Raw genomic sequence first — 60,948 nt, forward strand, 5'->3', positions numbered from 1 at the left:
GGTGGCTGCTGGCTCCTGTGACTGAAGTGACACTGCTTGTAAAGCTGCCATCCACAGCTCCTAAATTCACAACTAAAAACACATTTCCAAGCTCTCTGTAAGACACACAGCACAACCAGTTCTTGTACAATTTCAAATCCCAGCATGTACAATTGCAGAGTGGGTTGAAGGTGTTATAATGTTATAAAGCGCGCTTTGAGTTGGGTAAACATGCTCAAGGGGTTTATGGTTCCTGGGAATTGTCACCTCTGCTGCCTGGAGAATCTGTTGTGTGGTGAAAAACAGTATTCAATGAGATTTCTAACATGCCTTCAAGAGACTGGGCTCAGGGGAAGTATAAATATGAGTTATACCCTCCATTTTTGCATCATTATAAAAGCTGTTTTCACTCAGTACCCAGACTAATGGATCTGGGCAGCAAGGGGCAGAAGTAGACCCCTGTGAATAGGAACTGTGGTAAAAGGCATGGATTAAATTTTATAGCACATGGGGAAGCCTAGCCCTCAGGAGCCAGGGAATCATCCCTTGCAGTCCCTGTGGAAGGAGGCCTGAGCAAAGCTCTCCTGGATGACACACTGGGCATTTCCCAGCTCTTCCAGGCATAAACCTGCAGCATGAACCCGCTACAAAAAGCTCTGTATCCTCCTGGTTCTCCTCTTCTTAAAAAAATCCTACAAATTCCCGTAAATGCCCAATTGCATCTTTTCCACCCGCTGGCACTGCAGCACCACCAGCTGCTCTCAGCCGCCTTGCTGGTGACAAGGGACGCTGCTGTGGCACGGGAGGGCAATGCTGGGCACAGATCGCCCAGCTGGGACAGCCCAGAGCAGCGTGTGGCTGATGTGCGCTCCCCGGGCCATGTGCGGTGCCACCGCAGCGGGACAGCATCCCTGTCCCCGGGCTGGATGCGCCTGAGGACAGCCCGGCTCGGCTCTTCCCGTTCCCAGCCCAGGGGACACTGCCGGCGCTGAAAATCAAAGGCCTCCTGCGAACCGCGTCAGCCAAAAAGAGCATAAATAAAACCTACAGAGGAGTCACAGCAGTTCCCACAACAAGAAGTCACCAGCGGTTAACAAAGGATAAAAGCAAATAACCGAGCCCCCAGTTCCTTCCATCGGCACCACCCTGGAGCAGGAGGGTGTCCATCACTGCTGGAATCAAAGCCTTCCTCTCCATTGTTTCCCAGCAGCGAGGACAGCCCGTGGCCCTCTGCCACAGCAGAGAGGGATGAAAGGAGCCCGGAGCCCCCTTCACAGCGGGGCCCAGCGCTCCTCCTGCCGCTGCCCCGCGGAGCTGAGCAAAGCCCCTCTCGCAGAGCAGGAGCAGGGCCAGGCTCGCTGTGTCCTGTGCCAGCCCTTCACCGCTGGGGCACAGCTTGGGGCTGTCACAGCTGCCTCGCTGCAGCCTCAGCAACATCCCCAGCCCAGCGCTCCAGCACGATGCTCAGTCCAGAGTGGTGTTGCTACTCCAAACTCATCATCCTTGCTGAGCTCTGTAATTTGGGTACTTTAACCTGGCCTTTCAACACGTGTGAGGGCAGGGTTCTGTGGTGGATCCCATGCAAGGACTCCAGGAGCACTGCGTTCCCGTGTCCCTGGCTGTGTAGCACTGACCAGCTGGGATGATTCACCGTCCTCTCCCTGTTTTACACGCACATCACACTGCTCCTATTCCTACACTCCCCCCTCATCATCTCCTGCAGGTCACTTCCAGGACCAGGCTGGAGGAACCTCTGATCCAACAAACCTTTATGTTTATTAAGGGAAATTAATGACTGAGTCTGGATGAAAACGATTTTGACTTAACCGCTTTTATGGTGTCTTGTCTATATGGAAAGTTTGGCCAGATTGCAGCAGGAGTTCCACTGGTCTCCCCATCTACCTTTGCAAGGATACAAATCTCTGCTTCGTCCACTGGGAACTTGCTCCAACAGGGTCTTGATCATCTTATAACAACCAAGCAGAAAGCAGTTATTTAATAGGGAACTAAAAATTCTGTTCACCATTACCAGCAAAAAACCAAGGTTTGCTGTCATGGACTATCTTTCAGGGTGATTCGTATCCTAAATGGGGCTTTTCATGAGAAATCCACTTAGTATTCCTCTAAAATTCCAGGAGGGTGAAATCCCCCACTCCTTCTCTCATTAAGGATGAAAGAATGCCAGGTATGTGGCAGGAATCTGGGGTGAGAGGAGGAGTGGGGTATATTTTAACCAAGCTGTAGAGTGGGAAAAAGAAACTAGTCTAAGGACGAGGATATGAAATGCATTTCCCAGAGCTGAGAAGCAATGCCAGCCAGGAGCACTGTGCTAATGCACAAGGAACTGAGGAACAAAACTGAGCTTAAGGGTGACATATCATTGTGGATGTGTCCAAGAAAGTAGTTTGGGACCCTCTCAAGACATTTTGCCTCTGGAGCAACTGAGAGTTTATCAGTTGATGGCTTCTAGATCAAGTGGATTTATCTAAGTGTAGCAGACAAAACGCTGAAAGGCAGCTGGTGCTCAAGGTAAGGGGGTGACAGAGAAGTCTGTGTACCACAGGGGACTTCTGGTTGTTCTAGCAGGGACTGAGTTATTTCTAAAATTGCGTGGGGAAGCCCAGTGAAGGGGCTCTCTCAAAGGAGATCAGGAAGATCAGACCAACAGGACAGTTCCTCATCTGGACACAGTGGGGCTGCTGTTCAAGTGCAGAAACAAGTGTCAGTGAGGCAGGATAGTTTTACCCATTACTATTCTCCTTTGAAGAGAGTGAAAACACCCTGAAGAAAAAAACCTCCACATCAAAATGTTTAGTGGAAAGATAAGACTATTCAAAAACTGCACGGACTGGAACTTGCTTCCAAGCAAGCTCAGACAAGGCAGTGAGCTTCCAGCCTCCCAAACTTGTACAGGACAGTTTTCCCACTTGGCATAAGGAGCCATTTAGGAGCATGGAGTGTGCTCCAGAGAGAGCTGCAGAAACAGGGTGATAGTTTAGAGGAGGAAAAATCAGCCTCTGCTGCAGCCAACAGCCTCCCAACCCTCCTGGGCATCAGGGCACTCAGGAAAGTGTCACCACAGCAGCTTTGAGGCTTTGGGGGCTGCAGGTCACAACCATCCCTCAAAACTTCTCCTACTCAGAGGTCCACCACGCACCTTTGCCCTTCACCTAAACAAGGAAGGCACCCAGTGCACCGTGGTCTCCCTGCAATCCAATACTCTATCGCCCACTATAGTCCCAAGAAGCTCAAACAGAAGGAGCTTTCCAAAAGTCTCTCTCCTCTGGAATTCATTTGACATGGGTTTGAACAAAGCCACACTCCTTCCTTGCATGTTGTGATGCTCATTTGTCCAGCCAGACCTGCCACAAGCTTCCCTGGGGAGGAGCTTCCTCTTGCTGTAACAGCCTGACTGCTGGAAGTGCAGGAACTTGGATGCCTTCACAGAACATCACTGACAACATAAAAATGCTTTCCCCATCAGCACTGCATATTTACCTCCTGTCAGATGAAGGGACAAGCTGCTTCATACTTCCACTCAATTCTGAAATAATTTAAAAGCTAAAAAAATACTGTCCTGACTAAACCCAGGAATTTTAAGAGCACAAAAGTTTCTCAGTCAGACCATAAATCCAGCTTGCTTTGTACTCTGATAGCAGGGAACAGCAATTGCTTAAAAATAAAAGCATACCTGCACAGAGAGATTCTCACCATTCTTGAGACTTCTTCTGGCTTCAGGACATGAGTGGTTTGAAGGTTTTTCCACTTGGCACACTGTGCATAAGCACAGATGGACCAAGCCTCCACGATTTTACTTGCCCTCCCTCCTTCCCCAGAGGAGTTGTGCACTCTGTGAAAGCCTCAGCCAGCACCGCTCTCAGGTTGGCTTTGCTGAGACACAGAAGTGAGGGCAGAGCAACAGCCGTGAATTGTCACAAGCAAACATTGAATGAGCTGGATCCATGAAAACGGTTCTCTCATCACAGCCTCTGCTGCATTAGAAAATGGGAACCAAGTCCACTGCTCAAAAAGAGGAAGAAAAGACCCCCAAGGATGTAAAGAAAGCCATATAGTTTAAAAATAAACAGCAACAAAAAAATCCCTTGAAACTATGACACCTTGCTGACATGAGGGCTGAGCTCGTGTGAACACGGAGGGGGAAAAGGTGTTTGTCAACTACATACAGGAAGCTGAGTGCCTGAAAAGAGCCTGGAAAACTCTTGGCAAACCATGCCTGGGGTTTGAGCCATTTCAAATCGAGTTCTGTTGAAGCTGCTGCTCAGGGAGCAGCTCACTCCCTGCACAGAGCAGTGGGAGTGAGCAAAGGGAATCAGCACAGCTGCTCTGTGCCTGGAGTTCTGAACCACCGGGTGGAAATACCACCATATGACTTTGGGGATAATGTTAAATCCATTACAGCATTCTCCCCTCCTCTGCTCATCCCACACAAGCTTCAAAACTTGTGGTTTATGACTGACTGCCAGAGGATCATTGTGGGCTGTCTCCGGAGGGATAATCCTACATTTTTAGTGACAGTTCACGGGCATCTTCTCTTTCTTCCGAGATGCTGTCTTACACAGCACATTAAGTATTCCAGAGATTAATAACTGGAGCAGAGAGTTCTAATCTTAGTGTCCTAGCAGAGATTTAGCAAAGAACATGTTTGAAGTTGCTGTGGCATAGGAAGCATAAGAAGCCTTGAAGCCCCAACGCGAGGCTCGCCGGCAGCTCCAAAGGAAATCTGGGACATGGGACACGTGATGGATGTTCAGTCTCCAGGGCTGCTCACTGACGTGGTGTTTCCACCCAGAGCAGGTCTTGGGGACCCTGTGAAAGGTGGGACCCAGTTTGAGCTCTCTTTTAAATAGACCAAACTCAGCATTGCTGTGAAACTGTACTTTTGTATTCTTTGACCTGAATTAGGGCATAGCTGAATTGTATAACCAGGTTACAGGTTGCTTTGAACTTCATTTACCAAGGACCACATGGGGACCACTTGACCATCTCAGACCTGGCAATGGCACTGGGTCAGCTGGGGGGACACGTGCCAGGATAAACACAGCACTGATTCTGAGGCTGCTGGCACAGCAGCTCGCTCAACAGCAGCCCTGCCATCACTTGGCAAAGGCCTTCACAGCAGCACTTTGAGCTTCCTGTCCACAGAAGGATTATTTTTCCTCCTACTGCTCCTCACACAACCAAAAGTCCCATTAAAAGGGGGCCCAGCTGGTGTCTTCTGGCCTGCTCCCCTCTCAGGGAGCATAAACCAATGACAGGAGATAGCCCCTTCTGGGTTTGGAGAGCCCTGTGCCACTTACATGGAAAACAACCAAATTCTTCTGCACCTGGGGATGAGAAAACCTTGCCACCAGCGTCACAATGGTGAAGCTCCACAAGGACTCCAACACTGCTGTCCAAAATTACACCGTTGTGTCCTCCTGTCCTCAGCACCACACCGTCCTTCCATTTCTCTCCTGCCAGCACCAATGCTCAGGTAGCACCACAGGAAATCATCACTGGGAAACTGAACTGAAATGGGTAAAATTCATCCCATTCTGCAATGTTCATGCTTTTCATGGCGCTGCTCCAAGCACCTGAATGGCCATCAGCACACTGAGAGCAGCCTGTGACAGTGATCCCCTTGTCCAAGCTCATCAGTTACTCCAGCTACTGTGGGCACAAAGTAACAAATTAACAGCTAATACTCAGGAGATTATAAAATTATGCTTCCTTAAAGCTGTTTAAGCAGCTGCTCTGGCACCTCTGTGCAGAATTAGACAGCTTTGCTTTGAATTAATGCAAGAGAAGTGGCTGGCACCATTTGGACAAAGATTTAGAAGTCGTATAATCACACATTATACATGCCCTTCCAGGCCCTCATTCTGGAACAGTTTTATGTACAGCACACTTATCTACTTAGCAGCCAACACCAAGTATCAGAACAATTTCCATACCTTGAGTAGTCCCTCTGCCTAAAGCAGCTAAAGATGGGCCAGAAAGGAGTCAAATAGCAAGGGGACGTCATTTACTCTGCTCCAGGTCACTGAGATCAGGCAAGACATGTTGGGGTGTAACTGTGCTGGTTTCACCACAACATGTTTTTCCACATTCTTTACCACCCATAGAATTCCAGTCCTAAAATCTGCCTCCAGGCAGCCAGGGATAGGATCAATAATCCAAATTTGAGGTCACCTGGAGGCAGCCAGCTCCCTTCTCCTGCCCTGCCCAACAGCCTGTGAGGAGCAGGCAAAGGCTACCAAGACCTGTGTTCCAGCTGGGACTGGCCAGTGCTGGGTGCCACAGGAACTGCGTGAGAGCAGATCTGCAACAACCCTCCCCTCACAGGCTCTCTGAAGAACACTCAGGACACAGGTGAGACCTCAATATTTGCCCACAAAATCCTCTTTTTAAAAAAACTGTAAATCTCAATAATACTTTTGAATCCAAAGACCTCATCCTGTGGCAACAAACTTCAGCCCAAACAAGTTCCTCATGTTCTTTGCTCTGAATCTGCCAGATGACAACTTACCTTGATGGTCTGCAGCCCTTGGGGCCAGCAAATCAGCACCTCTACACCTTCTTTGCATCAGTTATTGTCTGGTTATTTTCCCCATTACCTTGCCTTTTCCAGTTTTTGCCAAAGTGATGGAGTCCCCTTAGGTTTAGGTTCAGCATTCAGTATGGATTATTCTTTTGAGAAAGCAACAAGTTGATCAGTATAACAGCTGAATCCCCAGTCAAATTTAAGCTGGAACATATTGTACAGCAGGACAGCAGCCTGGCTGCAAACCTGTGTTTTTAAGCAAGGTACAACCAATCAAATCCATCCTTATTGCTCTAAAGAGGTGAAATCACTGAAACAGGTAAGTTAGTGGGAAAGCAAAAAGCTCTGCTTTATTGCTAAAACAAATTTTGATCCAAAAGTCCCATCAAAGAGCTGCCCTGCTCAGCGTGCAGAACCACTCAAGGGCTGCACAAAGCTCGCAGTGCCTCTGGACTGTGCTTTACGGAGGGTTGTGTCTTCATGTGCCCAGCTCTCCAGTTTCAACCTCAGCATCGATATCTCTGACACCAACGGAGACAAGAAGTACCCACTGCGTATTTGATGGTGGTTTAGCAGAACGCGCGTAGCAGGAGGGAAGTGGAACAGAGGCCTCGGGAAGGGAGGCTGAGCTCAGCCCCTCTGGTGCCCGGCAGCACGAGCTGCCCGACATGTCCCGACAGACGACTTGAGACGAGCAAGGGGGACCCCTGCTGGGCTGCCGGCCTTGCTACAGCCCAGCCGCAGAAACAGCCACGTAAAACCAGGACATTTCATTACATTTTCAAAAGCTGTAAAACATACACTCTCCAAAACCCCTGAGCCTTACTACGCCAGTCTCTAAGAGGGTGCTTTCCTCTCCCCGAGCTGCTGTGTGTGAGCAGCACTGAGCGCTCCGGCCGTGCCAGCGTGTCCCATCCTTCTTGGCCAAGGGCCTGGATGGGATCTCAGTGCTCCTGAGCAGCCAGCGAGGCTCTGCCCTGCTGCACAGCAGGAACTCTTCCCTGCAGCTTTGTGGGTGCCAAGGGCAGGGCTATGCCTGCTCACCGGGGTTCCCTGTGCCCGAGGCTCTGCTGGGAGCCGACGCCTCGGCCGCCCGTGGGGCCTGCTTGGGAAGGCGAATGGGAACATAGACGTTGGAAGCACAGTGCTCCTTGAGGTATTCCCCCCCTTTCTCCTCATAGTCCTTCCTGGTTATCCAGCCTTCCTCACGGTTCGTGTATTCCACTGCCCAGTCCCTAGCCCCGTACCAGGCATCCAAGACAGGGCTGGAAGCAAGGTGAACCTGGATGGAAGGAAAACAGAAGAACAATGTCCATTCAGCACAGGAGATAAAAGCCCTTTTTACTCTGATTACAGTGGTATGTGACACAAACAACTGAATTTCAGAAATTTGAGCTGATTAGTCAGTGTCTCTCAGAAAGAGTAATGTTAGGAATGGGTTCAAGTGTGTTTTCACCTTGTTATCAATTCCTAAGCAATCAATCTGCAAATTTCCAGCCAAACACACTTGGGTGTGCACGATCCTTTAGCAGAAGCAGACTTTCCTTTTTTAAGGCATCGTCCCTACTCTCTATGCTGGAAGAGCAACCATATCTTTGTTTAACCTGCACCTTCTCAGGCCAAAGAGCTGTTTGCAGAGTGTTGTCTTAAAACCCTCTCCATGCCCATGCTCTAAGTAGCTCTGCTCTGCACCTCACCCAATTACACCTGAACACAGAAGTGCAGGCTGTTCACACAAACATCATGGCAATACACACACCTGAAAGGATGACTGGAACGGCCTCATTTCCAGGAGTTCCTTCTGGATTCTGGCTTTCAGTCCAGGGTACATCGTATTTCCACCAGTGAGGAAAACATTCTGGACAAGAAGAGCCTGTTGCTCCTTTGAATACCTGTGAAGAACAAGAACAACTTGAGCCTTTCTCAAGGACATCTGCCCTACGAACTGGAACAGCTGTGGGGAATACTGATACCTTGTCCCACGATTCACTTGGAGAAGCTCTCTTCATCTTCCTAGCACCAAAAACTTTTGTTTGTTTTCTGGAAATTCAAGGGGTGGCAGAAAAAATCCTGAAAGCACTCAGTACCCCGTAAATCAACAACTGGATTTCTCCCTTCTTTCCAGGGCTGGAATTCTTACCTTTCAGAAAATGTGATCTCCTATGTTCATACAGTTCAGGGGTGACATTTCATTAATGCTAATTTGTCTGGAAATGGCCAGCAAATGTGCCTATATCATAACTTTAAAATGTTACCCCTGATTTTGGTCTCTCAAAACCAGAGACTGCCAGCCCTGGTGCAAGGGTTTGTTGTTTCCCTCAATAACAAGTTGGACCAGGGATCTCTAAAGTGGAGTGTGTGCAGAATAATCTAGTGGGGTGCAGGAAGATAAATTGATAAATACATTTAAATAGTGTTTACTTCACCTTTGTCTCATCATTTTTTAAATTCTATTTTTCTATATGTTTTAAAATGTTTGTAATACATTTGTTTAGTAGTAGCTGTAATTTATAAGTATACATATATTGGAGGGGTGTGCTCAAAAAGTTTTCATTGATGGGGCAATTGATCAAAAAACTATGTAGATCCATTGACTTAAAACAAGCAGAGTTACACGTGGCTTTCAGAACAGGAAGGCAAGTCTAACCTGCAATGCTTGACCCCAGCAAAAAGAATTATTCCAACATAATTTCTCAAATTATTGTTAAACCCCCAGCATTTCAAAAGCTGGTATCAAATGAAGAATAGCTTGTCTGGCATAAATAGTTTCGTAAACTCACCTCTCAAGGACATACTGCATGGTTTCTGCTATACCAGCCTGGTCCTCTCCTATCAGGGAGGGCTGGAAAACAATCTCTGGAGCCCTGATTCTTTCAGTGCCAAGGAAAAGCTGATGGTACTCTGCCAGGTTAAACACGGGCTTTAAAAACATTGAGAAGTAGTGGGCGATTATGTTAAAGAACAGTAATATTCTAGAATAAGCAAAGTTTCCAAACAATTCTGTACGAAACCCAGATGGTAATGCTCTCATGGAGAAACAGCATGATGCTAAAGGTTCAAAAAAGGTCAGGGAAGCTGGACTTTTCCTAGGATTTATTCTGCTTGGAGCCCCCCCAGTTCTAAGGCTCAACCTCACAAGTTGAAAGCTGTGTCCACTGGGATGAGATACCAGGTATGGATCACAGACAAAAAAACTTGAGCAGGACTTTTTTTCCTTAATAACACAGCACTGCTACACCAGGCACTGCCTGCAGAGTGAGCCAAGTGGGAATATTGTCCTTTTAAACCACCAGCTAAGATTGCCAGGACTTCTCCTCTCTTAATGTCCTGTTCAGGTAGTTTAAGCATCTCTTCCAAGAGCAGGCAAACAAAGTTTGCATGAGGAGAAATGTCAGCAGACTGGCTGGACAACTGGGATGCAAAGCCCTGGCATGAGGTGTAAATACAGAAACCAAACCTGCACTGCAGCAACAGGCTTCTCAACTTCAGGCTGCTCCTCAGCAAATAAAGGTTCAAACTCATTAATGCTTTCCACATCCTCCAGGGACTGTTCACTGCCCAGTGGATCCAAGTCAGGAGTCTGGAAACAGAGCAGGAATGTTATGGTAGGTTAGCTCAGGTGTGACTTCAATTCTGGTGACATGGCTGGAAAACTCAAATCCCAACTTTTTAACATGCCTGAAAGCAAATATCCCCAGAAAATAGAAAGACAGACGTTCACTCAAAGCACAAAAATCAAACACTTCCAATAAATTTATCCCAATGCCAGGTCAGAAATCCAGGCCTCAGTCACCAGGCTGACTGCCAGGATCCCAGGCAGCCATGCCCTAAGCATAACAGCATATTAAAACTTAGTAAAATAGCTTTTTATATTGGTTAAAACTTGGTGCCCTCCCAGCACATCTAACTGCTCTATAATTACCATAAAATTCCCTATTTTGCTTGTGTGGGACTGGAAAACAAATATTTGCTAGTTACAAAGCCAGCACACTATGTTTGAGAGTTTCAACTGTCTAGTATTTGCTCACAGGATGCACCAAACCCCCTATTATTTTACACAGACATGAAGCTCTTTCCTAATGAAAAGCATCACTCAAAACCCTATAAGACTCCTGTTGCGAGGTAGGAGCAGCATTGTAATTATTTTTTGTGTTACACTGTTACCTCTGGGATTTTGTCGCTAAATATTTGTTGTGGTTATTTTAAACTTGAAACATTTGTTGCAATGCCAGGATGAGCTAAAATTATGTTCTTCAAACATTCTTAAGTATCTATTTTATATCTACTTAACTGCAATTACTCAAACTGAAGTTTAGCAGTGTTCGTCGTTTACAGCAAAAAATGCAGTAAGGTGAAGTTCTGTTAAATCCATTTCTATCTTAAAAAAAAAGACAAAATCAGAAACACACAGAACTCAGCTCAACACTTGTTCTGACAAATGGATTCTGTGACAATTGTAGATGTTCTCTCAAGGCATCGACCACACAATAAGGCTTGTGGATTCATTCTGAGGCCTGAGATTGCACCTAGCAAAGAGCAGGAGTGTGGGAGATGTTGGAATTTAGGCACAGTCACTGAGAAAAATCACAGGTAGCTGCTAATCTTTCAATTCTCTTTTTTTTAGAGTATCCTCTTTTGACAGAAGGCAGAAAGATTCTTTACCACAATAAGCCCATCATCTCCTTCAATTTTGCTGAAGCACAATCATTCTGATTCTTGCACTGATAATCACAGGATCATGGAATGGTTTGGGTTGGAAGGGGCCTCAAAAGCTCATCCAGTTCCACCCACTGCCATGGGCAGCGACACCTTCCACTAAACCAGGTTGCTCCAAGCTGGCCTTGAACAGGGAAGGGGCAGCCACAGCTTCTCTGGGCAACCTAAATAAGTTTCTCCCCTCTGTGCTTCAGTTTTCTGGTTTTCTCTCTACCTTTTTCCTGAACACAGGCTGATAAAACTAAAAAAGCTCTGTCTTTTGTGACTTGAAAGGCAATTTAAAAGCACGTGCACAACCAGCCTTAGAGCACCACTTAGCAGCAGCTGCTGTGTGCTGGGCCTGTGTTAGCCTGGCAAAGCAGACAAGGAGCTTCTCATCTTCAAGACAACTCCAACAACCAAGTGTAGCAATTAATCTTTCATTAAGGAACCAAAACAGAACATGCTGCTTAATTGCACCAAAAATAGCCAGAATGAAGGCAGGGTTGGTTGTTTACCATAAAGTTCTCTGCACCTGAAGGGGAAGAACAGAAGGGAAAACAAACACCGTTTTTAACAAAAAGATTGATGGGTTCCTCTGTATCTTTAATAGAAGGCTACTGAAGATTCAGGATGGTTGTCTCAGGACATTCTCTCTGAAAAGAGAGAAGTAGTTGCCAACTTAATAATGACTTGCAGTGTGTTAAAGAAAAAGCTTAGTTCATCAATGGAAGTCTGAAGCGACACATTTCCAAGCACAGAAGCTTAATTCCTTCAGAGATAAAATGAGCATTACGTTGGTGAAAACATCCTACCTCTGGCTTGCTGTCCACAACATCTACTTCAATATTGACTTCTGACTGTAGGATCTTCTGCTTCGTTTGTTCAACAGACAGACTCAGTTTGTTGATGTAAGACTGAAGCTCTTCTGCAGAGTCCATGTTCAGCTCCACCAGAGCTTTGTGGAATTGATCCATCTGACCATCTTCTAAAAGTTCCTGCGGACAGATCAGAGTTGGCTGTGGTGAACAAAACAGGGCAATCACAGCTGTCAGCACTGCATGTACAGACACTCTGCTTGCATTACTAGACACTATGATGTGTACACTTTGACAGCATTCGAAGTATTTCCCAAAAGAAGTGCTGTTCAGGAGCTGAAAACATCCCCTGCATCAATAATCTCTGTTATCTTGCAAGTAACCTTGGAAAGCTCCTATCAGAGAACACTCAGGACAGTCACAGCTTCTTTACCACGATGTGTGACCTTCTGATAAAGCTCTGAGGGCAGCCTGCCCTCCTCCCAAGATACCACACTGAAACTTTGCCCTGATTACCTGCACATACAGCAACCTGTCCAGCCTCTCCTGGTCCAGCTGCAGTTTCTCCTCTCGGCGCCGCGCGTTGAGCTCCTGAAGCCGCCGCAGTTGCTGCTGCCTCTTCTCCTGCTTCTCCTCAGATGCCACAGTGCTGCCCAGCAGCTTGTTGGAGAAAGGCAGCTGCATCTTGTGCACATTGTTCTCATAGTACTCTGGGCACCGCCACTTCTGCAGCTCTGGAGGTTTGGAAAGCAAAGTAACTTTTAATTCTGTCGGCCCAAAACAATGATTTGCGCGTTGTGCTCACCCCACGTGAAGGATGAAAGGTGAGGAAAGAAGGCAAAAATAGTCCAGCACAGAATTGTGCCGCCTCTTGGCAGCCGTCCCCAAGCTTGGTTGCCCCCTCTGAGCACTGCCTTCAGGTCACACACCCAGTGCAGGTGGCTCTGAGTGCTCCGACCTCCGGGAAACACCAAGTACTACAAAGTGCAAGTGCACACTGAAGTCCCTCTGTCCAAGAGGAGGGAGAGCTCTCACACATTTCTAAGGAAGGCCCATTCACAAGTGACAAATTTAAAAAACCACTTTTCCTCAGCTGCTACTTCAGATAACATTTGCCATGGAAATTATAAACCTTATTTAATTCACACAAAGTCATGAGAAATGTCCTGTGCAACTTTGGAAACCTTAGATATGAAACACAGAAATCCTAACCAACTTAGAGGTTTTGTTGATGTATAAAGGAAATAATAAGCTGATTTCAAATTCTTTTCTGCTGAAACCATCCCAATTTTTATGTACAGCATAATACAGTTTTTTTGTAATAGTAGTAGTTAAATTTTATTTCTGTCTTAATTTTAAATGTTAAAGCATTGCTAAGCACGAGGCAGGTTTCCACAAAGAAAGCAAAACAGCAGCAGAAAATTTCTGGAAGAATTCGAGCCAACTTCAAAACAAGAGGTCGAGAGGACAAACTCAGAGTGGGTGAGCATTATCTGGGGGTGAATTAGAGCTGGCTTTACCTTCTGTGTAGTCCTCTGCGATGTAGCTGTGCTCATGCAGGATCTCCTCCATGCGGCTGAGGGTGATGGCTGCGAAATGCCCGGGGTACTTCAGCTGCAGCAGCCGCTGCAGGTACACGGCAGCCTGGCACCCGCCCAGGTTAATGCGCTTGCAGTTCTTGGCATCCAGCCTCAAAACGCAAACAGACACAGCTCACACTGGGGGAATCCACAGGAAAGCAAACACAGCTCCTGCTTTCCCTCGAATTATTTGGTTTCCGTAGATGAATATTCACAGATAAATATTTCAAGGTTCAGTTGCCAGAGAATCTAACCCACCTGCTTTTCTCAGGCAACAGCACAATCACTGCTTTGTTTACTATGGTTTATTCTGAAAGGCTCTGTTCTGCCTTAAAAAAAAACCCCAAATACTAAGTAATTTTGGCTACAGCAAGGAGATGTTCTAACAAGAGAAGTGATGGTTAGTGGTGCTAAAAGTAGTTTTTTAACCTTTGTAACACTTCATGGTTGGATGGGTGTAAACCTTGAAAATTTGAAGCATTTATCAGATGTAATAAAGCCATTTCCTGCAGTAAGGATTAAAAAAGAGAAAAAAAGTAAAAAGAGAAAGTAGAGCAATGTAGCAGAATAACTGGAATGATAGAAGCCTCAAGCACTGCACAAGTCCCACACACAGAGCACTTCATTTTGTCCCAAAGCTGCTTTAAAACCTATCATATGTTTTTTAATGCCCAGTTTCACCTGGGGCAGATACCCCCTTCTCCCTTTGAAAGTACACATCAAGGCATGAATAGCAACTAAAACACAACATTTACAAGAGCAGCACTGCTTCTTCAATTCAAAACTCAACAGAACTTAGCAAAATCTGCAGACCTGGTTTTAACTCATCAGTCTAAATTAATACAAGAGTTAATAGTGCAGGGCGGGAGGAACAGGTATTTGCATCACTTGAAAAGTCAGTGGCTGCACCAGACTTAAGACAACCAGAACTCACCTGCCTTCTAAGACTGGCAAAATGTGTGTACACTGGTACCCTGAGGATATCACCAAGCCACTGCAGGGCCAGCTCTGCCTTCTGCTGTGATAAAAACTGTACAGGCTGTCCACGCCATAGGACACTTTTGGCACTTGGTAGCATTCAAAGAGGAGCTCAGACATCATTTGCCTTGAGTACAGAGGATTGCAAACTGCTTCAGTCAGAACAATTGGGTGATCCACACAACCCTGGGAGAGACAAGGGGAAAGAACAGTAACAAAGGTATGAAGGGAAAATCCAGGGTTAGTTATCCTTGCTTCTTCTTTTAAGCATCAGCAAAAACTCCTCCAAAATGGCCACAAGAAAGCACTTTATGTGCAGACTATTAATCATGAAAGTTAAAGTATATCTAGTGTTTAAGGGGGTAAAAAAAATGTTAATGTTAATTCAACCAAAGAATAAACTCATAATGCTGGAGGAGAACGGGCTTTCAAAGGCATATATAAATTATAAAAAAATCTAAGTAACCAAAACCTATGCAATGAGGAGGTGAGTGAAAACCAGTGGCAGTTTAGCTCCACTCTGGGTAAAGCTTACAAACTGGTGTTGTCACGCAGGCAAAGGGCTCCATGGTCTGAGAAGCAACTCTCAACACAGCTGGGTATACAGATGGTCAGTAAACACTACTGATAAGAGCATTAACCAACAGTAAGTTTAAGACAGATTAGACATTAAGAAAAGATTCCTCCCTGTGAGAGTGGTGGGGCACTGGAACAGGTTGCCCAGGGAAGCTGTGGCCACCCCATCCCTGGAAGTGTCCGAGGCCAGGCTGCATGGAAATCTGAGCAACCTGGTCTAGTGGGAAGTGTCCCTGCCATGGCAGGGGGTGCAGCGAGGTGGTCTATAACGCCCCTTCCAGCCCAAACCACTTTGGGCGGCTCAGCCCCGGCCCGGCGGTACCTGCGAGGAGACGCCGAGGCGCTGGAAGACGTGGTCGAGGAGCAGCTCCTGCAGCTCCAGCTGGACGGGCACGTTGCGGTCGAAGGGCGAGCGCAGCAGCCACCGCAGGGGCTCGGGGCTGCCCAGGTCGTTCCCCACCTGCGTCTCCGCGCCGGCCCCGCCGCGGGCCCCGCGGCTCCGCGCCGCCAGCGAGCGGAACCGCAGCAGCGGCTCGGCGGGGACGGCGGGGTCGGGGCAGGCCCATCCCGCCCGCGTCTGGAAGGAGCCGTTGTCGATGACCAGCGGCACCGGGTGCGGGCTCCGCACGGCCGCGCTCGGCGCCAGCACCGGGTCCGGGGCCCAGCGCGCGTCCCGGAACGCGAACACCCGCGTGGGCGCCGCCATGGCGGGCGCGCCTCCCGCCGGCGTCCGGCCGGGAACGCGGGCGCGCACGGGGGTTCCGGGCGAAAGCGAGATTGTCTTAAGTGAGCGCGTTCTGCCGTGGGAGATCTTTGTGTGCTCCCAGGCCTAACCGGCAGGAGAGCTGACCTAACCCGTGGGACAGGCAGCAGTCGGCATAGAATCACAGAACGGACCTTAAAGATCTCATTCCAGCCCCTGCCATGGGCAGGGACACCTTCCACTATCCCAGATTGCTCCAAGCCCCGTCCAGCCTGGCCTTGGACACTGCCAGGGATCCAGGGGCAGCCACAGCTTCTCTGGGCACCCTGTGCCAGGGCCTCACCACCCTCACAGTAAAAAAAATTATTCCTAAGAGCCAACCTTAATTTTCCCTCTTTCAATTTGTACCCATTACTCCTTGTCCTGTCACTACAGCTCCTGAGGAAGAGTCATTCCCCAGCTTCCCTCTAGCTCCTCACACACTGGAGAGATGCTGTGAGGTCTCCACACAACCTTCTCCAGCTTGAACATCCCCAGCTCTCTCAGCCTGTCTCTGCAGAGAAGGTGGTCCAGTGCCCTCAGCAGCTTTGTGGCCTCCTCTGGACTTGCTGCAGCAGTTCCATGTCCATCGGATGTTGGAGACACCAGAACTGTGTGCAGTATTTGAAGTGGGGTCTCACTTGAGCAGAGTAGAGGGGGACAGTCATCTATTCCCATCTGCTATCATCCCTTAGAGAATCATTTGGGTTAGAAAAGACCTCTGAGATCATCGACTCCAACCTGTGACCCAGCACAACCTTGTCAATTAATGATCAGAGCCTCATCCAGTCTTGGATATTGTCCTTCCTGAATCGAGGGGCCCAGAACTGGACACAGGGCTCGAGGTGACCCTCACCAGTGCCCAGCACGGGGAGAAATCACTTTCCTGGTCCTGCTGGCCACATTATTCCTAAGACAGGCCAGGATGCCATTGAATTTCTTGGCCCCCTGGGCACACCTGGCTCATGTTCAGCCACTGTCCACCAGCACCCCCAGGGTGGAACCTGTCAAGATTATTTTAAATCGGGATGTTCTTTGATGTAAGACCTTTGTATGCTTTCAAGCCTAATGAGCAAGAAAGGAGACCTCATCAGTGGAACACGGAGCAGGATCATCCCTTAGTCAAGGACATCCTGAAGCTTTAAGGATGTAGTAAATGAAGTTAATTCAACCAAACAACAAACTCATAATGGTGGAGGAGAATGAACAAGCTTTAAGGATGTCGTAAATGAAGATGTTGATGTAGATCTATGTATATATTATATATTGCTAACCTCAAGGTCCTTGTGTTCTAGGGCTGAACATGTTCATTATAATACTAAAAAAAGACTCTTCCCCTGAGAATGCACAGAAATTGGCTGGGCTGACGTAACTTGAATGGAAATTACTGAGCAATCCTAACAGAGGGGCTGTGTTGGCAAAGTCACTAACTCTGAATTTCTGTGTATAAATAGCAGGGAAAGTCCATGGGGGTGTGCTGGATTTGTGGAATACCACTGAGCACGCAGGCTGGGGCAGCTCTGAAGTAAACAATCCTTGTCTCTCTCGAGTGTGTCATTATTGGCTTGTTGCACACCAGGTAACAAATCCAATTTTGTGGGTATCACCATCAGCCTGGGGGCTGGGCTGTACCTCTGCTCCCCTTCACACTGGGCCCCCCTGTCCTTTAAACTTGGGCTGTGAAACCTCCCCAAGGACTGTGGCTCGTGTGGAGGTGAAACCCCACAGCCCTGGCCCATGCCACTTGCCCAGGAGGTCACTGACACAGCCCAGGCATCTCCCACTCCTGTGCCCCCAGCCCCTCTGGAGATATGGGAAATGGGGAGGGCCTTTCCCCCTTATTTCAATCCCCCATTCCCTGGGGAGATGGGTTCCAGGGGGGATCCATCCTGCCACAGCAACAAGGAGGCCCCAGGCTGGCTCAGCTCGGTGAGAGCCAGCGTGGACTCCAAGAGCTTCCAGTGATGTGACTGAGAGACACAATTTGTCATTAAAATTAAACAGATCACAGCTTCAGCTCCTTGCCATCCCTCTCAGCACTGCATCTGTAGGCAAGCTATCAACAGCCTGATTTCCAGAGGTGCCCCCAACCTGCCACCCCCACTGTGTGAAAGGGGGACTCAAATATTGAGCATCCTTGAAGCTCAGGGCATTAATGGCTTTTCTCACTTGTTTACTCAAAGCACAGAGCAGGGCTAATAGCTTTCTTTTATCATGCAGAGGTGCTATTAATGTGAATTAATAAGAATTTGCAGAGTTCATTTAGATCTTGGGATTAAAAGGCTCATTTCAAGGGGCTGCTACTACATAAAAACAAACACACGCTCATGAGCAAGAGCATTAAGTGCAGGCAATCATTTGTAACTTTACATCACTGCTCTCTTCTCCTGAGAGCTACACAAATAATTAATCTAGCCAAACAACACTCTGTGAGGTAAGCAATAGATTATGGCTTTATTTTATGGAAGGAGGAACTCGCAGCGTGATGAATATCAAGTACATATCTGGTTCCTTCTTTGATCACTACTGAACTCCTTTACTCTTAAGCAATACTTTTATTGACACACGTCCTATGAAATCTGCTAGTCACCTTTCTTGGAGGGGAGACAGGAGGGCAATTGAAATACAGAGGTTTATTTCCCTAAAGGATTAACTAATAGATGAGGATATACAGAGTAGGTTAAAAATAGAGTCAAAACGGGACGTATTTGTGCTCTACATTGAATAAGAGCCTGAGAGAAGTAGCTTGTAGCTGCTCATCCCCTACACATCTCTGGAGGGTTGAATCTGTTTTACTGCTTTCTCAGCAGCAACCCTGGCTACTCAGTCTCCAAGTGGCCGAAGCACTCGGTTATCTCCCCTCTATCCAAAGACAAGAACTAACTCTAACTACAGTTTTAACATAAACTGGTTTAACATAAGCCTCAAAAGCTTCCTAACCTGTATTTATCCTTTAAATAGCAGCTCAAGAAAACATCTGACTTGATTGGCCGCTCTCAGTTGTTCTTATCCCATATTAATCCCTATTGCTCCCTCCCCAACACGGGGCTGTCCCCTTTGCTGTGATATCTCTGCTCTTCTTGTGACCACCAGCGCTGCAATGAGAGTCATTAAAAGGCTGTTAGAAAGGGGAGCAGCCGAGCTGTTCTAAACTTAGCGTAACCTGAAGCAAGCCATGAGGTATCCCCTGGTTCCTCTGGTCAATGAGCTGACCTTTCCTCTGCTCTTCTTCTGGTTCTGTTTGCCTTTTGTAATGCTGCTGATCGTCGTGATTATCTGGCTACAGCTGCTGCTAAATGAAGGTAAGTTTGGCAGTTGATCAGATAAAGTGCCGCTGCATAAAGTTAACTTCATCTTTAAAGCACTCTGCTGGCTATTTTTAGGGTAATGCCACTTGTCACAGGAGGAAACTAGAGGTTTGTTAGTGCTAGTGGTAGCATATAGAAAAACCAAGCAAATTGTTACGCGTTTCTGTTGAAAATGTTCACAAGACAACCAAGCTGCCACCTACCCTTCTTACACTCTCCCTTCATCTCAGAGGTAATTTGGTTTAAGAAAGGCAAAGACAAGTAATTTTTATAGGTTTCTGTTTTAAAAATCTCCCAGAAAGCAAGCCTAATCCTCTAATTTGGTACACTTTAAATTCTGTCCTCACAGATCTCTTGCACCTCTCCTTTTTGGGAGGGCATGGAGGGTTTTACTGGGGGAGCTGGTAAGAGATTCTTTCATGCTGAGGCTGATAGAAAGTTTTGAAGGGAGTAAGACGTGCATTTTCATTTATTTGTGTATTTTGCCAGTTTGTTTTTCCTATCCATCCCTGATTCTTTCCTCTAACATGTCAGCAACCAATAACAGGCTTTGGTTTAGTCTAATAATAAGCTCATTGTTGCACTCATGAGGATAAAGTCTTGCTACTGTGCTCTAATGCTGGAGAAAAAAATCTAATCCCAGATGAGGAAGTTCAAAATCAGTCACAAAATACCTATTTTACATAGCTGTGCCACATCCATATGCTGCAGTTGAGTGCTCAAGCTTTTGTATGGACAGAGTAATTCTCTTGATGCCTTGAATGAGATTTTCAGGTTATTCTTGCTACATTTACAGTCACAATTTCTGGCCCTGTAGTGACAGTTGTTAGTACCAGGCCTCCAACTGTTTCCACAAATGCTCTAAATTGCATTTTAACAAGTAAGACATTACTAAATTTTTACATACCAGCATATTTACAGAATTAGAACATTAAAGCTTTTCTCAGTTACTAAGAGATAAAAATAAAAGTGCTCTTTTTAATATTTTCCTAACTGCTGTCCACTTCTCAGTCATATCCACTTCTTTTATGCTAGTTTATAGCAGGCACAAGTGAAAAGTAGTTGCTGATTAATATAGTTGCTTCTTAAGAGCTAATTAGTTAAAATTAAACACTTGTAAAGGCCTTTTATTGTCTAGTTTGGTTTGAAAATCCTTTATTTCAGACGGAAAAAGTTCAGAGGAATCTTGTCCAGCTCCTAGATGGAATGTGCAAGGCTTGCAGCCAGGGAGAAAAAGTCCCATACAGGTGTTTTACATGTTCTTTTTAAACCTGCTTCTAGCGCAGATGCCCAGCACAGAAATGATTAAGAAAGAATCTCCTGATGAGCCTGATTCTGACTCTGAAGATGAACTAACAGAGGAAGAATACCAGAGTGATGCATCCAGTACAGAGATGCAAGAGGAGTCACAATCCAGTGGACCTCTGGGAAGACTGAGGCCCAAGCTTGCTTATCTGAGCTCAAATCCAAAAAGCCAAAAGCAAAGCCTTCTTGCTGTGGCCTCGAACAGCTGGTCCCAGAGGCAGAAGATAAGCTATTCCCATGCTGGAAAGAGCATTTTCTGTAACATCGTGATGGTGAGTAGGGGGAGCAGGCTGCCTCCTTGTATATCTGCTGCTTTTGTGCCTCAGCTCTGACTTTTTCCACCTCTGCCTGACTCACAGGCCTCTTGGGTAACACAAAGCTTCAAGATTGGTTTCTGCCTGGTTAATGACTAACGGGAGGTTTTATTTTCTGCCTTCTCTGTTTGTAATGACTCCTGTTGTAAACAAGGTAAAGGTAACATAGAATTGTGCAGAATGACTGTCATGAATATATGTGTGTATATATATTTAAAAGTATGTATGTGTATTTTAAAAGTCCTTGAGAGATGCATTTAAAATGGCAACATCTGCTACTTATTCCTCTAAGATAAGAAGTTAAACTCAACCATGTGTAGAAATTCTCCTGGTATTTATGGCTGATATTACATCCTTTTAAAAGTTGCTTCAGATTTCCTACAGCGGAGCATGTGACTGAAAATAAAATGTATTTCACTTGCTCAATAAGCACTGAGGCCAGAAGTCTCTTTGCAAACACAGCAACCCTAATCCTTTCAGGCTTTACATAAATCCCAAAAGATAAATTTCAAGCAGTGGAAGAGCTTCATGTCTTGCGTGTCTTCTCTTTCCCTGTTCCTTGACTGTTCCTTTGCAGAAGGGGCTCACAAGGGAAAGCTGCTCTGTGCCTCCACTGTCACTATTCCCAGTCCTGTCTGCTCAGTTACATTGCTGGGATTTTTGAATTGCAGCAACCGAGGTACTCACTCCTGTTTCCTTCCACCAGTTCTGGGGCAGTGCTAACCTTGGTTAGGCTGGACTAGCCAAGGACTGGAATAATCTTAAACTGCTGAAGTTATTTGACTAACACACCCTGAAGCTGAGCTTTCACATGAACAATACCTCAGGTGAAAGCATTTTTAAGACCATTAACACCACCAAGGCAGTACCAAGTCAGTGTAGTAACCATTTATTTAACATTAATGAATTTCATACTTTTTTCAAAGGCTAACAATGAGCTTGGTCTTGTCTAGGGCACCATTTGGTTCTCCTAGAGCTCTTTATATGTACAACTGTTGACTTGAACACAGCAGCTTGAGCTTGTCTCTTGTAGGACATCATATTTGTTGGTTGTGTTGGGTGGATGAGGGATGGGAACAAGCACTGGTGGTTTCAAAATCCTGTATATCCCACTGAAAATGGAACCTCTTCCAAAAGCATCACTGCAGTGACAATTCTGTTCTTCCTTTTCTTCCCCAGCTGTTGTGCACCTTGCTTTCTTCTCTCACCTGGAATTTTGTCTGCCTGTTGCTCCAGACCTTTAACATCCTGAGGACTCTACTGCTGCCATCCTATCTGGTTACCTACATGGCTCAGCTGTTGGTTTTGCTGGGTGAAAAAGCTGGGAAAATCCTGGGCTCCCTGAGGCTGGAGAGCAGAGGACTGTTGCTTTCAGTCCTGAGGGGGAAACTGGAGCTGAGTCAAGCTTGGAGATCCTGCCTCAGGGTGAAAATAAAGCAGTGAGTCCCATGGCAATCCAGGTCAGCATCGGTGACAGCTGCTGCAGAACAGCAGAGGGAGGGGAATTGTCTGAAAAAGAAACCACTCAAGACTAAGTCAGCACCTACTCAGATCACCACAGCTGCTTTCAGAGTGTCGACTGCCTAAATATGAAAAGGATGACAGCAGCCAGTTTCTTGTCCACTCTGCTCCTCTCCCACCTCAGAGGGATAAGCTCCTTTTTTATAAGGACCACACACTCCACCAGCACCAGTGATAGTTTCTGCTCACGTATACTAATCTTTGATTTCAAATAAATAAGATCAAGGCAATTTCTCTCTGTAGCAGTTCTTACTGGGTTTTAAAAGCAGTTCAGCCCAAGGATTATTATACTCATAGTCCAAATAGCACTTTTCTGATCTGCAACTTGGCAGTTCTCAAAGTAGGAAACTACTTTTCAACATTTGGGTCTAACAGATGAACCAAGCCTGCTCCAATTAACAATAAATAATTAAGCCCTCAGCAGATCCTGAGCATGCATGTCCCTGATTTCCGTTCAGGCTTTGCTTCTCAGCACAGCTGGCAGGCTGATGTAAGGCAGGTTACAGCCTAGAGAGGCGCTCACCAACAGCTTGATTTAAGCAGTTATTGTAACTACAAGGAGGGTGACGAGCCTGAGATGAGATTTTGTAGCCTAAGGGTTTATCCAGGTGCCAGGGCTGTGAACGGAACAGCTGTGTGCTCTTGTGTTGATGCACACGCTCAACACACTCCTTTGTTTTAAAGAGGACCTGAAATACGAAGTCCCGTCCCCATGAATGCGCTGGGGCTTGTGAAAACCATTGTTTCTGCCGCCCATGGGCGGTGCTCGCCTCTCCAGAGCCTTACACGGGCACACCGTGCAACACCAGCCCGCAGCAACGATGAACCCTGCCCTGCTTGTGCTCGCCTTTCCCTCCCCATCCCCTGAGCTCCGTGTGGCCAAATATTTATCCACGCTCTTAAACAAAACTTGTCTGTCCGCATCTTTATTTTCTCAGCTCCTTTCTTTAGAAAGGAAAACGAAAACAAAAACAAAAGCTGTTTGCCGATAACATCCCCCTCTCCCGGGAGGGAGCTTCGGGGCTCTTCTCCAGCGGGGTTCCCCCGTTTCTTCCCCCGCCTGCCAGCGGCGAGCAGGAAGGGTTGGATGCTCCCGGTAGGTGAGGAGGGAGCGGGGCGAGCTCCGGAGGGGCGGGACGGGGGCGGAGGGAAGCGGGGTCTCCTCTCCTGGCCTCGCCTCCGCCGAGCTCCGCGCCCGGTCCTGGGTGGCTCTGGCCAGAGGGTGCCGAGCCGCGGGGTCGGGAGAGCCCCCCGCTCTCTGCTCCTCCTCCTCTCCCTCCTCTCTCTCCTCTCCCTCCTCTCCCTCCTCTCTCTCCTCTCCCTCCTCTCCCTCCTCTCCCTCTCCTCCGGCCGTTGTCCGCAGCGCTGGCCGCTCCAGGTAGGCGCTGGCCGCTCCAGGTAGGCTGATGCTCGGCGCTGGTGGGGGGCTCCGGCCGTGCCCCGCGGGTCTGGATGCCATAACGTCGTGCAGTGCTGAATTGCCGCTTTTCTCCCAGAATTTGGCTTCTGCCCCGTTGGGGAAGGGGGTTATTGTCTTGGCTGTGCTGACGTCTCAAAGCTGTCTTCCCTGAGCCAGCGGGAAGGGCATTTGCTATATTCTCAAGGTTTATCTCTTTACCTTTTCTATCGTATGCACTTAAAACGTGTTGGCAAGAAAGGCTTAATCTTGTAGCGGCATCGTTGAGGCTGCCTCTAATACTGCAGCTGAACCCCTGGGGATGATACCTCCTGTCTCTATGGGATTTCACTTGTTTAGGCTACTTGGGTATTTTAGACTCCCTGTTAACCTCACTTCAAAAAGAAACCCTGCTATCTTGAGGCAGTTGCCAAAATGCCACAGCTTAGGTTAAAAATGTTATACTGGGATCATCACTGCAAAGAAGTAGATGAACTGAGGTGAGTAAATAAACAATCTAAAGGTCTAGGAGAATATTGCTTCTTGTACTGCATGGTGATGTTCTAAAGCCTGGGGCTACCAAAGTGTATGCTTTGTGTAGTTTTTAGTCTGTGTAAATACACTCGGAATAGCTTTAGCTTGGCTGGGCTGGCTGTCCCTGGCAGTGTCACTGTAATAGCAGGGAGCTTGGTGCCAGCTTGCAAAAACCTGCTTGAGAAAGCTACTTTGAGGACTCCTAGTTCCTGCAGAGTTCCCCAGTACCACAGCTATGCTGATGGCACTAGTGGTTTAAACCTGGTTTTCCTGTCTCTGAGCTATGAGAAATAATGCACAAATAACTATTTGGCTGTTGAGAATAGGACTTTTGTGTGTGAATTTAGCTAAAAGTAGTATGGAAAGGGCATTTTGGTTCTGCTGTGGGTCCGTGCCTCTTACAAGAGGTTGGTGCTGTAAGAACGTGGCCTGGAGAACTGACACAGACCTACAGATGAGGGGTCTCAGTTTGAACCCTGTAGACTTTGTATTGTGATCCACATTTGTTAGAATGTTTCCCTTCCCTGAATCTGGCTGTAGTGCCTGCCCCTGTGCCTGTCTTTGCTGAGCATTTGGAGTTCACAGCATGAATGTAGCATGACCTTGCAGCTGCCTCGTAGTCTCCAAGTGCTTGAACAGCATCCATGAGTTTGTACTTTAATTTCCTTTTGCTGTTGTGTGCAAAAGCTGTTTCCTGGGCATCAGCAAGAGAACTTGCAGCCTTGGATGCTGTAGTAGAGCTCCTGCCAGTGTGGTTGTTTACAGTGACTGCGAATAGTTTTGGATTTAATTCACCTGAGGGTCTCTTGTTCACCTGGTGCATCATTTCTCATGTGCATCCAGCAGCCTCCGTCCCATTCCATACTGCAGCAAGCAGCTATTTTTCTCAGCTGAAAAGATACCAAAACCTGGACTGAACCTTTTGGAGCACAGCATTAGTGAGAGTTGTAATTTGGTAGTTCCTTTTGGCTGAAGTTAAGCCTCCTGGGAGGTGGAGGATGCATTTCTGTGTGCCAAACTGTGCTGTACTGCTTTGTGACCTTTTGCACATCACTTAATCTCTCTCTTTTTTCCCCCCTTCTTATTTGTAAAGCCTTTCCTTTGCAAGCATGTTGCAGGGGTGGGTCTGTTAAACATTAAGACTCCGTTGGGAAGCATTGTATGTATAAAAACAGAGATAACAATTTCTTTCTCCTCTGAGCTCAAAACTCTAGAAGAAGTTGGTAAAAAGACCCGAACTCTAATATGGTGTAAACTGAAGTGACCTAACATGTTTTGGTGGATTTAAGTGATAAACGAATCTCAAGTCACTATGTCAGAGCATTTTGAAGGTCTTGCAGCATGTGGGCATCCCTAACTTGTCAGCAGGGCCTCTCTGAGTAACAGCTGGGTGAGCTGTGGCTGTTTACATCCTTCTCCTGCAGGAGTCATAGGATGATTTAACTTGGTTGACATCTGTTTCCAGTAAGGAGGAACTGGGGTTCTTGGGTCCAAGCTGCGTGAAGAAAAATAACACTGAAGGTTTGGCTCAAACTCCCAAGAGAGCACAGCAGCCGAGCTCTTGGGTTAATCAAGACGCATTTTTGAAGTCAGGTTTTTAATACTGAAAGGAAAAAACCATAACTGCTGTTTCCCACTTCCCAGCATCTTTGGTTGGTTGGATAGAGAGCCATGTTACTTGTCAAAGCTTTATAAACTGAAATGGGTGAGTGTCCAGCTTGCCTTAAGGGAAATGTCACTCACTGGAGTGCTGAAATGGGAGCCCACAGAGGTGCTGGCACCTCAGTTCTTTATAAGACCCAACTGGCCAAAACCTTCAGAATCCTGCTCTGGCTCGTGCTTGACCCTGCTTTAAGCAGGGGGCTGGCTGAGGTGGTGACCTGAGAGCCTCTCACATGTGCTTGTGATGGTGCAAACTGCTCCAGCAACAGTGCCCTTCCCTGTCTGCAGGGCAAAGGAGCCCCCACCCCTTCAGGGCCTCCTTAAAAATCACTGTGTGATTGCACTGGGATCTTCTCTTTTGGGTAAGGAGGCCACTAGCGTGTACGTGCAATACACTCTTAGCTTTTTATGTACTTTAAAAGTTAAACTACCATCCCTGACCAAGAATGTGGTCTATTTTAGCTTCATATAGCTTTTAGGCTCCTAGTTCAGCAAAGTATTTTCTTAATTGGGGATGTTATGGCCCATATGCTTCTATTCCAAGCAGTTTAAATGCTTTCAGTTGGAGACATAAAAATATCTTAGTTGTGACATGATGCTTGAGCCTTCCTGCTGCGGATGCAAAACCCATATGGCAATGAGGCTTAATTGAAACCTGCTGGAGTTACTTCTCTCCTGCAACATATTATATGAAATATTCTTTATGCAGCTGGCCTGAAAGGGCTACCCTTAATTAGATATCTCTAATCAATTAGTGCTTTTGGAAATTCTGCTCCTTTCCAAGACTCATGATTTTGTTTTATGCAAAGTCCTTCAATTTGATGAACTACCTATCAATTACAGCCTGTGTGATTTATTCATTATTTTATTCCACAGACTTTAGGTGTAAGTCATCCACCACAGCGTTGTCGATTGTGTGGGTAAGTCCTTCCAGGTGTGTTGTGTAGTGAAAACCTTGTCTGAAATCAGAACTTGTTGCTTGAAGAGTTGGGTCTCTAAATTGGTTTGAGATTCAGATGTTTATAATATTTCCTGGTATTTGTTGCTGTTTGGTCAGACCGTTGGGTCAGTTTGCAGGGGAATATGTTTTGTGATTGCAATTAAGATTGGAGAAAGAAATACAAAAGCTGATGTAGCTTAAAGCATACTCCCCGAAGTAGATTACTCCAAGAGTCTGGAATGTGTTGGTGGGAGGCTTCAGTTTGAGTGAGATGTTGCTCCATGCATGCAGGAGTCCTTCCCTTCCTAAATAATTGTTTTCATCTGCATGGCTTATTCCATCAGCCCCCAGGGCTGCCAGTGCCTGGACTGCTGAGCTATTAAAATCCATGTGTCTTGTAAAAATGAGGATCTTTCTCACTAAATCCTCTGTGCCAGCTGTGTGCAAAGGGAACTTTGCTCTGGTCATGCAGAAAAATAATAAGGCAACCCCCACTGGGGACCTTTTAAAATAAACAATGTTCTGGTATTTCTTAAAATTTTTAGCGGGAGAAGTTTCAGGACCCTCGAATCTTCCTGCTTGCAATCTTCTGGCAAGCCCATTATTAATTCACTAGTTCTCTGAGGGCTGTCTTGTTGTTCTATAATATGGAATTTTGGCCATCTGGATATCTTGCAGGGTCTCTGGCTACTTGAATTGAAGGTTGTGGCTTCTGGTCTGTGCAGTGTCCTCGTGAACATACACACTCCCATCATATGGTGGAGCCTGAGCACAGGAAGTGACACGAGCCTGCTTGGCCATTACGCACTGGTGGTTCAGCAGTAGCAGACTGGGCAGCCTGGGCATGGATGAAGCACTGAGAGGAGGCTGCTGGCCAAGAGTTATTTTATATTTCTCAGTTACCTGTGTCTGGGGCACCTAGGGAAGAGTGGAAGATGTACCATTGTAACTAAGAAACATTGGAAAGGCACAAATCTGGAGTACTCTTCACTCCCTTGCCTCTGCACTTTTCTCTCTGAAGGGTCTCATTTCTGAGTTAGATTTCAAGAGATGAACACTGGAAATAAAGGTGGAATTCCTTGTGTGTAAGCCCTTGAGCAAAGGGGAGCCTGGAACTCTTGTGAAGTCCATAGCAGGTGGCCAATATATAATGGAACTGGAAGGATATCCTCTTTAGGCAGCAAATAAATACAGCCTTGCTGATGAAAGTTGTTTTTCTCAGTCAAGGTAAAGCTGGGACAATGTTCCTGTTTGAAAACAGCGGGGCTGACACAGTGGAAGGAAATCCCTGCGTGTCTCCCAGCGGAAGCTGAGGCATGCAGGGCAGTATATACATCCCTGCAGCTGATCTCCCAGCCCCTCATTTGGGGCAAACATTCCACAATCCTGGCCTCCCTCCAGCTTGTGCACAAGCAGGGTAAAACTAGATAAAGGTAACAGCTGTATTTAGCTGCAGTGTTTCCTTTGCCTAAGGGGAGAGGAAGGATCCCTCCTGGGAGCAGCCCTGCGGACGATATCCCTCATCCAAGAGTTTCAGAGTTCATTCACTCCGCGCTTCCTCCGCTGCCTTGGCCAGCGCAGAGCAGGCGCGAGGCTGCCGGATGTTTGCAGGCCAGGAAGGGTTTGGAGCAAGCTCAGAGCTGCCAGGTCCCTTAGGAGAATCCAAGGCTTGATGAAATACCAGCACTCACTGAGGAACAAGCTTTTTTGGAGAATGGCTTTTTGCAAGGCTTATTCTAGCTGCAACAACGTCTTAGATGGAAGGAAACGTAACTGGGGGGTGCAGCTGATAAAAAAGATCAAGGAATTGCTGCTTGAAGGCATTCCTGTCAGTTCTGCTCGCGTGGTCTGTGCAGTTTTGTAAAGGATTAGCATCACCTCATTGCTCACTAAGCAGATGGCAAAGGAAAAACAGTCTCTGTAAAGGTAATGAAGCTGCTAGCTGGGGGTCAATGAATATCATTTAACCCCATAAAAGTTCTTTTTCTGACACTGGTACTGAGTCAGACATCACAGTTCATTTGGAGCTCTTAGAGTTCCAGAAGGATGTGCACTGTGAAACCAACTTCATTATGTGAGCTCATCAGAAAAAATTCCAACAAAGGCTCTGTCCCCTCTCAGTGGGATAGTGTAGCTTGCTAATTCTCTAATTAATTGGTTAATTGACAAATTCCCTAATTCCCATGCTTGTGAGGAAGCCAGATTCCCAGCTGATGGTGAGAATGCTCATCCCTCCCCCTCTAGCATGGTGCAAGTATCACAGTGGGCAGCCTGGGAGCCTCAGCACTGCAGATAGTGTTGGGTCAGCTTGAAAGCTTTTTGGGAAAGGTGATGTATTTACAACTTCCATCATGGAAGCTTGATTTCTTCCACTCCTGTGGGTTGTTCCAGTTATTTCTGAAGAGTTTTTCTTATCAGAAGCTGCCCAAGAGTTGCTTTTGCAGAGCGGCAAGACCAGCAGCTCTCATCTCCTCCTCTGCTTTGTCTCTGCCATATGTGTAGCTCTTGCTTCAGCCCAGTGGCTGCTCCCAGCATAGATCAGGCTGAGCTGTATCACCACTTTTTGGGCCAAAACCTGAGTAGGAGTTAGGTCAGCAACCACAGCCAGGTGATGCCTGTGTCAGAAAATGGCCACTGTACAGAAGTTTGGTTGCTTACAGCAGGGTTAAAATGTGTTTCTGAAGTTGGTTGGGTTAAAGAGTTTTATTCATCCAACTTATTAGCACTGTGAGGTAAAACAGAGTTGCTTTAGTTCTCCTGCTTGTGTGTTTTTAGGTTTATTTTCTGAAGTCTTTGTACTTTTCAACTCACCTGTGAGTCCAAGTTGAATTTCTGCTTCTTTCACTTGTTTGTTTTGACTGTGGTTTTTCAGTGGCTGGTCTATTTGATGTCTGCTTTGGCCTTGGCACCCAGCACTGCATCACTCTGACCTTGCACAGCAGGTGCAAACTGAACAATAAAAATCAGTCTTGCACCACTTGACACTGATACCCGAGACTTTGTGTCCCATCTCCTCTCTGGCCCTCCAGTTAGAGCAGTGGATTTTAACCAGTAAACAGCACGTGGGGATTTATAGACACTGCTCTAATCCCTGACTGACCTTTGAGATGATCTTACACCACCAACCTCCCCTTCCCTGAGTTCTTCCTGTAAATTCTGCACTACAAAGCTGTTTGGGAATGTCTGTAGCAAGCTCCTCCATCCCCTCTTTGGCCCCCAAGCTAGATCATGTCTGACATCTTCCAGTCCTGGTTTTCATGAAGACTCCTGTAATTTGTCATTAAAATTTTGGAAAAACAAGCCCTCTTCTAATGAGTTAACAGGCTCTTGACTACTAATGGCTCTGTAAGAGCTGTGAGCTGTATTGTGCAATCAGGTTCAGCATCTCAACCAGTTTTGTTCCAGCTGTTGCATTGTTTATAGATGAAACCAGTACAGACAAGCTCTGTGTGGTGACTTCAGAGCCAGGCACCAGCAGAGCAAAAATAGTGGATGCTGACTTTTTTTTTTTTTTTTTTTTTCACTTCTGAGCCTTTAAACAGCTCTCTTCTCAAGGACAAATGAGGAGAATGCCCATAAATATAAATTACAGGCCACTTGTGATCTCTCCCCACACAGAGAAGTTTGGATTCTTCCTGATGGACTTGTTACAGCTGGAGAGATGACAAAGTGGAACAGAAGCCTGTTAGGATAAGTGATGGTGCTTTGGAGTACAACAGAACTGTTGCTTATGAGTGGGATAATTGTCACTTACAACTGCCTGGCTGCTAAATAAGAGCTTCTGCTGCCTGACTGTATTAAATCTTCTTTTTATTTTGGAAATAACTGATTGGGCAATTGGGATCTGTGAAAATGCAACTCCTTTGGAGACGGGAGTGTCTTTCTGTTCCCCTGCTCGGAGTCTGGTGGATCTCCTACCCACAGATGGGCACGGTGGCATTTCATTCCCAAGTAAACTCCCCATTCCCATGTGTGTAGAGACAGTGTGTGGGGACCTGCCTGGTAATTATTTTTCTCTGAATCTTGGAGTATTTAGGTGAGTGGATTTAGGTTTTAATGGAATCATTCAACATGACAAACTTCAATAAGGGGGGGGTGGATCCAGCCTAATTTCTGAAGTAGTTTCAGCTAGTCTGACCCAATATAAAAACTTAGGAGGAGATTTTAAAAACCATAATATACTAAAATCTGTTAAACCAACAAACCCTCCTAAATGAGACATTGCTTTGAAAACTCTATTTGTGCTTAGTCCATGCTCTGGTCTTCAGGTGTTACACTTTTAATCTTAACAAATAGCTTAGCTGTGTAGCTATGAGCAGGTCACTCCTACTTTTCTCCTCCCCTTGTCTTACCATCCTTGCTAAAACTCCAACTTATCAGCAGCTATCAGTAGATGTTGTTGAGCTGTCTCATAACCTTGGTAGCTGCACTGATTGTGGGGCCGTGCCATGGGCATGACTTCTCCCAGGAGTGGATGTTTGGCATTCTTTGGGCAGCAGCTCTTGTGGGATGCCCGAAAACAGACTGACTCATGGTGAGTTCAGCCCAGCGAGCCCATCCCGCTGCTGTGATTATGCTGCAGGAAATAAACAAGATGACAACCTAATCTATCACATCTTTGGGCTGAGAACTGGGGCACCAGAGTAAGAAAGTCCATTTCTGGCACTCTCTATCTCTTTGTAGCTCTGTTGCCCCATCCCTTTCCCAGAAGGGAACAGAAACGTGCAAAACTCAAAATGAGGTTTGTGAAATCTGCTGGGGTGTGAGTTTGGGAACTGCAGCTTTTGCATATTCTTCTTCTGTGAAAATTAAGGAGGTGCAAAGTGCTCCGTGGAGGTGGTGCTGGGGATGAGCTGTGCAGTGTGGAGTCTGGAGAATTCCTGTGTGTGCTCAGCTGGCACAGCTGGGCTGGCACAAAGTGCTGGTCACTCAGTGCAGCTGGAGAGGGGACTGACCACTGGTCCCTGGTCCCACTGGCCTCTCCTCCAGAGTGATGTGTGGCTCTCTGTCACCTGGCTGCAGGGATGATAGGTCCCTGTGCTTGGAGGAAGTGAGCAAGCAGCTTGCTGGTCATTACTCTGGTGCCTGTCACTTCTTTCTGCCTTCAGTGTCCAGAAGGAGAGTGATTTTTTGCAAGGCACAGCCCCCTGTAGATGCCAGGCATGTGTTTGAGCGGGAAGGTAAACGAGGTCATCCTTTGAAACCCACTAAGACTTCTAATTTTACAGTCTTAAATGCCCAGGAGGCAGAGGCATATTCAATTTACATTAATAAGTAAGTCTTGGTTATTCATCAGAATAAGTGGTTTTGAGTGTTAAGAATAGCTACTATCTTAGTGCTTCCTCCTATTGTTACAGCTCTTCCTTGAGCAGTGGAAATGTTTTGGGTGATTTAAATTACATTTACAGTAGTAATTAGGTTTAAGCAACTTTGCAGTTGACTTATCTGAACACACATCTGTGTCTAAAGAGAGTAGGACTTTTTTTCCCCCTCCCCTTTCTTCTTCATTCTCCCAAGCCGTGACATTATCAAACAGGGTGGGCAACTGGAGATACTGATATTTATTGATATTGATACATTGATACTCTGACTCTCGTGGGCATGCCTGTATCTCTCCCAGTAGAGTGACAAGTTAGCTCTTGTCTCATTCAGTAAAGTTATGAGTGGAAGCCCTTGGTAGGGTCTGAGTGTTGCTGGGGCTGTTTCTTGGCAGCTCTTTTCCTGAGAGCTGCTGGTTTTCTCTCCCAGCTCAGGGCAGAGCAGAACCAGACGTGTTGCAGGCCCAGCTGCTGGGAGCTGCTGCTTTACCTAGACCTAGACTAGATTGCAGCTCATGCTGTGCCCCAGGCCACAGCCTGGCTGCTGCTCCCTGCCAGACTGGGAACAAGCTGGGGCTTGGATAATCTCACCAGTTTAGTGACTTCAGAAACTGTATTAATCTCTTAATCTCAATGGGTCAGTGTGATGGGTAGGTAAGACCACTTGAGGATTTTCTTGTGTGGTGGGATTGAGGGGGGATAAATGATTTTCAGGCTTCCCTAATGCTATGTACCCTAAAAATGAACCTGCTGGAGAAAAAGAATCTCATGTCACGGGTTTGGGTTACATCCAGGTTTTTCCACCCCACATTGCAGTGTATCACTTGCATTCATTTTTCAGGGTAACAAATTAATTTGCAGGTGCTTGAAAAATGTGATGCTGTCATAAGATCTCACAATGCAGCCTGTGGATGTTCTATTCCAGCTGATCTGAAGGCTCTGATGCCCAGCTCTGTTGGGCACCATGCAGAGTCAGCTCTCCCAGGCTACAGAGAGTTCCTGCAGTCTTTAGGTCTAGCCTGCTGAAATTCCTGACTATACAAAAGCACTTTGGATGTTTTTCCACCTCCTTTTGATCCTGAAAAAGTCAGGCCAAGTCATGTCAGTTTGGCAGGATGTGTGGATACCTTCAGAAATAACTTGTGCACTAAAGTGGTGACGGTAACAGCGCTGGGTCTGTTCCCATGATTCATTTGAACTAATTGGCTGCTGAGAGCATCATACGGCTCTTTGTCTCCGTATTTGAGTAAGATTCAGCTCCTGTGATCCGGATAATCTCATCCTAGTGAGCTTATCTCATCTCTAATGATGCCAGGAAGACTGTCCTGGAGTGTGAAACATGCTGGAGAGCTCAAAACCAGAGTTGGAATATTTACCCTGATTCACTCTGTCTCAAAAAGCAGACTCAGCTGGCCTTTATTCCTCCACCTTTTTTTCCTCACAAGCACAATCGAGGAGATAAACTTACTGATTACTCCTCTCAAATACCATGAATAACTGAAGGGCAGACAGGAGTGAAGACGTGAAAGGCTGTAATGCAGCTGTTATTATCCACAGAGATCAGAAACTTTCAGCAGTGCTTGTGTACTCTTTGTGTGAGTAATCAAAGCTGAATGTTCTCTTAAAGAATTCTGTCTTCATCTGGATGTTTTAAATTTGCCTCAGTTGTGCAACAAGCCTGGATGAGTTATTACCACTGCATGAGAAACCTGTGAGGATGAAACTGCCTGGTACGAGTGTCTGGGAGCCTCTGTCTCTAAATTGACCCATTAAAAAGGATGATCAGCTAGCTGCTGAAGTTATTAAAAGAAACTTAATGACAAGGAACACCACTGAGGGACAAAAGAAATATAGTTATGGGCTGTGGGGCCCATCTGCTTCCAGTGCTGGCAGGTTAGAGGTGATTTTATGTCCAGGAGAAGGAATGGCCTAAAACCTAACCCCTTGTTTCGGGTCGAGGTGTACTCAGTGGGAAGTGGTTTGGAAAGGCTGGGTGCTCCCTGGGGAGAAAAAAATGCTTTCCAAAGTTTGTAAAAACAGCAAGTGAAGAGCAGCCACCTCTTCTCTCACAGAGGTTTGTGTTGTCACCTCTCCTTGCTCTCCCCTCCCATGTCTCACATCCTGAGCAGTGTGTGTGGTCACACATGATGGTGACGCTTCTGCAGCAGCTGTTGTCTGCGTGTCTGCATAAAAGCATGAGAAATCTTTAATTTGCTTTCTGTGTGCTCCTACAGTCTTCATTAGTGGATGAATTTTATGATTGGCTGCTACAAAGAAATTGGTCCCTGTGAGGGTGGGGAGGCCCTGGCACAGGTTCCCCGGAGAAGCTGCCCCATCCCTGGGAGTGTCCAAGGCCAGTTTGGACAAGGCTTGGAGCAGCCTGGGCTAGTGGAAGGTGTCCCTGCCTGTGGAAGGGGGTTGGAACTGGGTGGTCCTTAAGGTCCCTTCCAACCCATTCTGTGATGTGCTGCCTGTGAATTGTTCTGTGGTGCTGTAAAACCTGTGGTCTGTGTGTTTTGGTTATTAACTGTGAACTTCACAAGCTGGGACTTTCTGTGGTTGATCTTGGTTTGGGGCTGATGTAGGAGGAGCTAGGTGGATAAAGCTGAGTTTTGAATATGGGTGGAGGAATAAGTTTTACAGGAATTTTGGGTAAGGGGGGAAAGAGAGGAAATTCCCATTAATACTTTTGCATAGGGAGTGTGGGGAGTTGCAAATGTCCCAGACCAAACACCTTCCCAGTGCGAGCCCTGGATCTGAAGCTGGGGAGTGGGGCAGTGTTCCTTCAGCAGCAGGGTGGGGTGAAAGCAGCTGGGCTCAGCAGTGGCTGGAAAAATAGCTGTGTGAGTAGGAACAAAACCAAGATGGGCTCTTTTATGCTGAGGGATGTCTCTAAAATAGCTGCTGCTGCCCTTTAAACTGTTGGAGGCAAAGCAGGCTGAGCTGTAGATCCTGCCTTACTGGGAATATGGGAAACACAGAGTGGAATTAGTACTTGTGCTGGAGGAGCTTTGCCTGCCCTCACTAAAAAACTTAAGTTACTCATCCCTTTAACTTCGGGATTATGAATAATAAATGTTAGAAGAAAGGAGAGTTACTGGAACACTGTGGAGACAATAACAAGGAAAGAACAAAACCTGTCAGAAATGGCTGCAAGGAATCCGATTGCTTTAACCCTTTGCTCACTTGTGCATTGATTGTTGATGAGATTTTTAAAGAATAATCTGGATCTTGCAAAATATTCTCTGTGGGTGTTACGAGTTTACACTGCTCTTTCCACGCCAGTGCCTTACATCCAGCTGGGGTTTACTCACTGCTCAGCTATGGCAAGAAATGCTGAATCGCTTTTTTAATAGGCATTCGCGGGGAGGGGGGGGGGTTCTGCCCTCCCCACGTCCCTGGGCAGATATTTTGTGCTTTTCTCGACGTTCTCTCAAGTACAACTTTAAGGAGCGAATAAGCTGCTTGACTCCTCCTTCCTCGGGAGTTACTCTTCCACGTGGGCTGAGCCTTACGTTAATGTTTAGCAAGCCCGAGCTGCAACCCAGCCTTGGAAAGAGCTCCGTGCTGTTTTCTGCTCTCTCTGGGTGCTGGCTGGGGGCTGTGTCCCCGGCGTGGGCGGCTCAGCCTCGGGCACGGCTGCCCGGAGGGCTCAGCCGGATTTGCGCTCACTCCTGCCGGGGCAGGGGGACACAGGGAGGGAGGAGAGGATGCTCCTCCAGTGGGCACCTCGTGGGTGACAAGGAGCAGCTCTCGGTTCCCAGCCGGGCACTCCGCAGCGGGTGGACAGGCACGGATGGACTGACTGTCCCCCTCCTCCCGGCTGGACATGGACAAGCGCGGCACGTGTGGCTCCAGGATGGCCAGAAGTGGGATGGCCAGGCCCCGGGTGGTGCTGGCACCTGCCCGGGCAGCCAGCTGTGCCCAGCTCCTCAGCAGGTACGGAGCGTTCCCGTGGGATCCGGGCTGCTCCCGGCTGCTCCGCTCCCTAAAGCGGGACACGGGGCAAGGCAGCCCCTGGGGCGGGGTAGGTGGAAGCAAGGTGAATTTCTAGAGGTGAGCAGGCTGTTGTATGCTCTTAAAATAGCGCTTTGAGTGCATTGATCCTGAACGGAAAGCTGTGGAAATTCCCTTTCTTTTGCTTATCCTAAGCCTACGAAAATCCCTGCTCTTTTTTCTCGTACTCACTCTATAATTGGGCTGAGTGCAGCAAGCTGGGGAAGTGGGACCTGGGGGGCTGAAATGCTTCCTTGTGATACAGTGATAACCTGTCTTGGGGTTTGAGGGCTGTTCAGGGGTTTGTGGATCTACATGAAGGTAAGAACTGCTGATTTATCATGCAAGTAGTAGAGGATAGAACTGAAATTTGAACTGCTCTGCTTGGCAAACACCATTCTGCTTGTGTGTTTACTGGATATTATACAAGTTAAGAATTCATCTAGTGTGTATTTGCATCAGCTTAGGAGTTTGCATAGAGTTTTAGACTGTTGACTTGCTGTAGTGATCAAAATCTCTTGGTTTTGTGTGAATGTACTGACAGTGATTTTACTTCTAGTCACAGCTCACATTTTCATGTGTCAGAGCTCTCATTTTTTCTCGACTGATTTGACTAGACTGTGTGTTCAAAGCAGACAGGAAATCTTTAGAAGACCCTAGGCAAAATTAGAGCTGTGAAAAAAAAAATAATCGTAGGGGGACTGAGACAGGAGTAATATGGTAAATTACTTTAAAATTAGCCACGTGTGAGAGAAAGAGATTAAAACCTGGAGCATTGCAGGGTTTCTTTGATAAAAATTGAAATATTTGTTAACAACTTAAGGCTTTTGCCAAACGAGTCCATTGAGTTCCAGTGTCTGTGCTGGTGCCAGAACACCTCTGTGGCCAGCTCTGAAGAGGTGCTACAGCAGGAACCTCAAACTTGCTCACCAACTTTGCCCGAAACATTGAACTCCAGCCAAGTGACACTTCCCACCTGCTTGCTCAGGACTCACCACAGGCGAGAGGTGTCTGTGTGTATATGTGGAACTAAGCCTCTTTCCTAGGATTGACCTAAAACCCACCTGTACTATAGGGCAAGGGTATGCCACCCTGGTCTTCTAATTAATTGACCTAATTAATTGTTTATTTTTGATCAGCAACTCTGCCATGCTCATTGAGTTCCCAGTAAGACTCCTACTGGCTTGAAAGGGGCTGGTGGTGCTGTCATGGCTCCTAAACAGCACTGAGCAAAAGCATTGAGCCAGCTGTGCCTCCCTCCCACTCCTCCTCTCGGTGTTGTGAAGCTCGTGGTACCTGAGGTGGCTCACAGACAGGGCTGGTGGCCATGGGCTGGCTGGTGACACTCCTGTTACAGAATTGGTTATAAATCCCAGCCCAGGGTTTCCATGGCAGGGTAACAGCCAAGCACCTCATGTTATGTGTAATAACTCTGCCCTGAGAAATCCACGTGAGGAGCCTGTGACTCCTCCCTGTCTTCCTGCATCCCTAAAGCTCTCATGAGGGAAGCATAGCTGGATTCCAGCACACCTCTCCACTCCTGCTTCCCTTGTGCTGGTCAGCAAATCACTCTTGTGACTTCTCCAGCACCTCTGGGCTGTTCTCATGCAGCTGAGCAACAACTTGCAGTTACTCATTCTGTGCTCTAATGGAGGTACAGCTGGTAGATTGGGCTACAAGAAGAAATAAGGACAAGTTCTACCATCCTGATTTACTCCAAGTTCAACATTTAAGAAGCTGCAGGACAAGTGTTTAGTATGTGTGAACCTGCTCTAGTAAAAAGCCTTTGGGTTAATGAATAATCAAAAAGAAATAAATTCACAGCCTTTTTATAGTGGATTCAAACACGCTGGCAGCCTTTCCTCTGGAAGCCAAGTGGTCCCTCAGCCTTTTGTCCCTCAGCTGAGTGCCTGAGGTGTGCACAGGCTGAGCATCTCACCTGAAGTCCCAGCAGTGATGGCAATGAAGTGAAGGTGCTTCAGCTGAGGTAACGGTAGCGTGTTTTGAGGCTGTGTTTAGTGACTGGGAGGTATTGACTCATTCTGGCCTCAGCAAAATCCCTGGCAGTGTGTGCTCGGGACTGTGACAGCAAGGTCACCAAAGGGCAGTGATTCCTGACCTGCTGCTTTCCTCATGGGCTCCTGTGCACGGGCTCAGCCCGGGGCAGCTTCTGTGTGGTGGAGAGGGGAGTGGGTGAGGACAAGATGTGGGAGCTACTGGGCTGTGGGGTTTGTAGCCCCACGCCAGCTGGGCTGACGGGTTTGGGATTCTGGTGCCATACTGCTGGGTGGAATTGGAATGGCAGACCAGGTCCTTGTGGGAACTGGATGGACAAAGCTGCTGATGTATTTAAATGGATGTGGATTCAGTGGAGATGGAAGTAGGGTTAGGAATGCCACCTTTTAATTAATGACGGTCATCTAAGCATCCTGTAGATTAGATTTATCAATTCACAATCACATTAAAGATCCCAGTACTACTAAAGATTTGTTTTGCCAGGTACCCCTTTCTCCCAGCAGGATTTCCCTTTGGATAAAAGCCCTTTCCTGTTTGGCTTACCCTGCTAATGCAGGGAAAGTGAACAACAGGCTCGTCTGCAGTGACCTTACAGTCAAACACAAAACCATGCACAGAGAGGGTGTCTTGTGAGGCCAAAACAAATCCTAGTGTGATGGACAGACACCCAGCTAATAGTCTGAGCTAAACATGGCTTTGAATATTTTTAATTTGGCTGTATCTGCATGGGGTTATCAGTCCTGTGTTTGTTCTGCTCTGAGTTTCTGTCTGAGATGCCTCCAGGCAGATCTGTCATTAAAGGCAACTTTCTTTATTCCTTGGCTTGCTTATTTAGCGCCTTACTACACTGAGTGAGGACAAATCTATTCCAGATGAAGGTCTGAGACAAAGAAGATGAGATAGAGTTTCTTTGCCCTTAAATACTTTGATAGAGACACTTATTGTCAGGGAAGTTACAGCCTGTGCTTTAGTTGAGATCTGATGCTGTGGTGGAGGTAATATAGTTCCAGAATCATGGAATGGTTTGGGTTGGAAGGGACCTTAAAGATCATAAAGTTCCAAACTGGTCCAGGGGAAGGGATGCCCATGATCAGATCAGGTTGCTCCAAGCCCTGTCCAATCTGGCCCTGGACACTTCCAGGGATCCAGGGGCAGCCACAGCTTCTCTGGGCACCCTGTGCCAGGGCCTCACCACCCTCTGGACTTTTTGTCTGGCCCAGAAATTACTGGAGGTGCTAAGCTGAAGTCCTATGATACACACACATCTTAGGAGTCACATCTTTCTCTCCACACAGTCCTGGCCAAAGGATTGCTGTTTGCCTTTTCTGGTGCCACAGAGGATGCCAGGCAGGAGGTGAGCTTGTGCCTTCTTGCTGTTGGAAGGGGGGAAAGCTGGAGCTGGCAGGAATTACTCCACACACAGAGCACGATCTGGCACGTCCTCTTTATCACTTGCAGAACAGGCTTCTTCAAAACAACCTGAAATGACGCTGCTCCCCGAGCTGCTTGCTTAATGGAAGTTCTTGATGAGCTGATTGCTGTGTTACTGAAAACAAGCTGTAATCTTATTAGCAAATTGTGGCAGTGACATCTTAGCTATTCTCGCTGGTGCTGTAGAGACAGACCTTCAACTGTGCCATCCCCCATGTGCAAAGTCCTTGATAAAATGCCTTAATAGGAACACAAGTGGTGGTTGGCAGCAGTGCTGGATAAAATAGCCTGGGCTAAAGGCATTGTGACTTCTCACAGGCGATGCTCTCAGTGAAACTATTGAGTATGTGAGCAAATCTCTGGTCAGAGATATGCAGATGTATGTCAGCAGTGGCAGACTGCTGCTAAAATTGCTTTAATTCTGGCTCTTTAGCTGCTTTGGTTGAGTTAAACCAGGGAAAGGAAAGTGTGGTAAGAGTCTGTTGGGTAAGTTACTGTTCATTGCCACCACAGTAATTTGATAATTAATCTCTCTTTGCGTTTATGGTCTGGTCTGAGGAATCTGAACCAGCCACGTGCTTTCCATTTTCTCCTAAGAGCAAGCTTTAGTAGTTCTTTCCTGCATATTGGTGTGTGGAGAAAGGAGGAATTGGTAGTGGTGCTTGTGTACAACATTTGGGGGATTTTAAGTGTAACTAATCCAATCCAGGCATTAAAGATTTGCAGCAGAACTTTCTTCTGGTTTAGACCTTTGGTAGAGAAGTTGTGGAATTCTTGTTCATGAGGCATCTCCTGCATAACTTTTCTCTCTGTGGTGGGAATAGAATTTTGTGTAGTTCTGTGTGTCTGAATGAAATAGTTGATCGTGTGTATTTCATGTAAGGTTTTGATAAGCAGTACATTGATTTCTTCCATACAGGAACCTGTTTTTATACTTGCATTGATAATTTTGATAGACTGAGGTTTAAACCTCCAATACTGAGAATATCTACAGCTATATCTATGTTCAAAAAAACCAAAAAACAAACATATATATATATATATATATATATATATATATGTGAGTTACTGCTTCAGGATTTTCCCAGTTTTTCAAATACTCCTGTCTGTTATTCCTGGATGCCTTTATCCCACTACGTGATTATAAACAAGAAAACCTAGTGAACATGAACTGTGATGTGCTCGCTTTAGGTGACTTTTTTCCTCTTCAGAATTAACTACACAGTTCATCATTTAGGTTTGAACTGCTTGCTTAGGGTAAGAACCTGGAAGCAATGTGAGAAGAGCCTGCATGGACTTTTTGGTTGTTCCTTTCAATTTTTTGCTTTTGTACTCATCTGTTGTTTTTGGCCTTGAAGTAAACTGCAAGCAGGTAAGATGTGTGTGGTTTGACATTAATGTAGTTTTGTTCTCTGACTAAAGGTCTTCATCTGTCAGAATACTGTAACCAGTTGATAGACTCATCTCCCTTTTTTTTCCTGCAGACACTTGCATTTCATGCTCATGGTCTGGATTGTTATGAATGGTGCTGTGGCTTGGTGTGCTGCTCCAAACTTGCTCTTGAAGTTAATTCAGACTTTCTGTCTCTTTCGTTGTTCCATGTGGGCCTTTGTGCTTGCTCCAGATCTTTGGGGATGTCTTTAAAGACTGGGTGCTGCTTGTGTGGCAGGACTGCCTTGTCTGCCCGAGTTCTTCTGTTCTTGTTGCCTTTTTCTCATCTTAGCTTTTCTGGAAGCAGTCTTAAAGGAATTCCATTTTCTTGGCTTGCACTTGTTTCCTCCTGGTCTGTTTGAAATGCTTGAGAAGGAACCTTTTTATTTATTCATCTGCTAGAGAGGGATTTCAATGAGGGAGGGATGTTGAGCAAGCAGAAAAGTAGCCCAGGCAGCTCCAGGTCCTTTGAGAAGCTCTCTCATGGGAGTGATTCAAGCCTGCAGTGAACATAGCAACAGAGTTTATTGTATTTTGCCATTCAAGAGGGTGAAGAATTACATGAGTGTTTGCAACATATTTGCGGTGTGCTGACAGTATCTAGGAGCAGATCAAAACCTGCTCTGAGAGTGCATTTTCCAGCCCAGGATCAGTGAGCCCTCAGCACTGAGCCAGGCAGGCAGAGTTTCCAGGGATCCACACGGAGGGGACATGGAGAAGAAACAGTCAGAAAATGAACTCTGTAAGGTCTGCACCAGCCTTATTTCTCATAGCTGTGCTATTAATGCTGTGAAGTCAGGCTTAGACTGAAGGTGCCAGGTGAATCTTGAGCCTTGTTAAAACTGCCTGTGCTCTTAAACAAGAGGAGAAGGCTGGATTAAGGTGCTCAGTCTCCCCACAGAGCCCTTCGTTTATGGTTGTCCCTAACAAGATCTTTCTGACAGTCTCCTTTTTGTTGGGTTAATTTTTAAAGCTTCATAATCTGCTGCTTTTTGTTATATTGACAGTGCAGTGGAGTGAACTTGATTATTCCACCTACTCTTTGCCCAGTTGCACTGAGCCATTAGCATTTTAAGCCAATAATCTCTGCTTTCAATCTCAACTGTTGCTGTGCTTGCACGTCACAGGTTGCCCTCCAGTTGACTTGGGAATGCAATGAGGAAGAACAATCCTTTAGGTGCACTGAAGCTAAAATTAGCCTTCCACCTGGGCAGCTGGATCTGCAAAGCACCATGCACTGAGTTCAAGGAAAAAAAGGAACTTAGACCAGAAAATAAAACATTTTCTAAATGTGAAGGCCTGAGTTTTATGTTGTCCTGTGAGACAGGAGCAACAGCTCTAGTTTAGCACTTGCAGAGCTGGGCTTTGGGTCCTGCTGCCCCTCTGTAGTGCTTCTGTGTGATATTAGCATCCTGCAACTCGGTGAAATCAAGCTTAGTGCATCAGTAAATGGGCCAATTGAGTAAAAAATTAGGATGGCTTTTGTTTGACACAAAAGTAGTTCAGCTATGGCTTTCCTAGAGTAGGTTTATAGTGTGATTGGTGGGCTTTTGGTGCGAGCAGTCTGAGAACATCTGTATTTCCAGCTGTGGAAAGAAGCAAAGTAACTGTGGGTGACGTGGAAGCACCAGTTGGAGTGGGATGAGGTGCAGCAGTTCCCTGTTGTCTGGCAAAACTCTGTCCTTGCACCAGAACCCTGTGTAGGAGTCTTGATATGGACTGAAAGCAGATCAGACCCAGCTGCTGGCGAGGGCATAGCCTGAAACCTGGGCTGTAGGGACAGTGTGACCCTCCTCAGGTGTGCTCCAGGAATGTGCCCTAGTGCCTTGCACAAATAATACTCCACTTGCAGTAATATCTCCTGGACTGAAACCAGCATTCAGAGCCTCGTGTCTGGGTAAGTCATGCAGAAGATCTAAGTCAAGAGCCACCCTTTGGAAAGAGCTGAAGATTTTATTTATGTTGGCTTAAAAATGTGTTGTTTTTTCCAGGCAGGCATGGGGAAGGGATTGTCACAGAGCACATCTGCTGGGTGCAAGCTGCTGGGCAGGTCTGGGGCAGGTCCTCCTGGAGCTGCAAACCTAAATTCTGTTTTGGTGTTGATCCATGGAGATTTCTGGGGTGTTATGAGCCAGCTCCAAACCAAGCTGAACACAAAGGAAAGGTACATTTCAGAGCTGCTTTAATCTGTATAACCTGGATCCCACAGGAGTATAGGGCAGTAATTTAAGGCAAGAAGAGTTGCCTTGTGCCTGTTGAAAGCCTGTAGTAGAGCAATTAGGAGAGCTCCAAGATGGTTCCTGAGTGTTGTGCACTGGGAGACTTCTTCAGTGCAAGTTTCTCTTCCAGTGTTCCTGATATGGACAAAACCAACTCCCTCAAAATAATCTGAATTCCTCCTTCCACTTAGTTTCACGTTGCAAGTGATGAGTTCTGTTGATTGGTTCATAACCGAATCCTAGCAAGGTATTGAACAGCTTTTTTTGATGCTAGCAAGGTGTCTTTGTTTAAATCTAATCTTATGAGATGGTTGTCAGCAAATGTGAGAAAATAGAGAGCAGTATTAAGATGAAGAGTTCATGTGAAGGATGCAACTAAAGTTTTTAACTCTTAAGATGGGTAAAGATAGCAGTAAAAAGTAGAAAAGAGAAAAAATAAATTGGGTTAGTAGCTGCAATGGAACTGAGAGAGTTGGACACGAACTGTGCAGGTAAAAATAAGTAAATCTTAGATTTATTTAAGTGCTCCATCAGGCTATAAATCAGTATCTTGTGTGTTACTTGAATATCCAGAAACAGGAAAGTGAGGATGGGGCTAAACAAGCAGACTACTTCTGTCCTTGCCTGTCGTGTGGCAGACTAGCTCAACTCAGTCTTTCAGTTTTGTGTTCCTGTAAAACAAACAAACCCCTCTTATTCTTGCTCTCAATGCTGTGGCTGTCTCCAGATGTTCCTGGAGTGATGGTTATCACTGTGCTTCTGACCCTCAGAAGAGAGGGGCTGCCTGTGTGTGCCAGAGTCAGGTGTGAGTGTGATGTGCACGCACATGTGTAAATACAAGTGCAGAATGGCCTACAACATTTGTCTCTTAGTTGTTAGATCTTCCAATTTAGCTTTTTAAAATTTGAGATGCTTCTCATAACTGAAGCAAACTAGTGCCAGAACTGCTAATAAGGACTTTCTGGAATGAAAGGGGCTAAAACTTTCCAGATATTTCACCATCTATAACTTTTGGCTCCTAGGGCCAGGAGGCTAAAGAGCATTTTGTGGGTGTTTTGTTGTCATGGTTTTCAAGGTGTAAGGCTTAGACTTGATCTTTTTTTATTTTTTTTTATGACACTAGAAAGGAATTTTGGCCTGCTTGGTGGTGGTGGCTGTTCATGGGTGTTTCTCAAACCACCCACATCCATCTCCTTAATTTTTTATTCATAAGTGGAACTACTGAGGTGTTCTCATAAGTGTGTTCCACTTATCCCATTTTTTTGGTAAGTCTTTGAAAAAATATGTGTAACAGGGCTTAAATGGCTTGGAACTCTTTGAAGACAATTATAGCTCCTTTTAGGAGAGGCACTGTTTTATGAAGTGGGGAGAACCTCACAGCACAGGGGCTGAAAGCTGAACGAGGCCAGTCTGGGACTTCGGCTGCGCGTGAGTGAATCAGCAGGGTGGCAAGAAAATTCCATATGCTTGGCTTTCCCAGGATGCTTCGTGTTGTTTCACAGCTGAAAAATCTGGTCTGGGCAGGAAAGGGGGGCCTCAGCCCTGTGAGTTGTTTGTTGTGTGAGCTGAAGTGCCGGAGACGGAGCTGTGCCAGTTTTTGCATAGGGAGCACAAACCTGCTGGGTTTGGGCTGCTGTGGTGGGAGCTGCCAGGCTCCTGCCTGTGCCAGGTCCTTGGAGAACACGTGCACCGAGCTTGGAACATCCTGGGTGGCTGTGAATGCAGAGGGTGTCTGTGCTAACTTGCAGGGAAGGTGGTGTGTTGGAGGTCACTGGAGGGACAGCACAGCAAAGACTGTGTTGATCCTGTGTCCTCTCGCATGTTTGGACAGCAGTTTTCCCCATTCTCCAGGGGATTTAGTCCCAACCTTGTCTGTATTGCTAAACACTCAGCAAAGGAAGTTCAGCACTTACCTCTGTTTGGCTCTGCTGCAGTCATTAATCAGTGAAGGCTGGATGTGAATGCCGTATGTAATACGTGTAGCTTAATCTCTCTCTCCTTATCTCTTCCTCTCTCAGCACCAGACATTGCCCTTGGAAAATGAACCAGCTTCCTCCGAAGAGCCCTGTGGCATCCCCGGTGTCAGAGAGCACAAATTCCAGGGTAGAGGCTTTGGACAACTTGTCAATGGACAGTTTTTGGCTGGAAGTAGAGAACATTAAGCAGAGCGCTGAAGCCGAGCAGGAGGAATGCAGCCTTGCAGATGTCAAAACACAGGAGGGTAGGTTGCCAAAAATGTTGGGAGTGAGGAGAGGAATGTGAACATCTGAAACAGAAGGTTGGCTTAGGCACCTGAACCATTCAGAAGCCTGTTGGAGTATGGTTAGAATATTATCTGTCAATCAGAGATAGAGATATTATTTTAATTGGGTGGTGGATAATGCCCTGCAGAAGGGGAGGGGAGGGTTGGCCTGGCCTGGTTTCGGCTTCTGAAGCAAAGCTGACTCCAAAGGTCAGTCCCAGGAGCACGTTCAAGGCTCTGGGTTTTTCAAGCAGCCACACCAAGGGTGGGGGCTCTCAGTCCAGTTCAGGTGGTGTATGGTAAACACTCTGTGAGAGCTGGGGCTGCTCTGGAAGCCTTGTTTGTGTGCATGGTTCTGAGATTCATCATAGTGGCTTTCGTGGGAGCTTCTTCTGTGGAAGGCAGACTGTTCCCTCCCTAATTCACTGTTCAAGAAACCACAGTAAACATCCAGAAAGCCTTGACTCCAGCCACACAAGGTTTTTCCTGCACATCCTTTTTTGTTTCTTTGGAAGAAATGTGCATGGGGTGTTTCTAATGCACTTTCTGTATTGCTGATGTTATCCAGTGCTTTGGAATAATTGGAACCTGGGCTAGTTATTCCAAAATTTTTTGAATACATTTTCCTGCTATAGAATCATAAAATCACAGAATGGTTTAGGTTGGAAGGGACCTTAAAGCCCATCCAGTCCCACCCCCTGCCATGGGCAGGGACACCTTCCCCTATCCCAGGTTGCTCCAAGCCCCGTCCAACCTGGCCTTGGGCACTGCCAGGGATCCAGGGGCAGACACAGCTGCTCTGGGCACCCTGTGCCAGGGCCTGCCCACCCTCACAGGGAACAATTTCTTCCCAATATCTAACACAAATTTCCCCTCTTTCAGTGTGAACCCGTTACTCCTTGTCCTGTCACTGCAGTTCCTGATGAGCAGTCCCTTTACACATGTGAAGTACGACACCCCGGGCTGCTGGAGGGGGGATAAATGGTCATAAACACCCAGTGATCCCACAGGTGGGGATCACACTTTTCCTGGGCCCATTTTGAAGAAATTGAGGCAGTTTGCTGTACATCCCCTTGAGCACAGGTCTGCAGCCTGCACAGCTGCTGTGCTGCCTGATACTGAGAACGGTCTGTGTCCTGGGGAAATGTTTGTGTGACAGTGCCAGTGTCTGCTGTGCTTGGGAAGGGCCAACAGCTCTTCTGGGGGCAGAGAGGCTCTGGAGAGCAGGGTGGGAAGATCATCATCCCTGTCTGCCATCGTTGGGACATGGTCAATGTGAAGGTCTGCTGTTAATGTCCCTTTATAAAGGATGTAAGTTTGATTTTTAGAACTGGAAGAGATGCAAAGTGATTCAGAAAATGAGTGCACCAGGAAGGAGACTGGAAAAGAGACCATGCCGTGAGATGAAAGACTGTCTGGGATACCCTAAAGACTGATATGCTGGAGGCCATTTGATTACTGTGTGTAAGCAGGGACACAAGGAAAAGTGTCTTTTAATGCTGTAGATTAATCTAGCAGGCGGGAGCTGAGTGCTTCATTGGCCAATGAAACCAGACAGACTTGAAATGATGCTCCAAGTAGTGAAGTCTTCCCAGCAGGCTGGGGAAGGAGGTGGGGCAGGCTCAGGCTCCTGGTGCCTTCTCTGGAGGAGCTTAGGCAAATAAACCTCGCGCTGGGAGTGTTGGTGGCGAGGGGAAGCTTTGGATGGTGTGCAGGGTTTGGCTTTCACATCTCTGCAGCTCCTGCTTAGAGCATGGAGGCTGTGGGGCTCCCCGGAGCCAGAGGCACCTTCACTCTTTGCATAAATCCTGGGAAGCTGCACTTGGGCTGTCTGGAGACAGCGTGGCCCAGCCTGGGAGATGGCTGGTGATAGCCACGGCTCAGGGACAGCGGGGAGACAGATAAGGCACTGCAAAAACGTTGACCCAGCTGGGAACACCAGTCCCCTGTGCCAGCCCTGGGTGAGGGGTGGTGTCCTGGGAAGCTGCTGGTGACCTGGTGGCAGCAGGAGGCCAGCGTGTGGCTGCAGGTCTGGGGCAGCTGAAAGGTGCTGAGGGTACTGGTGGCCTTGCTAACAGCTGGTGGGAGCAGGAAGTAGCTTTTTCCTGAAATTCAGTGTTGTGCTGTCCTTGCTGTCACTGTTTCCCCAGCTCTCTCCAGGGCCTGGCAGCACAGCCATCTGAGGACACAGGCACTCTGCCACTAAAATACCTGTTTGTGACCTTACAGCATGTAACCATGGCTGAGAACTGTCTGCAAAGCATGATTCTTCACCTTCAAAAACTAGATAGGAAGCCGTGCTTAATGTTTAGTCTGAAATCGTAGGATGCTGTAGCTGTCCTTTAAATATTTGGGAAGTGATTACTTTATTATGAATGTTATTTTTGGCTAGGTTACGTTTCAAATAAGTTTATGGAGCTGGTTTTCTTAGTTTTGCAAAATCATTCCTAACTGTGCTCTCCCGAAATGCTGCTAGCCTGGAACTCACAAGGCAAATCTCAGCAGCTCCTCCTGGCTTGAACCTGTAGCTCAGCTTTTGTGGATCTCTCTGTTCTGACCTGTTTCTCTCCCATTTTTCCCTTTTGCCCATAAATAACCCATTTTGCTGGCTTCCTTTTGTGTTACTGGCAAACATAACGGGGCTAAAATAGTAAAGAGAGGAATTACAATCTGGTGCTTTGGCATCAGATGGGGCAGCAGGCTCACACGGATGTCCGATGGAGGGGCTGCTGTTTGGTATTGTCTATAAGATTTGTTTCCTGTTATGACTGGAATTGGCTATTTTCAAAATTTGCAAGCAATACACTTCACTTCCTCTAGTTCCCAAAAGCAAAAGAAACCAGGGGCGTTTTGTGTGTTGTTCTGCTGTGAAACCACAGATGTAGGACAAGAAGGGGTTTGGTGAGGAGCCCAGGGGATGCTGTTACTTGTTAACTTCTGTAAACCAGACATGGGAAAAGACCAAAATTTAAGACCGTGTAGGAAAACCACACAATTTGCTAGAAGATTCACTTGGGGAAATACTTGACTTCAAGTTCAGCTCTATTTATTGTGGAGTGATGATGAAAACAGTTCTGTTTCATTATGACACCTAAAATCTCAAAGACCATGCTCTGAAGGCTATTTTAATTGTGTCACAACATGTGTTTGCAAGCTGCGTGAACATGAGGTGCCTCCAAAAAAATTACATTCTTTCATCTCTCAAGGAGAGCTGCATGGCTGCTTTTTGTTGATGCAGCAGTGATAGCTGAGGAGGTGGATGTTTGCATAGGACAGGAAGAGTGGGAATGAGCTGCTCCGTGCCAATCAGATCAGTTGTGATTTTTCTTTTTCCCAGTATAACCTTTGGTAGGGCTGCATTGGAGCTGCCTGCAGCAAATGAACGTGGTAGATGGAATTGAAAAGATAAAGGCTTTGTGGTGTTTGCTGTGTTGAGGTTAAAGTCACCTGCTAAGTTGTTTCTTTCATCTTTGAATTTCAAGTAGCTGCCTTGCTCAGGGCGCTTTCTCACTTGCACTTCCTTATGAGTGTATCCCATCAGAAAAAGAAATTGTGTTGTGTGTTTGAAGTGCAACTTTATATATATTGAAGAATGAAGTGGAATTGAGCTTGTTTGAGTAATGCTGCTGTACTGTCTCCAGGCTTCTCACACTTCCTTCTGGAACTGGAATGGTCTTTAATTTTAGTGATATTTTGAATAGGCCCAGACATAAAAGGAATGCACAGAGTAAAAGTAACACTTTTGCTTTAGTTGAGTGTATGGATACCAATCCACTTAAAAAAATTAAAAGAGTAGGGATGATGCAGACAAATAGTTCAGCAAGTATATTAAGTAAAATATATTTGAACCTACCAGGTCAGGATCTGGATATTTAAAAAAACATTGTTGATACCTAGACATGCATATAGATAAATAAAAAGTAATAGAAGCAACCAAGTCATTTGGAAAAGTACAAAAGCCAAACATGCAGTGTTGTGTGTTGTGGCTTCTCACAGACCTTTTGTCCATTCTCAAAGCTGTTGAAAGATCAGGTGGGATCCAGGGAAGCCCTGCCATTCCTTCTGGGGTGGCTGTGTGCTGCTGCCAGAGCTCCCCTTTGCACAGGCAGCCCACAGAAAGGCAGATTTATCGAGCCCACCTGACTTCCCTCCCATATCCTGACACAATCCTTGTCTAAATAGCACCCAGAGTCACACTTGTGCCCTCTTCTACCCAGCTTCTGTGGGAGCCTGAGTTTTTGTGCCTCCACAGTTTTTTTTCTTCTCCTTTTTCCTCACCTGGGGTGAGCAATAAGGACTGTGTGGGCAGCTACACCTGCCCAGAGAGCTGTGTGTCCCCTGGTGTCATCCCCATACCCATCTGGGCACTTGGGAATAGGGTTGAGATTTTGAGAACAGCCATGGCTTCAGAACAAAGCCATGCCTCCCTCTTGGTGATGTCCCGTGGCCACCCCACACAGGGAGCCTCTCAGGCTCCTGTTTTCTGCCCCTGAAGCGTTGCAAGTGTTGCAATTATTAAAGGATCAGGAGCATGGATCATTGATAGAATTATGGGATCAATAAAAGAACTGTAGCAAGAGCCTGCAAGCAAAAGGCCTGTGTGAGAAAAAGGCCTGGGAAACAAAAAGGGAGTTTTGAAGCGATGCAGCTGTGCTGATAAGATGTGCTCACTCGGAGAGAAGGGAGGTGACCTCTGAATTCTTTTAATCATAACATAACTGTAGAAGCTTGCCAATGTAAGTCCAATTATGTAGAAGTAGAAATTCGCCTTGATAAGCTTTAAGCCACTTAAGAGTCAACAAGCTGGTATACTATATAAGTGCCTTTGGATTGTTAATAAATGGAGTTTTGCTCTTATCAACCATATTGGTTTTGGACTGCAATTTCCTCCCCCCGCCGGAGTCCCCGGGCTTCTTTTCTTTTTACAATTCCAACATGCAAGCACCCGGATCGCTGCTCTCTGCTCACTCTACCTTCTCATGCCCCGCTTGGCAGAGGGAGAAGCCGAAGCCGAGTGGCTGCAGGACACGGGGCTGTCCGAGCTCCTCGGGGACCCGGGCTCGGACAAGGACAACCTGGTGCTGCTGTCCACGCTGACCAAGACGCAGGCGGCGGCCGTGCAGCGCCGGCTGGACACCTACTCCCGCTCCCGGTGCAGGAAGAACAAGCACCCCGTGCGCGACGTCCGCGACATCTTCGGAGTGGTCAGCTCGGAGGTTTGTTGCTTTAGTGGGGTCTCCTAAAAGAGCTTCTTGCCTCCTGGGAGCTGACTTGGCTTTCTGGGTCTGGAGCTCCTGTTATGTCTCTATCTCTTGAGCTGAAAGGATGCAGAGATTGGAGAAGTCCTGGTTGCAGTGCTGAGAAGTTTTTGCAGAACCTGCAGATCCAGAGCCTTCCCGGACTGGAATAACATTCCTGCTGGAATGCTTCGGTATGGTGCCGACAGCAGGGCAGCCTCGTGGAGCACTGGCGTTGTTTGGAGCCTTTTTGTGTTTTCTTTGTTCCAGTGACATGTTAAAGCACCATTAACCCAAACAAGAGAGCTTCCCAAATTCCGTTCTGATAAGCTGACCTTGTGGAGCTGGAAATCCTGGAGAAAGACTAACACTGCCTTTTTGGGGGCGGGGGGGGTTTGGTTGGTTTATTTAGATTTTTTTTTTCTTGGTAGAGAACTCATAACCACTGGCTTTTCTGCTGTTTTCCTGCAGTTCTCTTTTGGTTGTGGCTAAAACAACTTCTTTCCTATTTTTCAGGACACAGCAGCAGAGAAAGAGGAGTCCAGCCCAGATCCACTGTGGCACAATCTACGGACTTCAAACACCCAGAGAAGTAAGGAGGAAATTTTTAAATGCAGAGTAGGACTGAGTGGGGAGCAGGGTCTGAAGGAGGGCTGGAACTGGGAGGAAAGCCACACACTCACATGTATAAGTATATACAGGTTCTGAAACATTGACCTTGTTTGTACTGGGGTTTGGGGATTTTTACATGATTATTCACACCTGTGGATTGATAAACTTTCCCAGGCTCCAGCGTTGTTAGGATTGCCACTCAGGCTGATCATTGTAACTTTCTGATAAAGCAACGGAAAGATGAAAATTAAATCAGTCTAGTAAAGATGATGAAGTGAAATCTAATAAATGCCACATGCAGTTGTGTAAAGAGATGTTAGCCATAGGTGTGTCCTTTAATTTAAGGCTGTGGTTGTGTCTTACCAGTGACCTGGTGATTTTAACCATAATGTTATGACTTCGCACTAATCACAGAATCATTAAACTTGGAACAGACCTCTCAAGTCATCAAGTCCAACCATTAACCCAGCACCAGTGTGTTTGTCACTAAACCATGTCCCCAGGTGCCACATCTGCATTATTTTTGAACACTTCCAGGGATGGTGACTCCACCATGTCCCTTGGCAGCCTGTTCTAATGTTCTGATGCCTGACCACCCTTCCAGGGAAGACTCTTACCCTATTGGTCGCTCTGTGCTGCGGGGACACTGTTTTCATGGGTTACTGCAGGATTTTTTACAAGCAGTGGTACCAAACCTGTCTCAAACTGCATTTTTAGCACACTTGCTTTCGAAGCTTCACCCTCCTGGCTTGCAGAAATTCAAGACAATTTCTCCTCTGCAGCAGAAACCCAGGATTACTCCTGCACAGTTCGAAACCCTGGGAAAGAGGAGGTGTTCAACATGGATGTTGCCTACTCAGAGCAAGCAGCTGTCCTGCTCAAGGGATCATTCCTGTCTGAATCCAGGAAGTTAAAGGATGGAAATGCCCTAATTGTAAGCACTGAAGGAATTTATCCTGTTAGAATTTGTTAGTCTCAGCTTGTCAAGAGGGCACAAGACCCTTTGATTGTGTGATCAGCTCTTGGAAACTTCTTCTATGGTTGCTGTTGTGATGGGTTTGTGTTAGGCAGGTATTTGTGGGCAGGTAGCACTGTTATCCTTGCAGTGTTGGGCAAGGATAGACATTGTGTAGTGGAGGGTCAAGAGAAGTAAGGTTTCTGTATGAAACTAGTTATTGTAATACAGATTTGGGTTGTTTCCACTGAAAAATTATTAATAACTGGTCTTTCTTACTCTCAACTCTGACAGTTTTCTTCCCCACAGTTGTACTGGATTCCTTCCAAAGTTCTGTTAGATTAGGATGCGTATCAGACTGTCTTTAACTTAGAGAAATTGAGATCTTCAGTATGATTATTGAAAAGGGAAAAGATTTATTAAACTGGTGGTTGAGTAGGCGTCGTTTTGGGCATACGTCTGGTCTTGAACACAGCAGGAAGAACAGATGCCTGGCTATGACAAAGAATAATAAAAATACAGCAAAAGTTTTCACTAGGGGGATTAATAGTGATAACTTGAACTGAACTTTTTGTGTCTCTTTCCCTTAGAGATATAAGATCCCTAAGGGCAGACTAGGAGTGACCAGGATTGGAGATCTCTCAGCTCAGGACATGAAGAAGATCCCTACACTGGCCCTCATTGAACTTACAGCTCTCTGTGATATCCTGGGCTTTGAGCTGAAGAGAAACAAAGCAACAAAACTGAAAACAACAGGTTAGTTTCACTTTTTTTTTGGTGCCTTTTTTTTTTTTACACTCATCTTCTCATCATACACTCATCAGTTGTGTTTCAAATGTTAGAACAGAGGGTCTTTGATAAGAAACCTTGTGACAGGTGTGTTTTCCTTGGGCAGGATTTCTCCTGGAAGTCAGTGGATCATGACATCAGGACCTATTACCACATTTATGTCTGGCTGCACTTGTCCTGTTTAACTATTCCTCTCCTTCTCCAGTATCTGTGCTTACAGAAGTGCCTTCCTAGTCTGCAGTGGGGGGGGTTTATCTCTTACACCTGTATTAGAGCTGATATGGGCTTACACACTGTTGTTTCTATTGTAGAGAAAAGGCTCTTTGGAGTTCCACTCAACACCCTGTTGGAAAATGACCAAAAGTTGCTGCCCAACACCAAGGTCCCTCTGCTACTCCAGGCAGTAAGTTCTGTGCTGGTTTCATTCACACCTCTGGTCCTCAGAGTCAGGAGCCTGTGATAAGGATGGGCTGACTCCTCATCCTCGGTGCCTAAGAGCTTTCTGTCTCCCCCTTTATAGCTGCTGTCCTGCCTGGAGAAGAGAGGGCTTGAAACAGAGGGCATCCTGAGAATTTCTGGGTCCCAGACCAGAATCAAGGTATGAGTTCCTTAGCAGTGTTTGAAAGTGTCAGAGGTGATCAGGGAGCATTTGCTGAAGCAAGTGCTTAAATGACCTAAATTGTCTTGTCCCCTTCCCAGTGCAACGAGAAACCTCTATTGCTGGGAACTCCAGGAGTGTGTGCTGAGGGTCTCTGCACTCTTTTGACTCGATGCGTTGCCTTCCCAGTGCTCAGCTATAAAATTTATCTCACATTTGCTTATTAAAGTGTGTGACAAGTTCCATCTTTTTCATAGAGCCTGGAACAGAAGCTGGAAAGGGACTTCTACAGCGGCCTGTTCCGCTGGGATGAGGTTCACCAGAACGACGTGTCCGGGCTGCTGAAGAGATTCATCCGAGAGCTGCCAGCCCCGCTGCTGACAGCAGAGTACCTGCCTGCCTTTGCTGCTGTCCAGAGTGAGTCCCTGCTCTGCCTGGCTAGCACCAGGCTGGTTTGTGCAGAGATCCACTGGTCCTGGGCTCTCCTGTCAGGTGTGTTGTGAGCCAGTGGATCCGATGGGGACACGGAGCACAGCTGGGAGTTGTAGTCACTGGTGCTTGGTTGAATATGTGCTTGTGTAGCTGCACTGTCCTGGGGTCTTCAATTATGTGTCACTTGAGACTGCAAGGCTGCTGCCATCAGTTAGGACAAATTGATCAATCATGACACCCAGACTGAGCTGTGGTGATTGTCCAGGGCGCACAGTCTTGGCTTGTCTGCGTGTATTTTGATGTTCTGCAAGCACCTTTCTTTGAGGTAGGTGCCTCAGTAAGTAGTTTGGGTGTGTTAAGCTCACTGAGTGCACAACTTTTTTGTTCCAAAAATGGGGAATTATGGGTTCTTTTGCTGCCCTTCGAGGACATCAGAGTTGCTGGCAGACAGTGTACTCTAGAGGAAATGAGCTAGGCTTCAAAATATGGGTAGTTCACTTCATAAGGAGAGTATGAGTTTGAGTCACTTCTGTGAAACAAGGTCTCAGATTCTAGATGCCAAACAATTCAATAAGTAATTGTCTTATTCCTTGGAGGATTCCTGTGCTCAGAAAGAACAGTATCAGAAGCCTGAATCCTCTGTCCTGTTGTTATTCTCCTTCTAGATATTCCAGACCTGAAGCAAAGATTGCAAGCTCTAAACCTCCTGATCCTGATTCTGCCAGAGCCCAACAGAAACACTCTGAAGGTAACTGCTTGATTTTTTTTTTTTCCTCCTTGAGTAGTTCAGTTCCCAGGTATTAAAGGTAAGGCTGACTTAGCACCCTGCACACTCCATTTAGAGCACTGGAATATATAATCCAGTGGAGGCGTGAGGCGAAAGAGATAATCCAAAAGGGTTTGTTTTTCCACATCTGGGAATGGCTTTGAGGGGACACTGAAGGAAAACAGGGGATTCAGCTTTGGATCCAGTGACTTTTACAGCTAGACTTTGTAAATTACCACCTGCCAAGGAGCTAGAACTCATCTGTTTCTCACACAGACTGTCTTTCCTGATTCATAAATGCTGGATAAACCTCTCTTGGTGTGGTTATTTGTTGCTATCCTAGTGTTAGAAATCGGTCACTGTACTTCTTGACTGGAGAAAAAGGATTTGCTGATATATATCAAGAAAAAGTGCTAATTAATGATCTCTCCAGCAATTGCCATGGTAGTTTTTTGAGTAATAATAATAATGGATGGCTTAAGTCTCTTTCCCTCTCTTCAGGCCCTGCTTGAGTTTCTCAGCAAAGTGGTTGCCAGGGAGAACAGCAACAAAATGAACCTCTGGAACGTTTCCACAGTCATGGCTCCAAACCTCTTCATGCACAAGGGGCTGCCAAACAAGATCCCTGAGGGGAAGGAGAAGCAGCTGGCGGAGGGGGCGGCTGACGTGGTGCGGATGATGATCCATTACCAGGATCTGCTCTGGACAGTAAGTTCCACAGGAATTATGTGCTGTGGTGTAGCAGTGTCTTGGTCTTGTTAGAACTGGGATGGGGGAAGGGGATGGACTTGGAAATTTCAGAGGAGTTAAACATCCTGTGTTGCCTGTAGGAAAAACCTCTTGTTGAACTCCAAGACTACCTGTCCTCAAGGTACACAGATATTTTTGTCTATTTAAGGAGTGAAAATGATGATCCTAAATTACATCGTCATCTCTGCTTGATTTAATTCCTGTTTTCACCCTTCTCCCCTGCCCAGGTCTCCTCTTTCTTGGTAGCTCAAGTGAGAAAGCTGAACGAGAGCAGCAGCAAAAGGTACCAGTTCTGCGACAAGAGAATTAAAAATTTGTTGCGGAAGATTCACGCTGATAAAGACAAGGTGGAAAAGAACCAGGGAGAGGTGAGCTAGGGCTTGAGAAAAAACACAAACCCGTTCATGGCAGTGTAAAAGATTTTCCTGAGAACTCAGAAAGATGTAAGACGTGATACTCTTGAAAAGAGTAAGAGGGACAAAAAAATGCAGAATAATAAGGAACGGTTTCCCAGACATTTTTGGCCAGGTTGTGGCAAAAACTGATCCCAAGAGCAAGAGCACTTTGAAATATTTGAAATACATTTCAGGCTACAAAACCCTTGGTTAAAAGCAGGTGAGGAGGGAAGAGATCAGGAGCAGAAATGTTTGTTTTGCCCCATGTGAAGAGCAAACTTCATATGGCTCTGAGTGTCCCGTGTGTTGGCACAGATATGTCTGCTCTGATAGAGGCAGACTTATTTTCATGAACTTAAAGCATAAATTTAGGCTGTTGCCTAATTTTCTTTTGCTCCATAATGTCTGTTAAGGTGGCACATCACTTGGTGCTTCATTTCTTTGGAAAGGACCTTTCTGGAATTCAATAGCCTACAACCCAGATCTCTAAATTCCTTTCCGAGTAATTTAAATGAATTTCAGAGGAGTCGTTCACACTTGTGCAAAACAGTTCGTCAAAATTTCTTCTGACAAATGCTGTTTTCATCCGAGCTGGTGTCAGTGCTGGGTTTGAACAGCAGAGAGCACCAGCGCACGCTGATGGGGAGAGCACAGGGCTCCTCTCGTGGCCACAGCACCGGAACACTGATGATTTATTCATAATGCTCACCTTGGTGCTTCCATAAGCTTTCAACCTGTACTCCGTGTGTAAGAAAGAAGTCTAAATTCCCTGAACAGCTGCCTGGATAGTTTTAATTCTTCATACTCTCCAATCTGTTTTGAAACTTGATGTTTTGGCTGATAAGAGTCTTTCTTTAAGCACTTTTTTCTTTTTGCCTGCCTCGTTCAGCCTTCCAAGATTGTGAAAGTCCACGCATCACTCCTCCTGAAGGACTCTCTGGAGGTGCACTTGAACAATGCAACCAGGGTTGCTGATGTCTTGAGGCAATTTCAGAAGAACCTGTGCCAGAATGGCTGGAATATTGTTAACACTGTCAACCTCCTCAAGTGGTAAATGGTTTTTTCTCTGCTTAAAAAAAAAAGAAAAGAGGAAAAAAACTAAGTGGTCTAGCTGCTGTTTTCTGTCTTGAGGTAGAGGTGAGGTGGCAGCACAGTGAGTTGTGAGGAGAGACTGTTTTCTGCTCCTCTGTTCTAAGCTTAGGAAATGGTGTTGGATGGGGAAGGCAAATATTAGCTCCTGAGTGATTCCACTCAGTGCTCAGGCTCTCAGGAGGTCAGTGGTCCCCTCTGGGCTGCTGTTCACCAAGTGAACTCCAGAATCCTTGCTGAAGGAAAGGGGAAAGGGCAGGAACATCGACCGTGACAAGCACCCCCCCCTCCAGCTCTCCTGCAGAAAAGCATCACCTGTATCATTTGCCTGGAGTAGTAATTCCAGTGTGCTCATGTTAATGTCGGGATTTCCTAAAATAAACTCTGCAATTCCCTCCTGTGCTCCTGTGGTGAATTGCTGAACTAATCCAAAAAAGGAACAGAAGAGTTCCTGCCCCCCTCTGCCACAGTTCCTGCAGACTGTCTGTAGCAGGTCATGTGGCAGAGCCTCTCCTGTGTCCCAGGAGGTGTCCAGACAAGGAGGGTGGAGGGGAAGTTAGTGGATATGGGTCAGCTGCTGTCTCACCAACAGCTTGCCTTGTTTTCTCTTTCACCAATTTTGGGTGCCCTGCACTGTGCAGGAGGATCAGCAAGGTCTCTGTACCATGGCCTCTTTGCTCATTGCTGGCCTCTGAACCATAAACAGTTCTTTTGGAAGAAATGCTACTAAACTACCTAACCTGTGTTTGCAGAGGTTTAACTTTGGTGTGGTTTTCTTTCTGCAGTAACAACTCCACAGAGTGCACGAACTTGCTCCTGTATGAAGTGGGAGGCAATATTGGTAAGTACAAGTGGTAGCTGACAATAAGGGTTGATACCCAGTTTTTATGCTTAGCTTCTTTTAGGAGAGAGTTAAAAAACTTCTCTGGGCAACTGTGCCTCACCACCCTCAGAGTGAAGAATTTCTTCTTAGTATCTAATGTACATCTACCCTCTTTCCTCTCAAAGCCATTACTTCAGATCTGTGGAAATGCTTTGAGCAGTTGTAATATTGAAATGAATGTGAACAACTCCTAGTTTTTAGGTGGGGGCAAAAGCAACCAAAAAAAAAAAAAATCTAGCAACTAAAGGAATAAGGACATAAAAAATATGGGGTTTTTTTCTGAATGTCTTGTTTTAACAGGTGAGCATTGCCTGGACCCAGACACTTACCTCTTGGACTTGTACCACATCAACCCCCATGCTGAGTGGATAATTAAGCAAAACCCATCTTATCCTCGGATGTTCTAAGGAACACATGAGCAAAACAAAGCACTTGGTTGCAGTTTTTGGAAGGTGTGGAAATAGAGACTTCCCTGCTGTAGTGTCAGAGCAGACACTGCTTGTTTCCTTGAAGGAAAAGCACCTTTATTAACTGCTCCCATGGCAGCTGACAGTGAGAGCACAGTAGCTTCTGTGCTGACAGGGGTGTTGGAAACAATCAGCAATTATCATTGTGTGGCAGAGTTTGCAGGGGGAATGACTGTTCCTAAACAAAATATCCCCCCAAAACAAGCCCTGAAGGCAAAGCTACAGTGGTTGTGCAACAGAGATGGAATGGAAGAGAAGAAAGATCATCTTGAATAGGGTAGAAAGCACTTGTGTATTCTGGATTTGCTCTTTCTTTTGGAGAAGTGACAGTCAAATGCTGCAGTGGTACTAGGGACATCCTTTTGGTAAGGTCCCTGGTTGCCTGTGGCACACCACCAGAAGAGTGTTTGATGCTGGGCTTCACTATTAAGCTCCCGTTATGTTCTTTGAAAAATAAAAAAGGATGTTTCCAAAAAGGCCAGATGGGATGTGACACTAACATCCTGTATTTCATGTCTGCAGTTAAATACCTACATACAACACAAGAGAATAACTTTCCTTGGAAAAAGGTATGGAAAATACAGCAGCCTTTCAGGCATGCAGTGTGACAGGAAAGATGCCTGTCCCATGCAGCTCTGCTGGTAATGCAAACCCACATTGCCCCTGATGAGGGTAAAACATGCATTTATTTTGATGGACAACCTATATATCAACAGACAAGGGAAAAAATATCCTGAAGTTGCTGTGTAGTTGGTAATCTGACCTGGCCACGTGAACTGAACTTCTTTGTGGAAGATTCTGTGTGAATGTGTTTGTTCAAAAATCAACAAATGTCCCCTGAGATGGGAGGTGGCTGAACTGAGCCGAGCCCTCACTGCTCTGGTGGCACATTTCCATCCCACTCAGCACAGTGTGGCCACTGTGGGCTGGAGGGGCTGAGGAGAGAGAACACTCACACCTTGCTGCATCATCATCATCATCATCACCACCCAGCCTTGGCTGCAAGAGGACTGTGCCTGTGGAGAGGAGTGCAGAAGTGTTGCTTTCCTCTGTGGTGATGCTGAAATACCTCATGTGAGGGACCCCACTGTGCAGTGCCAGGGGTGGAACACTCAGCCTGTCTGGAAATCTGGACATCTTTCTCTAAATCCTGTTTTTAAGCACGGTTGGATATTTATTCATGCAGCAGAAGCAGGGCTGCCCTGCAAGTGCATACTCAAAGTATTTAATTTGCCAAATCCTAGCTGCACTAGTGACAATCTCCAGTATTATTTCTTTTGTTAAAGGAGTTTTTCCACTGCAATCTGAATTTTCCCTCTTCTCCTTTTTTTCTCCCCAGGATGATGTGTAGTTTTCCTTATTCATTATCTCAGACTCCTAGATTCTGTTGTAAAGGTGCTTCACTCTGTAATTAGTCTGTCTGTGTGGTTAAATCCTCTTGGTGGTTAAGATCCTTGAGGAACAGGTGAGCCACAGTCCATATTCTTTCCAGCTTGTTGTGAGTACTGCGTGAGTGGTGGTGATATCTTAAAATTATCCCTATATTAGAGAGTCTGTCTATTCTTTTTGGTTGAGATGATGCAGATGCATTGACTGGTTGGATCACATTCACAGATGTCTTCTTAAGAACCTGTAATAGAACCTCCCAACCCTGACCCAGATGTCAATAATTCTTGAGGTGCCTCTTTTATAGGGCCTAAATTGTGCCTGAAAGAGCCTGATTCTTTTCCTTGAGGATGGGTGATTTGTGTTGCTGGAAAGATCAAGCTGCTTTAAAACAGGGCATTAAAAACCAAAGGTACCTACAGAACATCCCTTCTGGAATTCTTTGTGGCAGTGATGGAGTAAAGATTGCACAGAGAAAATGCCAGAGATGTGATACCCTGAGAAATACCCAACCCATAAAGGTGTTAGTGTGAGCTCAAAGATCCTTTACAAGCTGAATTGCACCCTGCAGGATCACACAGTGCTGTGGTTTTTCCACCCCTCATATGCTGGTTTATTAAACATTCAGTCCATGTCTACTGAGGGGTCAAGACTTACATCACTGCTGCTGTGAGCTACGGATGAGTGGGGCTTTTTGAACACCAAACAATGTGAATCAGTGCTGTGAAAAACAAAGTTAGTGCGAGATTCTCCTGAGACAAATATCAGGTCTTCAATATGAAAGGAAATGTAAAAAATAAAACCAGAACGGCTTTTTTCAGATGATGGATATGCTTTTTAAATTTTTTTTTCCTATCTTTGTATCGAAAAGTAAGTGTAAATTTTTCAGTCACTGATATGCAACCCACTTCTGAAGGCTGGCTTTTAATACCTTTTATTTTTTACGAATTTTTAATTCCATATTTAAATTTCATTTATTCGGTGAAGCAATAAAAATACAGTAAAATCTCTTGGCTCCATTTTCATTAGTGCTTGAGAACAAAG

The 60,948-nt window shown here is 46.2% G+C and overlaps 3 protein-coding genes and 1 long non-coding RNA gene across 7 annotated transcripts; 3 read left to right on the forward strand and 1 right to left on the reverse strand.

Annotated features, from left to right (window-relative positions):
• Positions 1-6,847: 6,847 nt before the first annotated feature.
• On the reverse strand, positions 6,848-15,888 carry ACTR5 (actin related protein 5). The gene is made up of 9 exons (XM_042050293.1): positions 15,493-15,888; positions 14,551-14,780; positions 13,557-13,726; positions 12,553-12,770; positions 12,034-12,216; positions 9,981-10,103; positions 9,304-9,443; positions 8,283-8,415; positions 6,848-7,805 (listed from the first exon to the last, which is right to left on the reverse strand). Exons 1-9 carry the CDS (start codon positions 15,874-15,876, stop codon positions 7,554-7,556), a joined length of 1,833 nt encoding a protein of 610 aa, XP_041906227.1. The 5' UTR covers positions 15,877-15,888; the 3' UTR covers positions 6,848-7,553.
• A 3,061-nt stretch (positions 15,889-18,949) lies between these two features.
• On the forward strand, positions 18,950-22,590 carry ADIG (adipogenin). Its single transcript, XM_042050344.1, has 3 exons — positions 18,950-19,214; positions 20,502-20,797; positions 22,019-22,590. Exons 1-3 carry the CDS (start codon positions 19,088-19,090, stop codon positions 22,280-22,282), a joined length of 687 nt encoding a protein of 228 aa, XP_041906278.1. The 5' UTR covers positions 18,950-19,087; the 3' UTR covers positions 22,283-22,590.
• Positions 22,591-23,654: 1,064 nt separating this feature from the next.
• On the forward strand, positions 23,655-28,100 carry LOC121675189. Its single transcript, XR_006019986.1, has 2 exons — positions 23,655-23,738; positions 26,829-28,100. It is a non-coding gene; the product is annotated as an uncharacterized LOC121675189 (long non-coding RNA).
• Positions 28,101-35,712: 7,612 nt separating this feature from the next.
• ARHGAP40 (Rho GTPase activating protein 40) lies at positions 35,713-60,729 on the forward strand. 4 transcript variants are annotated; one of them, XM_042050308.1, is made up of 16 exons: positions 35,713-36,149; positions 43,076-43,248; positions 45,322-45,524; positions 50,541-50,761; positions 51,299-51,374; positions 52,177-52,328; positions 52,940-53,105; positions 53,450-53,541; positions 53,659-53,736; positions 53,994-54,153; positions 54,834-54,916; positions 55,436-55,642; positions 55,912-56,052; positions 56,969-57,129; positions 57,954-58,009; positions 58,352-60,729. In XM_042050308.1, the coding sequence occupies exons 1-16, from the start codon at positions 35,730-35,732 to the stop codon at positions 58,456-58,458; spliced, it is 2,496 nt and encodes an 831-aa protein (XP_041906242.1). In that variant the 5' UTR covers positions 35,713-35,729; the 3' UTR covers positions 58,459-60,729. The 4 variants fall into 4 exon arrangements, with proteins under 4 accessions (XP_041906242.1, XP_041906249.1, XP_041906265.1 ...); XM_042050315.1 differs by having other exon boundaries at positions 52,180-52,328; XM_042050323.1 differs by lacking the exon at positions 35,713-36,149 and adding an exon at positions 40,800-42,981.
• The last annotated feature ends 219 nt before the right edge of the window (positions 60,730-60,948 follow it).

The sequence above is a fragment of the Corvus kubaryi genome, unplaced genomic scaffold (genome assembly GCF_017639235.1).
Source record: "Corvus kubaryi isolate FWS band 111438036 unplaced genomic scaffold, C.kubaryi_AGA036_p1.0 134, whole genome shotgun sequence".
Lineage (NCBI taxonomy): Eukaryota > Metazoa > Chordata > Aves > Passeriformes > Corvidae > Corvus > Corvus kubaryi.

Excerpts from the sequence above, each read along its gene's own strand:
- ADIG (XM_042050344.1), top strand. The coding sequence starts at position 19,088 with ATGAGGTATCCCCTGGTTCCTCTGGTCAATGAGCTGACCTTTCCTCTG. Across the intron at positions 19,215-20,501 it reads ACAGCTGCTGCTAAATGAAG|CGCAGATGCCCAGCACAGAA; the intron begins GTAAGTTTGGCA and ends ACCTGCTTCTAG. Across the intron at positions 20,798-22,018 it reads TTTTCTGTAACATCGTGATG|CTGTTGTGCACCTTGCTTTC; the intron begins GTGAGTAGGGGG and ends TTTCTTCCCCAG.
- ARHGAP40 (XM_042050308.1), top strand. The coding sequence starts at position 35,730 with ATGTTTAGCAAGCCCGAGCTGCAACCCAGCCTTGGAAAGAGCTCCGTG. Across the intron at positions 53,542-53,658 it reads TCCCTCTGCTACTCCAGGCA|CTGCTGTCCTGCCTGGAGAA; the intron begins GTAAGTTCTGTG and ends CCCCCTTTATAG. Across the intron at positions 53,737-53,993 it reads GGTCCCAGACCAGAATCAAG|AGCCTGGAACAGAAGCTGGA; the intron begins GTATGAGTTCCT and ends TCTTTTTCATAG.
- ACTR5 (XM_042050293.1), bottom strand. The coding sequence starts at position 15,876 with ATGGCGGCGCCCACGCGGGTGTTCGCGTTCCGGGACGCGCGCTGGGCC. Across the intron at positions 12,217-12,552 it reads ACAGGTTGCTGTATGTGCAG|GAACTTTTAGAAGATGGTCA; the intron begins GTAATCAGGGCA and ends ATCTGTCCGCAG. Across the intron at positions 8,416-9,303 it reads ATGCAGTATGTCCTTGAGAG|GTATTCAAAGGAGCAACAGG; the intron begins GTGAGTTTACGA and ends TGTTCTTCACAG.